Source organism: Hyaena hyaena, unplaced genomic scaffold, assembly GCF_003009895.1.
Source record: "Hyaena hyaena isolate Hyena2069 unplaced genomic scaffold, ASM300989v1 scaffold_427, whole genome shotgun sequence".
Lineage (NCBI taxonomy): Eukaryota > Metazoa > Chordata > Mammalia > Carnivora > Hyaenidae > Hyaena > Hyaena hyaena.
Window position 1 is genome coordinate 410,494 of NW_024081064.1, and position 68,196 is coordinate 478,689.

General features: G+C 62.7%; 2 protein-coding genes across 15 annotated transcripts in view; one reads left to right on the plus strand and one right to left on the minus strand.

Annotated features, from left to right (window-relative positions):
• Positions 1-15,812: 15,812 nt before the first annotated feature.
• BEGAIN (brain enriched guanylate kinase associated) lies at positions 15,813-59,453 on the plus strand. Of its 5 annotated transcripts, none has more exons than XM_039252935.1 (8): positions 15,813-15,845; positions 32,890-32,918; positions 48,595-48,684; positions 52,751-52,912; positions 53,717-53,783; positions 54,801-54,908; positions 56,895-56,978; positions 57,967-59,453. In XM_039252935.1, the coding sequence occupies exons 2-8, from the start codon at positions 32,905-32,907 to the stop codon at positions 59,332-59,334; spliced, it is 1,893 nt and encodes a 630-aa protein (XP_039108866.1). In that variant the 5' UTR covers positions 15,813-15,845; positions 32,890-32,904; the 3' UTR covers positions 59,335-59,453. The 5 variants fall into 5 exon arrangements, with proteins under 5 accessions (XP_039108866.1, XP_039108870.1, XP_039108868.1 ...); XM_039252937.1 differs by lacking the exons at positions 15,813-15,845; positions 48,595-48,684 and adding exons at positions 31,328-31,356; positions 31,552-31,629; XM_039252939.1 differs by lacking the exon at positions 48,595-48,684 and having other exon boundaries at positions 15,820-15,845.
• Positions 59,454-67,052: 7,599 nt separating this feature from the next.
• Positions 67,053-68,196, minus strand: part of WDR25 (WD repeat domain 25) — a 138,723-nt gene continuing 137,579 nt past the window's right edge. For 9 of the 10 annotated variants that reach the window (XM_039252953.1, XM_039252952.1, XM_039252949.1 and 6 more), the window contains 2 exons: positions 68,191-68,196; positions 67,333-67,554 (listed from right to left, as the gene is read on the minus strand). The exon at positions 68,191-68,196 is cut by the window's right edge and continues 135 nt beyond it. In XM_039252953.1, the coding sequence (XP_039108884.1) occupies positions 67,333-67,554; positions 68,191-68,196 (228 nt within the window). Of the gene's footprint in view, positions 67,555-68,190 lie in introns of all 10 variants that reach the window. The other variant, XM_039252954.1, reaches the window with a different exon arrangement.

A 68,196-nucleotide genomic window follows, 5' to 3' on the forward strand; every position in this document is an offset into this window, starting at 1 on the left:
CATGTCTTAATCCCAGGTAACAAGAAAAAGGAAAGGGGGAAGGCAAAGGGAGCCTATGCCCAGCTGTCAATTCCTTCTGAGAAGTCATGACAAGCATTTCTGTTTCCAGCCAAAATGGAGTCAGTGACAGCAGATTTACCCTCCAATCTTAACTACACGCACACGCAAACACACACACATGCATGCACACACGAACGCACGCACACTTATGAAATTGTGGTTTTCAGACACTAGATAAAAGGCAGCCCAGGACAGTAAGCCCTGAGAAAAGATAACCCTACAGCTGTCCCTGGAGAGTTTCCAGCCTATGCTCCAGAGAAGTGAAACCCAAACAAAACCCAGAATTGTCCTTAAGTTGGAGCCCAGAGTTCATAGACTCCAAGACATCTGAAATTCACAGTGTCTAACGGCTTCAGAGGTCTGCACAAGGTGCTTCTCCAGTCTTCACAGATCAATATTATTAGTAAGTACGGATCCATGCATGAGCCTACGAAAACCACGAGGCTGAAGAAAGAGCAATAGACAGGAAAGACAGAAAAATCCCTGGGGGTCACATAGGAATAAGAGTTGTTCGGGGCGCCTGGGTGGCTCAGTCAGTTAAGCGTCCGACTTTGGCCCAGGTCATGATTTCACGGTCTGTGGGTTCGAGTGCCACGTCGGGCTCTGTGCTGACATCTAGCTCAGAGCCTAAAACCTGTTTCAGATTCTGTGTCTCCCTCTCTCTCTGGCCCTCCCCTGCTCACGCTGTCTCTCTCTCAGAAATAAATAAAACATTTAAAAAAAAAAAAGGAATAAGAATTATTCATCTTTCCACCACCCAGAGTGGCGAGATCTCATAACAATAGGGCATTGAGCAGAGTCCTCAGAAGGATATTCCTCTGGAATAGGGTCAAATCTGCCCTCAACTAAAGGCTGACCTAGATCTGGTTACAAAGCCTAAAAGCGAGCCTTGAAAAGATCAAGCTGTCTCTGAGTAACTTAACTGCATCTCAGAACACAGCCAAAAATATTTAAGGGAATATGAAAAACTTTAGCACCCAACAAAGAAAAATTACAATGCTTGGCATCCAATCAAAAATTACCAGGAATGAAAAAAAAAAAAAAAAAAAACCAAGGAAAATGTGACCTATAGGAGGAAGAAAGATGAATCCATAGAAACAGATCCAGAAATAACCAGATGATAGAATGAGAAAAATAGATGGTAAAACAGGTATGTGTCCGAGGAAGCAGAGAAAATCATGAGCATAAAGAAGACAAAACTGGAATGTATTTTAAAGACCCAAATTGAACTTCTGGAGTTAAAAATACAAGGTGTGAGCAGACACACAGACACAGACACACACACAGACAGACACACGCACACTAAATTTAACAGCAGATTAAACACTTTAAAAGGAAAAATTAGTGAACTTGAAGGCATGGCAATAGAAGTGACCCAAAATGAAATACAGAGAGGAAAATTGGGGGGGCGGGGGGCGGGGAAGTGGACAGAACATCATTGAGCTTGGGGCATCGTCAAGTGGTCTAGTATATGTGTAATTAGGGGGAGGGAGAGGGGACGGAAAAACTATTTAAAGAAATAATGACCACAGCTTTTTCCAAATGTGATAATAACTATAAAATGACAGATCCAAGAATTTCAATGAACGCCTGGCAGGGAGTAAAAAAGGAGAAAAACTATGCCTGCCATATTGAAATAAATTGCTGAAAACCCACAAAAGCAAATAAAAAGGCTCATTATGTACAGAGATACAAAGGCTGGAATGACAACAGACTTCTTGTTGGAAACAATCCAAGCCAAAGATACATGAAATGACATCTTTTTTGAAAGAGAAAAGGCCGTCAACCTACAACTTGATACCCAGTGAAAATATCTTTCAATCATGGTGGTAATAAACAAATTAGAGATTCATCACCAGCAGACCAGCTCAAAATGCCAAAAGGAGCCCTTCCATCAGAAGGAAAATGGTAACAGATGGAATCTGGATCTACAAAAAGGAATGGAGAGCACCAGAAATGGCGATTATGTGGGTCAATACAAAACTTCCCCCCCCCCCTTGTTTTTAAGATCTGTTTACAGGATACTTTACCGTTTAAAGGAGAAATAATAACAATGTATTGTGAAACTTGTTCAACAAAATAACCCAAAGTCACAAATGGGAAGAATTGGAAGTATGTTGTGGTAACTCTTCTATAATTCATTAAATAATATAGTATTATTTGGAAGTAGAGTCTGACAAGTTAATGACGTACACTGTAACCTCTGAGCCACTAACCAGCAACCACACACACACGTACACAACCAAGGAAGTAGAGTTGATAAGCCAATAACAGGATCAGATGGAATAATAACAAATATTCCTCAATTGATCAAAATATAGTCAGGAAAATAGGGGAAAAGGAACAAAGAACAGATGGACCAAACAGAAAGTTAATATTAAGATAATAGATTTAGGGGCGCCTGGGGGGCTCTGCCAGTTAAGTGACCATCTTGACTTTGGCTCAGGTCATGATCTCATGGTTTGTGAGTTCGAGCCCCACATTGGGCTCTGTGCTGGCAATATGGAGTCTGCCTGGGATTCTCTCTCTCTCTCTCTCTCTCTCTCTCTGCTCCTCCACTGATCTCTCTTTCTCTCTCTCTCTCTCAAGATAAATAAATAAACATTAAAAAAGATAATACATTTAAACACGCTGTAATAATAATCATCTTAGATATAAATTATTTAAACTCACTAATTAAAAAAGCAGAGGTTGTCAGGTAGGATGAAAAAGCAAGACCCAATTGTACAGTGTCTATAAGAAAGCCACTATAAATATAAAGGCACAGATAGAGTAACAGTAAAAATGCAGAAAGAGATATACTCTATTAACAGTATTCAAAAGAAAGCAGGAGGGGCTATATTACTGTACAAAGCAGATTTAGGAGAAAAGAATATTACCAGGAATAAAGGGGAAAATCTCATAATGATAAAGAGTTCAATTCCTACTCAAGAGTTCATAACAACCTGGGCACCTGGGTAGCTCAGTCAGTTAAGTATCCAACTCTTGATTTCAGCTCAGGTCACAATCTCGAGATTCATGAGTTCAAGCCCAGCAGCAGGCTCTGTGCTGACAGTGTGGAGCCTGCTTGGGATTCTCTCTCTCCCCCTCTCTCTGCCCCTCTCTGCTCTCTCTCTCTTTCTCAAAACGAATAAAATAAACTTAAAAAAAAAAGAGTTCATAACAACCTTAAATGTTTATGCATCTAATAACAGAACTTCAAAATGCATGATGCAAAAAGTATAGCACTACAAAGGGAAATAAACAAATCCACAGTTATTAATGGGAGAGTTAACACTATTCTCTCCATAATTAATAGAAGCAGACAAAATCAGCAAGGATATAGAAAATCCGAACAACACTTGACAATTTGTAGAATATTCTACTCAACAATAGCAGAATAAACATTTACCAATAGAACATATTTTGGGCAATCAACAAGACTCAATAAATTTTAAAGGACTAAAATCCTATAAAGTATGTTTTTCTATCACAATGGAATTAAATCAATAGCAGACAGGTGCCTGGAAAATCACCAAGCATTAGAACTTGTAAACAACACACTCCTAAATAAGCCATGGGTCAAAGAAGAAATCACAGCAGAGATTAGAAAATATTAATGATTGAAGACGGTGAAAACACAGCCTATATAAGTGTGTGGGATGAAGCCAAAGCAGTGGTCTGAGGAAAAAGTATAGCCCTAAAGCTTATATTAAAAAAGGAGAAAAGTGTCAATTAATAGCCTCAGTTTTTATCTTATGGCACTAGAGAAAAGAAGACAAAAACTCAAGGTGAGCAGGAGAAAGGAGATTATAAAGAGCAGAAGTCAATGAAACAGAAAACACGAAAACAATAGAAAGACCAATGAAACCGAAAGATGATCTTTTTTTAATTAAGTAGACTTCCCACCCAATATGGGGCTTGAACTCACAACCCTGATAGCAAGAGTTGAATGTTCTACCAACTGAGCCAGCCAGGTACCCCCAAAAGATGATTGTTTAAGAAGTCAACAAAATTGATACACTTCTAACCAGACTGATGGGGGGGAAACAGAGAGAAAACATACATTACCAATATCAGGGACAACAGAAGGGGACATCACTATGGACCCTACAGACCCTTAAAAGATAACGAGTCAATATTTTGAACAGCTTGGGGGCTCCTGGGTGGCTTAGTCGGTTAAGCGTCCGACTTTCGCTTAGGTCGTGATCTCGCGGTTCATGGGTTCGAGCCCCACGTCGGGCTCTGTGCTGACTGCCAGCACAGAGACTGGAGCCTGTTTCAGAGTCTGTATCTCCCTCTCTCTCTGACCCTCCCCTGCTCACGCTGTCTCTCTCTCTCTTTCCTAGAAATAAATAAAAATATTTAAAAAAAATATTTTGAACAGCTTGATGCCACCAAATTCGACAACTTAGGTGAATTAGACAAATTTTCTGGAGGATACAATGCATTGACGCTCTTTCAAGAATAAATAGATCCCTGAATAGCCCCATGTCCATGAAATAAGTTACTTCTGCAGTAAAAACCTTCCATAAAGAAAATCCCAGACTCAGCTGGCTTCTACCAAATTCTGCCAAGCACTGAAGGAAGAAATAATATCCGTCCAAAAGAAACTCTTCCACAAAATGGAAGAGAAGGGCCTCATCTTTTGAAGCGAGCATTACCCTGATACCAAACAGCAACGTTACAGGAAAGACCTACAGACTGATACTCCTCGGGAACATCTACACAAAAATTCTTAACAAAATATTTGCGAATTATAGCCAATAAAACATAAAAGGAACATCATCGTCTCAAAGTGAGGTTTAGTCCAGCAATATGAGATTGATTCCACATTGGACGGCCAGTGTGATTCAGCATATTAACAGACGAAAAACATACATGAGCATCTCAATAGAGGCAAAAACTTTTTGGACAAAATCCAGCTTCCATTCCTAACGAAGGCACAGTCAGGTATGAACAGAAAGGAACTGGGGCGCCTGGGTGGCTCAGTCAGTTAAGCGTCTGACTTCGGCTCAGGTCACGATCTCGTGGTTTAGGAGTTTGAGCCCCACGTCAGGCTCTGTGCTGACAGCTTGGAGCTTAGGGCCTGGAGCCTGCTTCGGATTCTGTGACTTCCTCTCTCTCCACCTCTCCCCAGCACACACTCTGTCCTTCTCTGTCTCTCACAAAATAAATTAAAAACGTTATATATAAAAAAAAAAAGAACAGAAAGGAACTTTCTCAGCCTGATAAAGGGCATCTAAGAAAAGACTTTATAGGAAGTTACACTTAACAGTGGAAGATTCAGTGCTTGTCCCCTAAGACAGATAACAAGGTGAGTATGTCTCTCCCTTCCTACCCAGCTTTGCTGTGGAGGCCCCAGATGGTGCAACGAGGTGAGAAAGCAAAACAAAACAAAAGGAAAGATATATAAATTGTAAAGAAAAACTGCTCTTTCACAAAGATGACATCTGTGTAAAAATTTCCAAGGAACTTACAAAAAACGCTAGTATGGGGCATCTGGGGGCTCAGTCAGTTAAGTGTCCGACTTCGGCTCAGGTCATGATCTCACGGTTCATGGGTTCAAGCCCCGTGTCGGGCTCTGTGCTGACAGCTAGTTCAGAGCCTGGAGGCTGTTTCGGATTCTGTGTCTCCCTCTCTCTCTGACCCTCCCTTGCTCACATTGTCTCTCTCTCTGTCAGAAATAAATGAAAAACATTTAAAAAAAAAAAAAAGCTATTATGGGGCACCTGGGTGGCTCAGTCGGTTAAGCATCCAACTTCGGTTCAGGTCATGATCTGTGCTGACAGCTCAGAGCCTGGAGCTGCTTCGGATTCTGTGTCTCCCTCTGTCTCTGCCCCTCCCCCACTCGCACTCTGTCTCTGTATTTCTCTCAAAAATAAAATAAAAACATTTTTAAAAAGCTATTAGAACGAATATGTGAGATTAGCAAGATTGCTAAACACAAAGTCATTGTGTTTCTTTTTTTCCCAATGTTTATTTTTGAGAGACAGAATGATCAGGAAAGAAGCAGAGAGAGGGAGACAGAGAGAATCCCAAGCAGGCTCTGAGCTGCCAGCACAGAGACTGATGCCAGGCTTGAACCCACAAAACGTGAGATGGGGACCTAAGCCGAAGTTACAGTCATTGTATTTCTATACACTAGCAACAGATAACGGGCTAGGAAAGATTTCTCACCACAATTAAGACAAATGAGCAAAGAAAAAAATTGATAAAGTAGACTACAAAATTAAAAGGATAAACTTTCTCTTTGAAAGACACCTTTAAGAAAGTTAAAAAGCAAGAAAAAGACTGGGAGAGAATATGAAACAGGTATCTGACAAAGAACTCATGTCCAATCCCAAAAAAATCCAGTTAAGAATCAGGCAAAAGACTTGAACAGATACTTTACTAGATTCTTCACCTCATCAGTCACTAAGAAAATGAGAATGGAAACCACCAGAACATAATCACTCCACACCTACTATGAATGGCTAAAATTAAAAAGACGGGGGGCACCTGGGGGGCTCAGTCGGTTGGGCATCCGACTTCGGCTCAGGTCATTATCTCATGGTTCGTGGGTTCGAGCCCTGCGTCGGGCTCTGAGCTGACAGCTCAGAGCCTGTTTTGGATTCTGTGTCTCCCTCTCTCTCTGCACCTCCCCTGTTCATGTTCTGTCTCTCTCTGTCTCAAAAATAAATAAACATTAAAATAAATAACTTAATTAATTAAATTAAAAAGACTGACCACACCAAGTGCTGGCAAGAACAGGGAGCGACTAGATCGCTCACGTTACACCGATGGGAATGTAAAGTGGTACAATCACTTCAAGAACAGCTTAACAGCTTCTGAGCAAGTCAGAGATGCACCTTCCACAGGCTCCGGCCATCCCACTCTGAGAAGCTAGAGCAGTAAGTCTCCACAAAGACCCGGACCCAAAAGAGTGGGACACCCCAAACATCCACTGACAGGTGCTGCGTAAACAGGTCACAGCATGTTCATGCCATGGGATACAAAGGTGGGAACTGTCAGGCTGAGAGGAAGAAGCCACCACATGCCCGAGAGGGAGAGAGAGAGAGAGAGAGAGAAGAGAGAGACATACCCAGTGATTGCACAGATGTAAAACTCTAGAAAATGCAACTTAGCCCATCAGGGGAGAAAGCAGATCCAAGGCTTCCCAACGATGAGCTGAATCGACAGGCGGTTTTCAAAGAGGCGTAAGCGTGTTTGCAGCTGATGGAAACATTCGCGACCTTGATTGTGGTGACAGTTTCACAAGTGTACATATATGTCACAACTTCTCAGATTGTGCGCTTTGTGCAAATTGAGCAGTTGACTGTAAGTTCTTATGCCTCGGTAGAGCTGTAAAAAAACAACAGCAGCACAAGGGGCCCTTTCAACAGCTTCTTCTGCATGGTTCCCCGTTCCCGGGACTCGGTCCCCTGGCGTCCCTGGCTGTGGGGACGCTGGGGGAGGTCCCGCTGCCGCTGGGCCACCAGGGTGGTCTCAGGGCTGCCCTCCCCCCCCCACCCCGGGGACTGAAGCCAGGGTTCCTGGGGGGACGGACCAGAGTCTGGGTGGGAGTCTGGGCGGCCCCTGCCCTCCAGCCCAGCAAGGACGGATTTCGGATTTGCTCCCTTTGTTTCTGAGCTCCCCGCTCCCCAGACCAGAGTCTAGGAACTGCCGTAAACCCATAGAGCGTCGTGGCATTGCCAGGGGCTGAGCTGGGGCCTCCACAGTGCGGGGAGGGGGTCCTGACGCCCCCTTGCAGAGGCGGAAACTGAGACTCAGCCACACGTGGTCTCCCCTGGGGTGAGGATGTAGCCAAGCTGAGATCCAACCGAAGACGGGCTGACTCCGGAGCTGGCACTCTCTCTGCCCCCCAGGGGGCTTGTTTGCAGAGAGAAGCAGGCAGTGAGAGAGTAGGGGTGGGGCGGGGGAGATACCCAGATGGCCCTGAGTCCTGTCCTCAAGTCTGGAGGAGGCCACTGTGAGGAGGGGGCGGGGTCCAGGACTGGGTCCCCAGAGGGGCAGTTCCACCAGCAAAAGCCCCCAAACCCTCAGGGGTGCACTCAGGTTCCGGCCACCTCACAAAACACCGGCCTGACCTCCCTCCCAGCCAACTGCTTCCGCAGGGGAAGCCCTCCCCCACCCGGCCCGACTCGCGCTGGAGCCCCCACTATTTAACGTTTGCCTTGAACCACCACGGTTCTTTATGCTGCCTGGGGTGACCAGCTTCTCGTGGTTTGCTGGGGTCTGTCCCATTCTAAAGCTGAAAACCCCATGTCCTGGGACACCCCTCCACAATCTTGCACAAAGTGGGGCAGTCACCCCACCGGTGCCCCGGGCCTGGCCCCGCGGGCTCACCGGGCTCGGGGACCCCGGCTCTGGCGCCACGCCCCCACCACTCTCGGCCGCGGGGACTGGGCTGCGTTCACCCGGAGTCTGACCACCTCGAGGTGGACGGACACCCAGTTCTGGCCCCTCCGGCACAGGGGGCACCTCCTCTTGGCTGGCCCTGTTTGTGGTCAGGTGAGGCCGCTGCCTACGGGAAGAGCTCAGACACAGTGGGAGATGGGTCTGGGTTCAAATCCCAGCCTCTACATCCCGAGCACCATCACCTAAACCCTGTGCCTCAGTTTTCCCTTCTAAGGTGAGCTGAGACTCCCTTCCTTGCAGGGCTGCTATAAGGATCGGTGACAGAGAGGGGCGCCTGGGGGGCTCAGTCGGTTAAGCTCCCGATTTCAGCTCAGGTCATGATCTCGCGGTTCGTGAGTTCGAGCCCCGGGTCGGGCTCTGTGCTGACAGGTCGGAGCCTGGAGCTGCTTCAGATTCTGTGTCTCCCTCTCTCTCTGCCCCTCCCCCACTCATGCTCTGTCTCTGTCTCTCAAAAATGAATAAACGTTTAAAAAAAAAAAAGGAGCAGTGACAGAGGACACAGGTGGCAGGGGCTCCATGCACTTTCCTTTTCGGTCCCTTACTTTTGTTGTGTGACACCCTGGGCGGGTCCCCTGCTCCGCTTTGTGGGGGGGTCACCGGTGCAGAGCCCAGGGAAGACAGGCCAGAGATGCTCGAGGGCAGAGCAAGAGCCCCTGCCGCCCCAGCCCTGCCTCGGCCTGAGCGCAGTGCCTGCCGCTGCTGCGGGACTTGGAGGCGGGGCCCCCTGCTGGCATGGGAACCGGCTGGAACACAGGCATCAGCAGAAATCATCGTCCTGCCCAGCGGAGTGGGGAAAATCAGTGGCGCCTCTGCTGCCCGGTTTCCCGCCCCAGCGACCTCAGCCCTGCTACCGCGTCGCCTCCCTGTGCCAGGCGCTACGTGCCGGGAACGGACGGGTGCTCCCCAGCATTGGGGTCCCCCAGCTATTTGATCCCAGGATGGGGCCTGTCTTGTTCGCCCCTCTGTCCCTCGGCTCATGGTGAATAGTTTCTAAACAGTCATGTGAGAAGGCAGGTTCCCATTCTACAGATGAGGAAACAGAGCCCAGGGAGGGACACTGGGGGCAGCCAGGGCCAGAACAGGGTCTCCTGCCTCCCTAGGCCAGAGGCCTGACCCTTGGCCGTTTGCACATCTCAGGGAACCACAGGCCACCTATACGCTGGCCGGCAGTGTCCGCGGGGGGGGGGGGTCCCAGGTGGGGCCGCCGTCTGGTTGGGAGAAGAGGGTTCAGAGTCATTGAAAGAGGCGTTGAGGAAACCCGTGTGTCCTGAGGGCTGCATCTGGGCAGAGGCACGCAGACCCCCCCTCCCTGGGCGTGCCCTCCATTCCAGGGCCCAGAGCCCATTCACGTGGGCCTCTCCTTCACTGGAGTTTGGCCTCCTGTTCTGAGCAGAGGTAAGAGGAAAAGAGGCTGGGCGGGCATGCCTGGGGGCACACAGGGGTGGGGGGCAGTCTGGAAGGGACATGAAGGGGCAGGAGGCCTCCACAGCTGTCAAGAGTATAAGACACATCAGAGACTCAGGGAAGCCCGCGGAAGGCCCTGAGTGCCAGGTAGGTGGTATCAGGGAGTCGGGAGCCATTGCAGGCTCTTGAGGAATACAGGGGCACACTGAGAAACGCGCTGCGGGTCCTGTCCAGGGCCCAGAACAGACCGAAAGCAGGAACCAGAGTCGGGGGAGGGAGGGAGGCAGGAGCCTCTCCGGGTGGGGGACCACCCAGCTCCAGGCACCCTCCGTTCCCACTCTGGGCCCTGCTTCGGCCTCCACCGTCAGCCCGGACCACGCAGGGTGGTGCCGGGGGAGCACACCAGGGGCTGGTGCTCAGCCTCCAGGCAGCCTGGCTTGTGGTCGGCCCTGACCTCAGGCACTGCTTCTGGCCCCGTGCCCGGCGCTCAGCCTCTCTGCAGGAGCCCCTCCTAGACTTGCACCGCGTGTGCAGGTGGGAGGTGAGGGGCCAGGTGGGGTCTGGCCGGGGCTCTCCGTGCTGAGGGAGGAAAGCAGCACAGAGTCGCTCAGCATCACCAGTGGAGGAGTTGGCCCGAGGGCCCGTGTCAGCCAGAGGGCCAAGGCTCTCCGTCACACAGGTGCAGTCCTATGTCACTCCGTGCTGCTTGTTTGGGCCTTCATTCATCATTCGTTCGCTCAGCTAACATCTGTCCCCGACTTTGGCTGCCTCAGCTCTGGGTGACGGGCCACAGAAGGTTTGGGAGAGACACCTGAAACCAGGGCCAGCCCTCCCTGCAGCGCCCATGATGTGGCAGAGAAGGAAAGCCCTGGGCAGTGACCCCCACCATGGTCAGGGCAAAGTTTCAGGAAGCACAAGAAAATGGAGCAGGTAGGGATCAGGGAGGGCTTCCTGGAGGAGGGGGCACCTCCGTGAAGACTACGGGGCCTGTTGGAAGGCACGAGATGCTGGAGAACAGCATGTGCAAGGGTCCCCGGGGGGGGGGCCTTCAATGCAACTGTCCCCCGCGTGTGAGACAGGCAGGCTGCCCGAGGGGCGGGCACAGCGGACACCCTTCAAGGATGTGGTCCCCAGCTCTGCCTGCCAGCGAGGGCGGGGAGCACTGACCTGCGATCGGGAGAAACGGTCAGGAGGAGGCCACAGGGTGCTGCTGCCGTGTCTTCCTAACATCCCAACACGGCCCTGCCTCGGGGCGGGGGGGGGGGGGATTACCTTGGTTTTGTGGAGAAAACCAAGGACAAATTCACTGCAGCTCATAATGACCTGGGTGGCTATCCAACCACGGAGACTTCTCGAGAGGAAGGAAGGACACTTGTCCGGTACGACCCTTCAGTGTGACGCGTTGAGGGGGTGGGGCAGGAGACCAGCCCGGGGGGGGGGGGGGGGGGCGGCCGGCCTGGGGCAGTCTGGGAAGGCTTCCAAGAGGAGACAACTTTTGAGAGTTGTGATGAGGACTCTCGCAGGTGGACACCCCGTGGAATGGCATCTCAGGGTGAGGGGACGGCATGTGCAAAGGCCCAGATACAGTGGGGGGCGGGGGCAGGGACATTGACACTGTGCAGGGGCCGGGCTGCAGCTGGGGCAGCCGGAGGAAGGCCCTGAACTTGGCAGGAACACAGGAGCTCCCCCAGCCTGGCCGCCAAGGCCAGCTGCACCAGGCCCCAGCAGACGGGCCGCCGAAGAAGCCTGGGCCCCCAGATGTGGCCTGATTCAACACCTGTACACTCAGCAGGTGAGTCTGTCGGCACCAGAGTCATTCACTCGGTGGCAATTTCGCCTCGGTGAGGCCACCTTGGTGCCACCGCCTGCCCAGTGTCCCTTAGCACGCCCAGGCCCCAGGACAGACAGCACGTGGCCTCCCTTGCCCAGGCCCCGTGCGTCCCCCGCCCCAGCAGGAATCCGGATGCTGCCCTTCCCTACGGGCTACGAGCCGCCAAGAAGGGGGAGCAGGACACTGGCGATGTGTCCCAGGTGGGACGAGACGGTCCCGTGCCCCCTGGTGCCCAGGAGCACCTCCTCTTCGTGACCTGGCTTGCCTATGACGTGCTAGGGAAGTATCCTCCATGTTCCGTTTTGATACATATTTGACAAATACTTTTACGATGTTCGAGCCCAAGTCCACGGCCCAGCCTATGCCGCCCGCCTGGCCCCACATGGGGACGCCTACGGAGAGGCCACAGGGGCCACAGCAGGAAGTCGAGGCCCGGAGCCAACCCAAGCGGAGCACCGTGGGTGGCGTGCAGAGCCCTGAGGCAGGCCACGCCTCGGGGAAGGGGGCCGGGCTGTGTGCAGAGCCCCTGGCGTGTGGCCTTCACTCCTATTTCTCTGTTAGTGAAATGGAGACCGTGTCTGTCCCTTCATTTCTGCCTTAGGTTGTCTCTCAGAAGCAGACATTGAATCCCGGATTGTTTTCTTTTTTAATTTTTTTAACATTTAAACATTTTTGAGAGAGAGAGAGAGAGTGTGAGCGGGGGAGGGGCAGAGAGAGAGGGAGACACGGAATCCGAAGCAGCTCCAGGCTCTGAGCTGTCAGCGCAGAGCCCGGCGCGGGGCTCGAACCCATGAGCAGTGAGATCATGACCTGAGCCGAAGTCGGGCGCTTAAGCAGCTGAGCCCCCCGGGCGCCCCTGAATCCTGGACTCTTATGAAAGTGCTCCCAGGAGAACCGGGAGAGGGATGGGGAAGGCAGGGTGGGCGGGGCTCGCTTGGGAGAAGTCGGGCCCTGGTCCTGCAGGGCAGCGTGGGGGGAGTCAGGGCACCTGCCGGGGTGTGGGTTCCCGGAGCTCATGTGCCGAGAACCTGCCCCAACTCCAGCCTGCGGGAGGCCGAGCAGGGACAGGAAGGCCGGGACCCCGTCTGCACGACCAGCCAGGAACCCAAGGGGCAGGGAGGAGCCAGACACAGATGCCCGTGCGCAGTGTGTCCCCGGGAAGCTCACGCTCAGTGACCCCCGCCTGCCGCCTTCCCTGTCCACTTGGCCACCCGACCGGAAGCCTGGCATCTTGCCAGCCTCCTCCAGCCCTCCCTCCTTCCATCATTTGTTCACGCCCCTCCCCCCTCCGAGTAGGCGCGCACCCTCCAGCTGGGGAGATCAGCGTACACACACAAACAGATACAGAAGTCAGATGACGCTGGAGAGTACTGGAGCCGTGGACAAAATAAAACCAGGGAATGGGATTGAGAGGTGGGGGTGGGGAGGGTGGCCAACAGAGACCCACATGAGGGCAGGAAGCCCTGTGGCCAAGGGACCTACGAGCCCCGGGGCATTCACAGCAGAAATCTCACCTCTTCCAGGAAGGCTGCCTGGATGCTGCTGGTGCTCTGGGCTCTGGCTGTATAGCCACAGGGGCCTCCACAGACCAGCCCATCCTGCAAGGACCCTCAAGTTGCACCCCTGGGTCTTCTCAGGGACACCTGGAGGCGGGTCTGACGGGAGGCGAGACACAAATGGGGGTGACCGCCGGACCAGACTGACCAGGGTATTCAAACCCCAGCTCTGTCTCTATGTGCTAACGTGGCCTTAGGCAAGAGACTTTGCCTCTCTGGGCCTTAGTTTCCCCATCTGCCAAAGCAGGCTAGTGCCACCTCCCCTACAGGGTCATTACGGGGATTAACTGAGCCCCCACCCCCAGCCAGTGGCAGCTTTCTTCTCTCCTGGCCGTCGTGGTGAACGGGGGGGTGGGGGGGTGGGAGGGAGGAGAGGCCTGCAGGGTGCAGACGGAGGCAGAGGCAGCGCAGTGTGGGGGTGGGGCCCTCCTGGGGCCTTCCCAGGCAGGCCCAAGCTCAAGTGTGCAAGCTGCCTGAGCTGAGGCATGGGCCGCCCCCTCCCCTCCCTGCCCTCCTCCGCCTCCCCAGCCATCTGCAGCCTTGGCAGCGGCAGAGCCAGGGCGGACGGCGAACATTCTGGCACCATCTGAACAGGACCAGAGTCTGGGCAGAAGACGTGGGCGGAGCCAGCACGTACACTCCGTCCACATCCGCCATTCCTGTTGGTTGTCCCCCTGAGGCCCTGGGAGGGCAGGGACATCAGGGGCGGCAGGTGGGGGCATCAGCAGGCTGGGCTCCACCCCGGCGCGTGGCCTCAGTGGCGTCAGAACAGGAGAAGGGCAAGGAGGGGACACCCCAGAACCTGCCCCGACTCATGATGGGGAAACCAAGGCCCCAAACAAAGAGGCCAGTCCCACAGAGAGGCTGACACAGGGATCCGGAGAGCCCGCACCAAACTGCCTCCTCCTCATCCACCTGGACGCGGATGGCCTTTCTGGCTTCCCTTGCTCCCAGCCCCCATTCTCAGCCCTGTCCTGTGCCCGAATGTAGCAACCTGCTCCCCTCATTAACGGAGCGGCGGAGAATGCAAAGCCCACGCCATATAAAATATGAGATGGATGGTGGTGATGATTGCACGACAGATTGTGTAAATGCCACTGCACTGTACACGTAAAGACGGTTACAAAGGTAAATATTATGTTCTGTATCTTTTGCCACAATCAAATACTCATTGGCAGCATCTTTTCATCTGCCACGGGCTTGGGAACGGTATCAACGTGTGTAAGCGATGAGCCCCTAGGTCCTGAGTGAGGACAGGAGTAAAGTGCATGTGCTTTGTGACCTCTCTTTCCAGCACACAGCATCCTTTCTGCCCTCCCTCGTGCATTTTCCGGGGTGCATACGCTGGGCACGGCTGGGCTGCTGGGCTGCTGGGCTGCTGGGCTGGCCAGGTATCCCCAGGGAGCTCTGACGGCCTCAGAGCGAGGCCGCTTCTTGAGGAAGCGCCAGGCTGGCTTGGGCCATGAGAATCACCCTGCTCAGTGTCTCGGGGGACGTCCCGGGGGGGGCCTGGGCCAGTCTGGGGCGCTGCTGGGGGCGGGGAGGGCTGTGCTCCGCCTGGAGGTTCCCGGAGCCACGCTGACCTTTCAGAGGCTGCTTCTCTGCTCGGAGAGCTCAGAAGTAAGGAAGCCCCTCCTCCATCCCTCGGCTACCCGGCTACCCGGGCCTAGGTGCCGGGATCCCCTGAGTAGGAAGGCGAGACAGGTGCCTGCGGCGACCCGAGGGAGCCACCGAGGCGGGGAGGCTGGGGGGTGTGGCCGAGCTGGGCCGGTCACGGGTCACGTCTTTCGCGCCCTTTCCCGCCCCCAACCCACCCCCAACTCCCCCCGCAGCCTCCGCAGCCGCCGCGCCGCCCGCAGCCGGTTCTCCGTTTGTAAAGTGTGAACTCCAGGAGCTCAGGAATTTGGCTCCCTTCCTTCAGGTAATCCCAGGCCCTAGAGCAGGGCTGGTATACAGTAGGTGTCCAATAAGTGCTGGGGGGGATTGAGGGAATGAATGGATGAATGGGTCGGACAGGTCAGCACCGCGGGTTTCCCAGCCTTAAGGGCCCATTCACGCCTTCCCTCGGCGTCCCCCTCTTGCATTAGTTCCTCATTCATTCGTTCCTCCCGCGCGCACGCACGACACTCATTCATTCATGCGCTCCACCATTCATGCTCGCCCGCACGCGTTCATTCATTCCCTGCCCCGCCGCCATTCCTGCCCCGGCTCCCGCGCCCCCGCGCCCCCGCGGCACCCCCGCGGCACCCCCGCGGCCGGCGTCGGGCCCCGCGCCCCCCGAGTGCGCCCCGGCCGGTTGCGGCTGGGGTGGGGTGGGAGGGGGGAGCCGCTGAATCAGCCGCGGCTGCGCGCGCGGGGCCGGGACTGGCGGGGAGCCGGGCTGGGGGCGGGGGGCGGGCGCTCCCTGCGGGAAGCCGGGGGGTGGGGGAGCCCCGGCCGCGCCGCGGCTCCCGGCGCGCTCGGCCTCGGTGGGGAGGGCGGCGGGCCCCGAGCGCGGCGGCGGCGGCGGCGGCGGCGGCGGCGGCGGCGAGCAGCGCGGCTGCCCCGGGGCCATGTGGACGGGCGGCCGCCGGCCGGGCCGGCTCCGCCGGGCGGTGAGTACCTGCGAGCGGGGAGGGCGCGGCGCGAGCACCGGCGGGGGGCGGGGCGGGCGCCTCCCACGCCCGGGGCGGGCTCTGCACGGCACCCCCGCTCCGGCCGGGGCGGAGGGGTGGGGGGCGGGGAGCGGCTGCCCGCGGCGCCCCCTCCGGGAGCGGGGCGCCGGGGGCTTCGCTGGCCGGGATCCGGGTAGGTGGGGGGTGGGGGGGCGCGCCGGGCACTCCCGGGAGCCGGGCGGTCTCGGGGCGGGGCGGGGACTCGGCCTCCGCGCGCGGCTCTGCCCCTCCCCATCCCCCCCCCACGCCGGCCCGAGCGCCTGGGTCGCGTGTGCGGGCGATCGCCCCCCAGACCCGCGCGTCCCGGCTGGGGCGGGGACAGGGGACAGGTAGCCGGGTGCAGGCAGGCCTCGTCCCGCCCTGCGTCAGGGGGCAGGGCCAGACCCGGCTCGCGGAGGCCGCCCCGGAGGCCTGGGAGCCGGAAGGAGGCTGGACCCCAGGCTGGTTCCCCGAGCGGCTGCGGCGCGTGGGCGCGCGCCAGCCCCGGGCGCCCTTAGTCCCGCTCAGGACTGCGGGGCAGGTGCTACCATTGCCCTCAGTTACAGGCGAGGAAACTGAGGCCGGGGCCGCTCTGCCGGCGCTCCCACCCTCGCTGAGCCCCCGCGCGTTGGCTGAGAATTTCTGCCCTAGCGCTTCCGCTTCCTGCCGGGTGTAGAGGTGTTTCCTTCCTCGTCTGTGCCCCACCCCGTCCCCAGTGTGGGGCCTCGGGGGCAGAAACAGCGTGGGCGACCTCGTGGAGTCTCCCGAGCGGGCGGCTGGGACCGAGCAGGCCCCCAGGAGTGAGTGGGGGTGGCCCAGTGAGAGCATCTGAAACGTGCAGGGCCCGGGGCGCCCCCATGCCCCCCGCCCCGTGCACAGCAGGGGTCAAGGCCTCCGGGCTCTCTGTGGGGCAGGGGCTCCCTGGGCCTGGCTCCTTCGGAGGTGCCAGTGCCCTCCGAAAGGAAGCGCGCAGAGGGCAGGTCGCTTCCCTTCGCTGGGCCCCAGTTCCACCACCCGCCGGTCACTGCAGAGACCCTTGTCTGTGCCCTGGGTCGGTGAAGGCTGCGGGAGAAAGCCCCTAGGACGCGGGGCGCTGCCCAGGCAGGCCCGCTGGCTGGCTGGGGCCGGGCCGATGGAGGCGGCTCTGCCTGGCGTCCGTGACGCGCAAGGCGGGGAGGCAGCACCAGGGCCCTGGCAGCGTCCCCGAAAACCCTTAATTTCCCCGACTCTCACTATAATCAGGGCGGCACCGCAAGGCGAGCACAGTGGCAGATGCGGCTTCCACCCGGCTGCTCGGCGCATGGGTGCTGGGCGCCGGCTGCCGGGCTCAGGAGGACCCTCCCCAGCTTCCCTCTCCTATTTATAGCCCGGCCGGCTCCCTGCTCCGCTTCTGCTCAGAACCTGGGGCCGTTCACACCTGGGATGTTCACACCTGGGATGCCGAGCCAGGAGGGTGAGGGCTGCCAGCCCGCAATGGACGTTCCAGGGGCTGAGGCGGGATGTGAGACATTTCCAGGTCGGGGAGGGAAGTGAGTCAGAAGCAGTTGGTTAGATGATTTCCCATTCACTTGCAGGGACTCAGGCAGGGTGTCAGGCCCACAGCAGTCACTGTTCATGGCCCACCTACTGTGCGCCAGGCCCAGCATCAGCATTTTCGGGCATCGTACCCACTCTGGAGGAGGGCCCCCGCTGCTGTAGACAGCGCCACAAACAATTCCTCAAATCAGGGGAGGTGAGGGCCGAGGGCCGAGTCAGAGCCCAACAGGTGAGGGTAGTGGAGTGTCAAGGTGCATGAGGGGTCAGGGCCTGGGGGTAAACTGGGAGAGCAGCAGGATCAGAAGAGGCTCAGTCCAGTTGAAGTTTGGAGGTCAGGGGCATGGCCACCGGGCAGGGTGGGGTGGCTCCTCCCTCAAAGCAGGAAAAGGTTCCCAGGGACAAATCCACCGGTGGGTGACTCTGAAGCTCGCTCTGTTGGGTCTAGAATGGCCCCTCGCGTCCCTTCATGGTTCCCCTCCTGCCCCCGGGCCGGTCACCAGCCTTGTGGAGAGGTCTGGACACGAATCTCGAGGCTTGAGTTCCGGTTCCCCCTCGGCCCCTGATTTACCGCCGCAAGGCCCTGCCCCTGTCGGGGCCTCAGTGTCCGGGCACAACTCCTGTCACAGGCAAGGGAATGATTTCTGCCCCAAAGCAGCACCCCGCCCCCCATGGTAGCTGGTGCGAGGAGCTGACCAGAGCTGTCTCTGTTGATTCAGTATTATAGGGATGAATGAGTGAGTGAGTGAGTGAGTGAGTGAGTGAATAAGTGAAGGAGTTCTGTATTCATTCACCTAGCATACTCTCCCCGTGCACCCATCTCTGCACCGGTGGAGAAGCAGTCATGGGTGGGCCGCGCTGTGCAGACGGACAGCGGTGAGAGGCGTACAGATGTGTGGACGCACGGGTAGAAGGTAGAGGGGTAGATGAGTGGACCCGAGACGGACGGACGTGAGTGTCAGGATCGACGGGGACGGGCGGGTGAACGAGTGGAAGAACCCACAAGGGTACAGGGCTGGAGGAGCGGAACGAGACATCGATGAGCGGACACATAAAAGGACCGGCAGGTAGGAAGACGGCTTTCTGGTGCATGTGGCGAGACAGGTGAATGGATGGAAGGGTCTACAACGGACAGATGTCAACAGAGGGACAGATGGAGAGAGGACGGATGGATACAAGAGCACCTGTCAGGATAGACAGATACAGGCAGGGGGAAATGCATGGCCACTAAATGGATGGGTCAGTGCTTGCAGGCCAGGATAGATGGATGGGTACTTGAACGTCAGTAAGATGACAGATACCGGGATGAATGGAAGAACGCAGGAAGAGAGGGTGGATAGAGACAGGAGTGTATGCTAATGAATGCGTGGATACAGGCAGAGAAGGGTGGATCAGTGCACCAACGGGCACATGTGAACGGATGAATGGCTGTAGGGATGGATGGGTGGAAGCCTAGTTGGTTGGATGGGAGGAGCATCTGGATTCCCTAGACGCTGGTGTCTTGTTCACATGACCCCCCAGTGCCCCGGTTCCGTGATGGCAGAGCGGGGAGGTGGGGTGGCTGCAGAGCTCAGGAGAGGGCAGGGGGCCATTAGGCGTCTCCAATTACGTGATGTGCGATAGGATAGCGGTGTAGCCTCTTGTAAAGACGAGTGGCCGGCAGGGAGTCCCGCAGGGAAGTCCTTGCCCGGGGAGGCTTCCTGGGAGGTTTGCGTGGCTCAAGTGCACGGCCCTCCCGAGGAAGGAAGGCTGGGACAGAATCCGGGTGCGCACGCTGACGGCACAGACCGTGTGTGTGGATGCTGGGGACCCAAGCCAGCTAAGGCCTGTGGCTGGGCTGGTTGAAGACACAAGTGTGAGAACTCTCAGACCCCCAGGCTCTCATCCCTAGGGGAGCAATGGTAATAGAAACTTCTGCTCTGGCATGAGGGACGCCCCAGGAAGGCGACGGCAGTACCTGGCCTATGGCAAGCCATGGCTGTTGACCAGTGACCCCCCCCGAGCCCAGGTCCTCCTCCATGGAATGGGGTAGCGAGTCCTGGCTTGGGGGATTGCTGTGAGAGCACGTGAGGTAATGTTTGGAGCCGTTCATGGACATCCAGCATGCCCTGCCCGTCCTGCATCCCGTTGTTATGACAACGGGAACCTGCTTTAGGACCAGGTCTTCCAGCTCCAGCCCAGCAGGCAATGGGGAGAGCTGCGCCTCTGTTCTCTCCAAGCTCACGGGGGCCAGCTTCATACCTGTGGGGTCAGGGAGGGGCTGAGGGGGTGCTGGAGAGGAGACAGGGTGAGTACCTGACCTGTGGGGGTTCCCCTCCCGGGTCTGCTGTGTTTAAGCCGTGGGACTTCGGACAAGTCGCTTTGCCCGGCTGCGGCTCTGCTTCTGTTAGCAGGAGAGTTCACAGCCATCCCACTTCACAGGGCCGGGTGGGGAGGGAGCCAGGGTGCAGGTGCGTGCCCGGCACGGAGCTTGGCACATAGCAGAGGCTCCGGCCGTGGCTGGAACAGATGAGTCAAGAGGCAGGGGCTGCCGTACCAGGAGCTGTGAAGCCCTTTCAGGAGAAGCAACGCGGGCTGCTGGGAGGTGAGCAGGCCCGGGCTGCAAGTCTCAGCAGCCGGCAGCATCCTCTGGGGCCTCCAGCCCAGGCGGCAGAGAGCCAGTGGGTTGTTATGACAACGGGAACTTGTCTGATGCAGTCAGTCGACAACTCTGGGAAGAGCTCAGAGGACCAACTGGCCAGAGCCCCTGGAACACTCCTGTGACCACACACGCGTGGGGGATGGACACATTGGAGCCCTGTGCTCATGAGTCCTGAGATCCTACTGGACGCCAGGCTCCGTGCTGGAGGCACCCAGCACCTGTGTTCTCACACCGCTTCCCACCACTGGGCATCCCCTGCCCCCTGAACTGGGCATCCATCTGCATGTGACAGTTAGGGGACATGACCTGCTCAGAGTCCTGTTCAGGGTGTTGGAGAGGGATTTGACCTTGCATCTGCCACCTCCCACTGGTGATAGAGATGGTGATGGAGATGAAGATGGAGATGGAGATGGTGATGGTAATGGACATGGTGATGGACATGGTGATGGTGGTGGAGATAGAGACGGTGGTGGTGATGGTGATGGACATGGTGATGGAGATGATGATGGAGATGGTGGTGGTGATGGTGATGGACATGGTGATGGTGATGAACATGGTGATGGTGGTGGGGATGGAGACGGTGGTGGTGATGGTGATGGACATGGTGATGGAGATGATGATGGAGATGGTGGTGGTGATGGTGGTAGTGATGGTGATGGACATGGTGATGGTGATGGACATGGTGATGGTGGTGGGGATGGAGACGGTGGTGGTGATGTGATGGAGATGATGATGGAGATGGAGATGATGGAGATGGAGATGATGATGGACATGATGATGGAGATGGTGATGGGACAGGGGCTGGACGGCTGCTGCTGCGGGGTATCCACGTGTCAAGGGGGGGCTGTCAGGGGACTGCAGGGATTGGGGGGAATGCTGTGACTTTCCTAAGAGCCTGAGATCCCTGCTCCTCCAGTGCTCAGCCCAGAGGAGTGAGGATAGAGCAGAGCTTGCATTCTAAGGGGACACAGAGAATAAACAATTGCACACCTACCCCTTGTGGTCGGAGGCTGTGTTATGAGAAGAGCAGGGACTACAGGAAGCTGATGCAAGGGGACCTGATCTGATCTAGGGCTGCAAGGGGACAGGCTATTGGCTGGGGCCCTGAAATTTAGATGAGAATTAGGTGATGAGACAGAGGGGAAGAGAGGGGGAGGGGGAGTGATTCTGATGGTGGGAACAGCATGTGCAAAGGCCCTGAGGCCAGATAGAGCTTAGCACATTCAAGAACTTGATGAAAGTTCAGGTGGGTGGCGGGGGGCAGTGTTCGGGGTAGAGAAGACACCTTGGTGACTCAAGGAAAGACCCTGGGCTGTCAGAGCTGCAGGGTGTCTGTGCATGTAACACTGTCTGGTCACCTCTCTGGTCTGTGTTTTAAAGCTCATACTGGTGTGCTGTGGGATAGACCAGGCTGGACCAGCACTGGGTCGGGCGCCCCAGAGAGGGGTGATTGCAGGTGTCTGGGTGAGACGTGGTGGCACCTGGGACCGGCAAGGTGATGGTGGGGACGGAGGGATGTAGTGAGGTCCGAGAAGCTGAATTGCCAGGGCCTGTTGGTTGGTCGGGGAGGGAGGGCAGAGGGAGGAAGGGTCCAGGCAGCTTCTGTGGATCTGCAGTCGTGGAGCTTTCCACACAGTCCGTCACGGGCACTGTGGACATTCGGAGAGGTGTCCGGCTGAGTCCAGAAAAGAAGGGGTCCCTAGCACTTGACATGAGACATCACAGTGGGCAGGGGCCCCAGGTTCATAGCCACGAGGAGGCCGCCAAGGAGAGTCAAGGCCATGCTCTAAGCAGCACCAGAAGCCCAGATGGTGACAGTGGCCACCAGCCGGCCAGCCAAAGGCCTGGGTCTGCCCCCCCCCCCACCTCCGCGAGCCTTCCTCTGACTCGTGCAGGTGCATCCTGGGAAGCAGTCCTGCCTCCTGGCTTCCTGAGATGCCGAAAACGGGCATATCCCCCTCCACACAAAAGAGAAAGTGCCCAGGCCTGGCTCTGGCCTTTCTGGGTTAATCTCCCCTGTTCTGCTCCCCATTTAACCCCACCCTGGGTCCCCATGTGCCAAAGACTCTTCCCTCATTACATTATTGACCACTGTTCCTCACCTTCTCCTCTGTGTTGTTGAGAGATTGTACGCAGCTGCTAGTAATGGAGACTGGAAATAACCACAGCTTAAGTAAGACAGGGGTTATTTCTCTCAAGTTAGAGCACCAGGGCAGGTGGTCTGGGGCTGGTGCGATGACTCAGTGGTCATCAAGAACCCGGGTTCCTTCTGCTTTCTGCTTCTCCATCCTCTGAGTATGGGTTCCGCCACAAGTTTGCCTCGTGGTGCAATCTGGCTGCAACAGCTCCTACCATCACTTCCACGTTCTAGTTAAGAAGCAGGAGGGTGGGGAATGGGGGCAAAAGAAGCACCCGCAAGCTGTCTGGTCCTCACCCCATAACTTCAGTTTCTATCTCCTTGGCTACCCCTGGCTGCAAGGGAGCCTGAGAAATGCAGTCTTTTAGCTGAGTATCTTGACTCCCAGAATAAAATGAGTTCCTTACTAAGGACAAATAGGAGAACAGTGGCAAGCAGCATGTCCACCATACCCTCCCAGTTTGCTGGATCAATGACGTTCCAATTCCCCCTCCTCCGGGCCCTGTGCTCACTCTCGTGGCTGTTGTTACGGCCTCTCCGTACTGCCTGCCTCTTCACATTGATGCACCCGGCACTACCCCTGGCAGAGGAGACGAAGAGATGTTGTGAGTGGAGTGTGAGGCCTGGCCCAGCCCCCTCCCCACACACAGCAGGTGCTCAGCCAGTGCAGGCTGCCTCCCTCCCTAGGCCAAAACAGAGCTCAGGACATGACCTTCTCTGTAGCACTCACTAAGCCCTGAAGCCCAGCTCCCACTTAGTGAGAATCAATTTAGGGGGTGGGAGCCCCCTCCCCCCACCACGTGCTCCCTGGATCGATGGGCAGGCGGGCATTCAGCGGCCAATGAGAGGTGGGGACCGTGACCCCCTCCCAAAGAGGGCGTGGGGATCCCAGCCCCGTGGGAGGAGAGAGGTGGGGGTCGGTGAGGTACTTGGAGAGGCCTGACCTTGGACTAAGGACGGAGGATGCTCTCGGGGGCTGGCTCCCAGGCACAGGGCCCTGACCCCAGCACCCCCAGGCCAGATGGCCACAGGTCCGTCTCCGAGCCCGGGGCCAAAGCCCCCAGGAAGGAAGCCTGCAGAGAGGACTTTCGAAGCCGCAAACCGAGCCCCACTCTGGGCCGAAACCCCGAGGGCCAGACATGTTGCCCCAGCCGGGCGGCCCGGCGAGGCCGGGAAGACACGCAGGCATCGCCCAGCCGGCGGCCCACCCCAGAGCCCCCAGGCACCGGCGGCGGGGCTGCCGGGGGCCCCCTTGCCCGGCTGGGCCGCCGACGGGAGGCCAGGCTGCCCTTCTCCAGGTTCCTGGATGAGGTCACCATCCGAGTGCTGGACCCTGCGACCCTGGAGGCCTTCCGGGGGCCCAGAGGACACAGCCCAGAGCCCTCCCAGAGGGAGCGAGGCCCAGGCCCAGCCCAGGAGCCCCTCACGGGAGCTGTGGCTCTGGAGAAGACCCTGGCCCTGAGTCCTCCCCTAGCCTCAGAGGTGGCCCCTGAGGCTGCAAGCCGAGCGGGGCCGGGCCTGGCCGCAGAGACCAGTGGGGCTCGAGTGGGCAGCGGCAAGCGTGGAGGCCAAGCTGCCTCCCCCCGGAGGCCTCCAAGCCGGGTGAGTCTCAGCCTCAGCCCAGCCTCCAGCAGGCGGCCGGGCATAGGTGTGCTTGCTCCCCTTCCTCCTCCCCTCCCTCCCCCCTGCACGTGCCATCTCCCCGGGGGGTCCTGGCAGGGCCCCCTTCCAGTTCCCCCATCACCCCGCTCTCATAATGTCTATAACGGCCGAGAGCTTAAGAACCCAAAGAATGAATCTCTAAGGTGAAATTTCTGGCTTTGGGGCCGGCAGAATAGTTTGGAACAGTGCGCGTGAGTCAACAATAATGATGATGGTCGTAATGTCAGCCCCCATCGGCAGAGCCCTCTGTGTTTTACCGCAGGATTTCATGATTATCCCCTTGAGGATTTGAACCTCAGACACCTCCGTGCGAAGTAACATGTCACCATCCTGTCGGAAAGATAGACGGGTCTGTGTCTTTTACGCGTTCCCCATTAAAACAATTTTTTAATGTTTTTATTTATTTTTGAAAGAAAGAGAGAGAGACAGAACGAAGCAGGGGAGGGGCAGAGAGAAGGAGACACAGACTCGAAAGCAGGCTCCAGGCTCGGAGCTGTCAGCACAGAGCCCCACACGGGGCTCAAACTCCCAAACCGTGAGATCATGATCTGAGCCAGAGTCGGACGCTTAACCGACTGAGCCCCCCAGGTGCCCTACTAATTCCCCATTTTATAGGCCCCCTGGGGAGTCTGGGCTAGGACCGAGGTCTTCACGTCTAAACGTAGTATCTTTCTCACACCCCAGCAGCACCCCGCACTCACTCACAGGGAGATGGGAGGCCCGCTTACCTGCCCCGGGGACCAACTTGTGCACTTGCACGCCCACCTTGGTGCTGACCTATGTCCCCCAAACCATGTGTCCCCTGGGGCCAGGATGGGTTTTTATGGGCTCTTGCAGACACGGCCCATCCTGACTCCTCCAGGCACGGAACCCAAGTGGGGGCCGCGGGGCCAGGTCGGCCGAGCTCACAGCCAGGCCCGTCCTGCGATGGTTTCTCTACAGGGAGAGGTTCCTTGGAAAACAAAATTCTGGGTGTTCTAACTCTTGATCCCAAGCCTCAGTGCACCCCCAGGAGGTTGCTCCCCATGTCCAGAGGAGGAAAGCGAGTCTCAGAGAGGTCATGCGGAGAAGCCAGGGTTGGGCCCAGGCAGCCTTGGCCTCCCCCTCCGCCCCCGCTCCATGGTGTTTCTGGCCCCCAGCGACCTGCCTTTTCCTCCCGGGGAGAGCCCAGAGCAGTGTGACTGCTAGGGAGTCCCGGGCACTCGAGGCCCCCCAGCCCTTGCCTCGGGGCCTGCTGGCTGCCGGTGGTGCCCTGGACAGGTCAGCCACCGCTCTGGACCTTGGTCTCCCCAGCCATGAAAAGGCAGGAATGCTCATGACTTCTCCCTTGTCACAGGGGAGGCGTCAACAGGCACCTGATAAGCACAGTGACCCGGCCCCCCCAAAGGGCCTGGCAATCTGGGACCCTTGGCCCGTGCCACTCTGAGCCCTGCACGCGGTGTAGCCCTCACCCCGGGGACACTGGGCCCCGGGGGAGCCCCAGGACATCCCGACCTCTGGAGGTTCTGTCTCAAGGCTCCTCATACATGCCTCCCAGGAGCGCCCGGCGGCCCAGGGCTACGGGGACCTGTCGGGGCCCAGCAGTGGGTGCCAGGAGGCAGGGCTCCATCCCGAGGCCCTGCGGGGTTCCCTCCCAAGGGAGGGGGCGGGGGGCATCGGCCCCACACAACCTCCCAACCTCCCACGCCCAGGGCCATACCCCGCGGTGAGCACCAGAAGCCCGGACCCCTCAGCTCCAGCCTCACATCAAAGACTCAGAATAGGCGGGTCAGAGACGGGCCGGGTCAGGCCTGCTTCCTAGACCAGGATCGGGCCCGGGGAACACAGCAGTCCCCGGTGTCCTCACCGGCGCGGGCGGGCGGGAGGAGCAGAGGTCACGGCTGCGGGTGCCCGGCACACGGTGGGAGTTCAGTCACCGGCGTGACGAGGGTGCTGAAGGCCCTGGTGGTGGTTCGTCGGACTGTGCCGCCTGCTGCCCTCCCAGCCTGGCCAGGCCTGCGCTTTGAAATCTCTTTTGTGAGGCCAGTGCCTGGAGCTTCACCATTAACACCTTCAGGGAGGGCGCTATGGGCCAGGGGAGGGCCCTGCCTCTGCCCCGTCTGCCTCTGTGGCCGTGGGTGGCCCCGGTCCCCTCCTTCATCGTCTAGCAAACAAGAAGCCACTGCGGAAGGTCTCTGAGACCTCTTATCCTCTCTGTCCACGGCCCAAACGACAGTGCGAATGACTTAGACCAGCCATTTCCTGTGGTCAGAAGACGGAGAGTGGGAGGGCCAGGGTCAGGGTCAGGGTCGGGGAAGGAGAGGCAGCCTGGGGGCTCTGAGGTAGCCCAGGTGGGGTGGTGACCAGGCCCCTGCTACCAGGCCTGGGAGTCCCCAGAGCCTGGCCCAGGGACTCTCCCACTGAGTGATGCAGACAAGTCATTCCAGCCTCCAGACCTCAGTCTCCCCAAGTTAAGCCTGCGGGTGAGTTAGGTGTGGAGGGGCGCCTCTCCCCAGCGGCCCCCCGCCCCGAGGCGCCTCTTTGGTGGGGGGTAACTTCTTCCCAGCTCCCCAACTGTTGCCACGTGGGAATGTGGGCCGGAGTTGCCAGATCTTGCAAATTTTCAGCAGAAGCCAAAAATATGGAATTTAAAATGTAAACTCTCCCAATTTTTAAATGTTGGCTCAAATGTTTTTTAAAAAATTTTTAAAACCTCTTGCAGGCCAAATACAACATGCTGGTAAGCCAGATTTAGCTCTGGGGGCCAGCTTGCAGCCGCGCAGGGCTCAGAACCAGAGGCCCTGCCTGAGGCGACACGGAGCCCAGCCGAGCGCGGGCAAGGTGGGAGTGGGGTGGGTCGCCCCGCCCAGGGCCAGGTCCTCCGGGATCCCGGGGACAGGGACCCTCCCAGCCCCATCTGGGGACAGCAGCGCCAAGCCGGGGCCTGAGTTCAGCTCCCCAACTTGCTGGGTGACCTCTGGGACGCGCTCACTCCTCTCCGCGCCGTCAGGCGAGGACAGGAGAGCGCGGATGACCCGCTGTGTGCCCAGCACAGGCCAGCCCTGAGGGGGATGCCGAGGGACACGGTCTGTGAGCGCCGCCCCCCCCCCCCCCCCCCCCCCCCCCCCCCCCCCCCCCCCCCCCCCCCCCCCCCCCCCCCCCCCCCCCCCCCCCCCCCCCCCCCCCCCCCCCCCCCCCCCCCCCCGGCTCCCGGAAACCCCCGCGCTCACCCGGCCTCCCTCGCCCCCTCCTCAGCGTCCCAGGCTGGCTCTGCCCCTCCCTGCGCCCTGACCTTGGAGAGCACCGCTCCTGCCCCACTCGCCCCTCCGGGGCCGCCTCTACGCCGGCCACTCCCACCCCCCCGCGCCCCGCCCCCCGCGCGGCCACCGCGGGGCCTGAGCCCCGCCCCCCATCTTCTCCCCACCCCCTTCCACCTGCTCGGCCCCTCCGGGCACCCCTCTGCCTCCGCCCCCCCACGCCCCGCAGGCCCGGGTTTGCGCCGGCGCCTCCGGGCTGGACTCCGAGCCCCGCACCCGCTCTTCCGTGCCCCCTCCTCACAGCGGCGTCACCGACAGTCCGCCGTCGGCCCCGCGGGGCTCCCCACCCGCTCGGGCTGGAAGTCCAAGTGCTGACCACGGCCCGCGGGACCCCCGCCCCTGCCCCCACTGCTGGCCAGATGCTCCCAGACTCCCCAGGCGCCCCACGCCCAGGGCCTGCTGTCCCCGCCAGCTCCCCAAGCTTGGCTCACACTTCACCTTGACCTCCGTCAGCCTTCAGCCTTCCCTTCCCAGCGGACGCGTCCCGTCAGACCCTGGGCCAGCTGGGGCGCTGCGTCGACCTCGCGAGTGATCCGCCTCGGGCGCGAATACCGGAGTGTCAGCCCCCGGAGGGTACAGACCTGCCTCTGGTTTGTTCTCTGCCGAATCCTCTAGAACAGGGCACGTGGTGAATGTTGAATAAAGAAGGGATGTGGAGTATCTTAGAAGACCGTCCACCCCAAATGATTAAAAGACTCTCCAGAGAAGCCCTGTCCCCAAGACAGTCCCTTCTACCTGGTCACCTTGTCGCTCCCGATGTCCTTTGAAATTTGTCCATCCTCCCTTGATGAGGGATGGGGCTCAGAGAGGTTGAGGGACTCGGCAGAGGTCACACAGCGGCATGGGAGGCCCAAGTCCTCAACGGGCGAGCCCTGTCTTGGCCACGCCTGGGGGGCGTACCCCCCGCACGGAGCCTCATGCTCTGGCCTCCACAATCTTCAGCTTGTGTGCCCCCCTGGAGGTGAAGTCAGGGAGCAGGAGGAAGGGGAGACAGAGGAAGCCAGAGCCCCGAGTGCATTTAAGGAAGCCCCGGGGTTGGGTCACTAGGGTCAGGGTCTGAGGGGCCACCTCCCAGCCCCAGGCAACGGGGGGGGCGGGGGGGCTGGCCCAGGGTCACAGGCTGAGTCGGAGGCAAAGCTGGGGCCCCAGAACCCAGGCTCCCTGTGTCCCAGGCCTGGGCCTCGGCACCAAGCCTGTCCCCAGACAGGGACTCCCTTGGCTTCTCTCTGTAGTTTCGGAAACAGAAGGATTTGGAGGGGGGGACGGTCCAGTGCAGGAGCCCCCCATGGCTGGTGGGGGAGGGGTGGGCAGGAGGACCCACACCCTCGGAGGGGCGCCCGGGGCCGGCCGGGCTCTGTGCAGCAGTGCCCTGGGGCTCCGGTGCCGCCCGCTTGGAGGTGGTGATGAATGATGGGGGGTGGGAGGGGGGCAGGAGAGCAGGAAGGAGCTCAGGGGGTGGCTGGGGATTGGGAGCAAACACACTGGTTTGGGCATCACCGCTTGACATTAGAGGCCCCTCTGCGCCACCCCCCTGGGGTTAGAGACACAGTGGCTGAAACCCAGGGGCCCTGCGGTAGGCACGTCGGTGGTGGGGCCGGGCAGGCGGGAGGAGGCGTGCAGAGACCCGTGTGAGGAGAGGGTCTTTGGTGGGCGAAGGCCTACTTCAGATGGGTGGTCAGAGAAGGAAGGCACTGGCCATGCAAGATCTGGGGCGGAGCCTTCCAGGTGGAGGAAAGAAATGCAAAGGCCCTGAGGCAGGAGCTGGCTGGGCGAGCTTGCTGGTCAGTGTGGTCTGCGTGTGCCAAGCAAGAGACGGCTCCGGGGCTGAGGTCAGAAGGTCAGGCAGACTTGCCTCTCTCCCTCACCTCCAGAGAGTGCCTACTGTGTGCCAGTCACCGTGCGCCGTGCCACTGGGAGGGTGGTGGCCATGGAAGGAACCACAGGCAAGCCGAAGGCCTCGTCTCCTGGACCGTCCGCTCTTGCATTTAAAATGGGGTTTGTGGGGCGCCTGGGTCGCTCAGTTATAAGTGTCTGACTCTGGCTCAGGTCATGATCTCGCGGTTTGTGAGTTCGAGCCCCGCATCAGGCTCAGCACTGATGGCTGAGAGCCTCGAGCCTGCTTCGGATTCTGTCTCCCTCTCTGTCTGCCCCTCCCCCGTTTACACTGTCTCTATCTCTCAAGTATAAATAAATATATTTGAAAAAATAAAAAATAAATAAATAAAATGGGGTTTGTGAGCCCACCTCGCGCGGCCACTCTGAGGAGTAAATGGGACTAATTTCTGGAATAGGGTGGAGGGGCCCGTTTCTGACCTGGGTGCCCCTCCGGAAGCTCAGACTGGTGCAGGGGGCTCGGAGTACGCCCGGGATGGGGAGGAGGGGCGTTCCAGGCTGGGGGCGGGCAGAGCAGCCCCAGGCAAGGGCGCAGAGCAGGTGGGCTGAGGCAAGGACGGGCGGCCCACGAACAGGGCTCAGGCCATGTTCTGGGGAAACGAAGGCGGCTGCCGGACTGGACCACCATGGGGGACAAGGGGAGAGTTTAGGACAGGCAATGGCAAGGTCACAGCCTGCTGCAGGAAGAGGCGTGGGGCCACGCCTGTGGGAGCACCTGGAGAAGGGCCGGGGGACCCCACTGGCCTGCAGATCCCTGGGGGGGCCCGAGGGGCCCTGAGGATATTTCCTGCCCCATCGTTTCACACTGGGGACCCTGGACGTCCCACAGTCCCCCATGCTCCTGGTCCCCAAGCATCCCTGCCCGCCTCCTCCCCCCAGCCCCCCAGGCAGGCCTCCGCTTACTTTGGGCGACTCTGAACAAGCCATTTTGTGCTCCGGCCTTGCTTTTCTGATCCATAGAAGGGGCATCTCAGGAAAATCCCCAGGTCTTGTGGTTATGAACTACGGAGTCAAGACCTGGACATGGACTTCTGGCCTCAATACCAAGACCGTTGCCAAGGCAGAGCCCCTCCCCACAGGCCAGCCTTGCTGCTCACCCCAGTCCCCAACCCCACACAGCGGTGACCACTGATCACATGTGCATCCGAAGCTTAGTGCAGGCTCCCAACCCCGGGCTGGCCCTGGGACACAGCTGGGAAAGGCTGCGCCCCAGGGAGCACACATCTGGTATCGAGGCCTCAACCAAACAACTCCTCCGGGTCTCCGTGGAGGACTGCCTGGAGGAGGCAACCTTTAAGGGTGAGGGCGCAAGCTCTGGGTCTGGGGAGAATTTGAAACATCGTGGAAGGGTCAGAGGCAGGCTTCAGGGTCTGGAATAGCAGAGTGAAGGAAGGGGCTGCCCAGGCTAGGCCCCCTCCTCTCTTTCCCTGCCAGCCTGCCCCCCCCCCACCCCACCACCCCACCACCCCACCACCGGGGCCACTCAGCAGCCTCTCCTAAGTGTCCCTTCTTGGGAAATTCCCAGACAAGACCTTTTAGAAGAGCTGAAACATTCAATATAAATAATTAATGCTGGATTTTTAAAATTAAATTTTAATACATTCTTATTAATTTAAGACAGACTCCCTGACAGGTCATTGACTGTGAGTGATTGAGGCAACTAGAGGCATATGAGGAGTGTCCCTAGCCTTTGGGGGGTTGGGGGGGAGCCCTCTGTGAAGGCCAGGTTCAAGGCCTGGCTGGGTTCATTTCTGGGCTTTGCTTGTCCCTGTCTGTAAAATGGGAGTGACTGCCTCCCCGTCACCCTGAGGAGCAAATGGGCAGCGCCATGAAGGGGGGCGGCGCGGCGGGCCTGGGGGTGGTGGCGCCTTTATTATCCTTGCGGTTCTGCTGAGAGGAGGGCTCCCTGTTTCTCAGCCATCAGACCCCAGAGCGCAGGGCTCACCTCATTGGCTGCCCCCTCCCACCGCAAGAACTTGGCCCAGAGCTAATGAACGTGGGGAAGAGCGTTGTGGTTGTGGACGAAGGAACGTCTGGACTTTTGGGGTTGGGTATGAACGCGGTTGGGGCTGACCCTGAGAAAGCCCGGCTCCTCCCACCCCTGCGCGGGGCCCTGTGGAGGCCAGGCCTGCTGGGTGCTGGGGGGGTGCCTTGGTGAAGGGACAGGGCGCCTGCCTGGAACTCGCAGCCAGAGGGAGGAGGCAGGAAAAGACTGGTGTAGGATCTAGGCATGCAGGGTCCGTGTTTATTGAGCGCCTGCTGTATGCCGGGATCTAGTGTGCGGAGTGCGGTGATGGGGACCTGGGAAAGGTGGGCCTGGGGTCGATGGGGGGCTTCGGGGGAGCCGTTGGCCCATCGGCCAATTCTTCGTCTTAGGGGAGGAGGGTCATTGCGAGGGGGTCTGGGCTCGTGGTCTCCGACAACTTTTCGAGTGAGGATTGTGTCTGGCGGCCAATCCGGGGCCCCTTGCGGATCCTTTCTTCTAAAATTCCTCCCCCCGCCCAGCCCCTCCGCAGCCTGCCGGTGCCGAAGGGCAGCAGAGCGCCTCGTCCGCCTCCCCCTGCCCCCAACCCCGGCTCGCAGGTGAGGAAACAGGCCGGCGGAGTCCCGGGAGGGCCTGCCGGAGCGCCCGGGGAGCTGGCGGCCGAGCCTGGCCGAGGCCCCCGGGCCGGGCCTCCTCGCTCGGCGCAGTCGGCCGGGCTGCGCCCTCGCCCGGCGGGGCGGTGGGGGAGGCGGCGTGGGGCCCGGACCGGAGCGGAGCGCGCTCCCGGCGGACGCGGCGGCGGCGCCCGGAGCGAGGGGCCGGGATGGGCAGTCATCAGTCTTCCCAGGTGTGTCGCGCGGTCCCTGGGCTCAGCCCCCCGTCCCCCCTTCGTGCCAGTCGCGGCACAGAAAGACGGGGGAAAGCCCCCGGGAGCGGCCTCTCCGGGCGACGGAGAGCCCGCCCCGCGCCCCCCGCTCCGCGCAGGAAGTGCGATCCCGCCCGGGCCGCTCGCGGTCCCCGTCGCTCGCCGGCGCCCGCAGGGTTAACGGCAGCGGGTGGGTCTCCGCGCCCGGCGCGCAGAGGGGCTGCCCGGCGGCGCGGGGTAGGCAGGGAGGGTCTCCAAGCCGCGCGCGGGCGGGTCTGCGCAAGCCCGGCAGGGAGCCCCGCCGGCGAGCCGGGCGCGCGGGGGTTAATCCCCCGGGCCCGGGAGGGGCGAGCCAGGCCCGGAACCCCAGGATCTGAGGGCAGCGGGGTCTCTGACTGAGGAGTCTGAGGTCCCAAATGCCATCCCCCTCGGATCGTGTGAGTGTCGGGTTCTGCAACCCCGTAGGGCTCCCAGTTCCCGGATTCGAACATTCTCCGACTCGGAGATTTCTGCGATTAAGGGCTCGGCTTCCTCCGGGAGGGAGCGCGGGGCTGGAAGGGTTAACGGGTGGGGCGGGGGTGGGGTGGGGGGGACGGTAAGCCGCGGGGGCCGCGGCCGCGGGAGAGTTAACGGGGCCGGGCCGGGGCCCCCCTTCTTCGGGCGAGAGCGGCATCGCCGCGGGCCGTGCCACCCCGAGTCCCCGGGCCGGCCCCTTCTCCTTCCTCTCTCCCCGGGGGGCGTAACTCGGTGCCGGGGCGCGCGGCGGCCCGGGCGGGCTCACCTGTTACTCGGCCGCGGCCCGGCACGCACCCCCTGAGTCCCGGGGACCGGGGGCCGGAGCAGGGGGCGCGCGGGCCGGGCTTGCCGCCGACCGAGCCGCGCGGGGCGCCCCGCCGCCGCGCCCGCCCGGGTGCCCGCGGTGCCCGGCTCCGCCCGGCGCGGCCGCCCAGCGCACGCCTCCCGCCTGCTGACCCTCTCGTTTGGTTTCTCGCAGGCCTCTGCCGCAGACATGGAGAAACTCAGGTGAGTGAGTGCGGCGCCCTCCGAGCCGCGGGGCCCGGGCGGGGCGGGGGCGCCCGGGGTGGGGGGCGCAGGGGGAGGACGCCGCCCGGGCCGCCTCGGAGGGGCCGGGGCGCCGGGGTGCGGTGCGTGAGTGCGTGCGGCGAGACGATGGGGAGCCCCGCGCGGGGGGTCCTCCTCCGGGCCGGGCCCGCCGCAGCTGGGGGGGGAGGGGGCGCGCCGCGAGGGCCTGCGCGGCCGCCCCCAACCCCCCCACCCGTGCCCCGCCCTGGACTCCGGACCGTCCCCTCCCCTCCCCACCCCCACCCCACCCCACGGGACCCTCCGGGTTTCCGCTCCTGCGGGTCGCGCCGGGTCCCCGCGCCGGCTGGTCCCCCCACCCCCTCTGACAGTTGCCGGGTTCTGAGCTTTTAAGTTTCCGCCTCGTGGGGGCGGGGGCGGGGATGGAGTCCTCGCGGCCGGCCGGGCGAGGCGGGCGCGTCTTGGAGCCATTTTGGGGGAATCCCGCGAGTCTGGGGAGAGTACCCCGCGGCCTCCCTCGAGGTGCCAAACTTTGAGCCTCCGTGGACTCCCGCGGGCTCCCTCCGCGGCGGGCAGGCCGCGGGCATCGGCCGATTTGAATATTCACGACTTCCTCCGCGACTTCCCTTGGCCACCCTGACCCCCACTTTGGGAACACCCCTCCTGTGTTTTCCTTCCGGAGTCTGAGCCGAGGCGCCGTGCGGGCAGCAGGCCCAGCTCTGGCCGCCAGGTCTGGGCCCCATCTCCAGGGTGCAGAGGGCCTCTCGACGTCCCCCCCTCCCCTCCCCTCCATCAGCTCCCCCTCCTCCCAAGGCCGGGATCGGCTTCCACGGGGACGCTCCATGTGGCCGGGACACCCGTTCCCTGAGGGTCGGGGACCTAAGGCTTGTTCCAGAACAGGCCCCTGGGACCAGAGCAGAGAGCCCCGGGGGCCTTCCGCGCGGACCCCTGGTGCCGCGGGCGGGAATGCCCAGGTGGCCGGGGACCGGATGCTCCGAGCGGGGCTGGAGTGCAGCCGTCTCTTCCCAGACCCACAGGGCAAGGACCGGCTTGTCCCGGGCTGGGAGGCGGGGCCCAATCTCTCAGGTTATAGGCGCGCAGACCCAAAATCTGAAGGTCAGCCAGGCCCGCCTTGTCACAGTCAAGGTCCAGGTTGGGCTGGGGAGGCCCAAGGGCCCACACTGGCTGTCATCTCACCGGTATCCCCAGCCGGGATGGGTTCCTCCTTAACCCAGCTGGGGCTTGAGAGAAAGGCAGCCTTCCCGGGGCACCCCAAGACCAGCTCCGGGGAGGGGGGGGTCCCTTCTGTGGTTCTCTCCCTCTCGCTCTCCATGCCCAGCCAAGGCTCGTGAGCACCCACCCCTGTGCGCCCGGCGGAGGGGGCAGAGACGTGGCCCAGCCTGGTTGGGGACACAGGTGAGCCACCTGGTCAGTGCTGCCTGAGATGCTGAGGGCATCAGGCCTGGCTTGGGCAGAGGGGCCGAGGGCTTTCCTGGGCTGAGTCCCAAAGGCCCAGCGGCAGTCGCCAGGGCCTGGGCTCCTGGGCGGCTCTGGGCCACCCCGGGCTTTCAGCAGAGGCAGAATTTGGGAGCTTGCGGGAATGGCGGTTCCCGTGGGGCCAGGACCCAACAGCATCCCAGAACTGGGGACGGTTCTACCCTCCTCTTCTCACCCCATTAGTGCTCTCAGAGCTGCGTCAAGGGCCCTTCCAGACCCTTCCTTCCCAGCAGGTGCAGGGGCTGTCCCTGTCCGGTCCTGCCCTGCAGTCGGTGCCGGGCATCCAGGACCGAGGGGCCCAGAGGGATGTAGGGAAGCTGGTCAGCAGGGGTAGGTCATGGGGCTTGGGGGCCCACAGATCCAAGTCTCCGGCCTCAGTTTTCCCATCTGTGAAGCGGACGTCCTAATCACCTGCACCTTGTAGGACTCTTGGGAGAACGATGTGCCCCCCCTGAGGCCCGACCCACAGGCCAGGTGGAGGCTCCCCGTGGGGCGTCCGGTCCCCACTGTGGCGGGAACCTCAGGCAGGAGAAGATGCATCTGTGGTCCAACTGAAGGCGTCCAGGGGACACTGTGCCCCCCCCCCCCCGCCCCTAAGGTGCAGTTTCTGCGCATTGCAAGCTGGGCCTGGGGACCTGAACGGAGCTCCTAGACGGCAGGCGCTTTGCCCCGTCCAACCACCCCCCACCCCCACCCCGGATGCCTGGAACCGAGCCTGGCTTGCGGGAGGGCCCAAGATATATGTGGGGGTGAGCCAGAGGACAGTGTCCCTCTGACCCTCAGCGGCCCACTTTGGGGGCAGGTGCACAGCAGGGCCCCCCTTGCCCCGGCCCCTCCGCTCACCACCCACCACGTCGAAGTCTCCCCTCTGGGGCCCAAACAAGCAGTCGCACCCGCCTGCCTTTGCCCGTGCTGTTCCCTCTGCCTAGAATGCCCTTCCACCCGCCTTCTCGTCCAAGGTGGCAGACTCTTCTCCCCGTCACCTGTCCTCTGTGGCTTGTGTGCGGCCCTTGCCCCTCACTGCCCAGCGGAGTCGCTCCCTTTCTGGGTACCACGTCCCGCGATGGGTGCTGAGACCGAGTGAGCCCGGGGCAGCCCTCCGCGCGGGCAAGGACAGAGGCCCATCAACAGGTCCTCCCAGGGGTCCCAGGCCAGGGTCACTGACTTGGGATATCAGGGAGGGCTTCCTGGAAGCAGGGACATCTGAGCAAAATCTCAAAGGATGAATAGGGATTTGCCAGGAGGATAACCCGGCAGGTCTTCCGAGAGGCGCAGAGGCCGCAGGGGCCTCGGAAGCGGGCGGGGGTGGGGAACGCAGGCCGACGGAGCGCCCTCCAGACGGGAGCCCCCTTCAGCAGAGCCTGAGTCTGACCCCCGCCCCGATTTTTCCAGCCCCGGCACCGGCAGGGCCTGCCCCCCCCCCGTGCCCCCCCAGGCCTGACCACCCCCCATCTGGCTTCCTGCGTGTCCCTGGCCTCGCTCGCTTAGCCTCCCTGCCTCCGACCGCTTGAGCGACTCTTCCAGGGACACTCAAACATTTGTGGCTCTTCGCGAGGCCGGCCGGCCATGTGCACAGCGCAGCTGCTAATCCCCGAATTAATCCGCGCCTCTGCTTTCCTGGGCACACGGTCCCTCTGCCTTCACCCCTGCCTCGGCCCCCTTGGTTGCTGCAGGCCTCTGGGCAAGCCCTCTCCCCTGCGTGGGCTCGCGCCCCTCTGTCGCGGAGGGAAAGTGGGTCAGCCGCCCGGGGCACCTGGGACGGGAAGGCTCCCCGGAAACGGAGCGCCCCCCGCCGCGCGGCCCCTCCCCGCCCAGAGCAGACCGGTTCCAAGTTGTGGCCTGTGGCGCGCGCGCGCGCGCGGGGAGAGGGAGCGGAGCCGGGGTTCCGGGGTCCGGACGACCGCCGCCCGGGTCAAGGACGCGACCGCTGCCAGCCCTCCAGGGGCGCTGCAAGCCCCTCCCCCCGCCCCCCAAGTCTCCAGGACCCTGGCTCTGTTTCATCCCTGGTTTGGCCACCTGAAAGCATCCCCAACCGACACAGCTTTGTTCCGCCCGCCAGAGCCTGGGGACACGGGGGCTCAGCCTGTGCGTTTTCAGGCCTCGCTTCACCCCAGCGTCGGTCCGCGGGGGGGGGGGAGGGCTGTCCTGTGACGTCACTGCGGTCACGCGGGCCGAGACCGCCGTGGGGCGAGGCGCGCGGACACTGCGGTCCGGGGGGCGGGGGCGGGGCGGGGGCACGTCCCCGGCGGACCTGCGGGAGCGCACGTGCCCCGGGAGGGGGCGCCCTGGGGCGCCCTGGTCACTGCCCGCCCCCTGGGAGGCCCTGCGTCTTGGCACCGGGCACCCCCCGCCCCATCGCTGCGCGCTGGGGTTTCCCCCGAGGTCAGTGCCGCGCGTCTTCCGTCGGGGTGTGTCCCGGGGCGTGCGGGTGTCCGGGGCCTCGCCAGTCACGCGCGTGCACATCGTGACCTCGCGCAGCCTGGGCACTTACGGCCGTGTAACCCGCCCTCTGAACGCGAGTTCTTCTACTGTCGAATGCTTTCAGGTTTTACTTTCTGATGGAAGCTTTTTGCGCAGGGACGCGCGCGTGTGCAGGCCTCCACTCCCTGGTCACTCGTGTCACTTGGGCTTGTGGTTTTGCCCGTGCCAGACACCGGGCCCGGCCCTGGGGGTGCCCTGGGAAAGCACCAGCCTGGCCTCCTGGGCATAGAGACACACACAGGGCGTGTCAGAGACGTCAGACCACACTGACCTCCTCTCCGGACAACCCCCTCGCTGGCTCCCCTTGCTCCTCCTGGCCTCCTTGCTGTTCCTGGAACACATCGGACAGGCTCCTGCCCCAGGGCCTTTGCACAGGCTGTTCCTCTCTACCCAGAATGTTCTTCCCCAGATATACACATGACTCCTGTCTCCTCTCCTTTCACATCTTTTAGAAATGTCATTGGGGTGGGGGGGGAGGGCTTTCCTCACCTTTTGACTCATTCCATGTATAATTTTAACCCCCCCACCCTGCCCTCTCTCTGCTCTGATTTTCCCTGCCACCCTGACTGCCACCTGACTAGCAATTTGCTTTATTTCTTTATCTTGTTTATTTGTCTGCCCCCAACCCCTGCCCAGAACAGCAGTCCCCTGCTGACCCCCGGTGCTGAGAACTGGCATGTAGTAATTACTCAGTAAATGCTTCTGACAGGGACCGTACTGTGGCAGGCAGTGAGGAGGGAGCCATTCCCCACCCTTCACGGTGCCCTAGAAAGGGGCCACCCCCTCTGCACCCCAGGAAGATCGCTGGGGAGCACACTTGGGTCCTCGCCCTGCTTCAGCCCTCAGGGAGTCATGTTTTTAAGTTTCTTTTTAGTGTTTATTTATTTTTGAGAGACAGGGAGACAGATGCAAGCAGGGGAGGGTCAGAGAGAGGGGGACACAGAATCTGAAACAGGCTCCAGGCTCCGAGCCGTCAGCACAGAGCCCGACGCGGGGCTCGAACCCACGAACCGCGAGATCATGACCTGAGCCGAAGTCAGCTGCCCAACCGACTGAGCCCCCCAGGCGCCCCAGGGAGCCATGTTTTTATTCATTCATTTTTTTAATTTTAAAAACTTTAAAACTTTACTTTATGGTTTATTTATTTATTTTGAGAGAGAGGAGGGGGGAGCACACGCACACAAGCGGGGGAGGGGCAGAGAGAAGGAGCGACAGAATCCCACCCGGGCTCCGTGCCATCGCAGAGCCTGATGCAGGGGCTCGAGCTCATGAACCGTGAGATCATGACCTGAGCTGAGATCAGGAATCAGATGCTTAACTGACTGCGCCGCTCAGGCTCTGGTGGAAGAGACGGTCTGGGATTTGGCGGGGGGGGGGGGGGGGGGGGGGGGGAGGGGGACCCTTGCTCAGAGAGGCGGCCGCTTGTCTGAAATGAGCAGGTGCAGAGTCGGGGCTCCTGGCCGGGGGACCAGCACGGGCTAAAGCCTGGGGGCAGGTGCGAGGGTGGCACGTGGGGGCGCCGCAGAGCTGGGGTGCTCTTCCTCGCACGGGGGCTGACCTCTGACCTTCCCGCCATTCTCGGCCTCCCGCCCTCACAGCCGAGGGGGACCACAGAGCTGGAGGGGGCTCTGGGGAAACTGAGGCCGGAGGCAGAAAGGGACAGCCTCCCCAAGCATCCAGACTGTGCCTAGTGGGAGGAGTCCTGTCCGTGTTTGGACCAAATGGTGCAGCCCCCCCCCCCCGCCGCGGATGCCGCCACACCCGTGGCTTCCCCTCTCCCGTCCGCGTCGCCTTCTCTGGGCCACCCCTGCGCCCTTCTTGAAGCCCTGAGCTGCGGGCGCACCTCTGACGGCTCCAGGCTCCCACAGGTCCCAGAAGACCCAAACTCCTGTGTGGCACCCAGGCCCCCTTGGCACAGCTGGGCACTCGGCGATGGCCTGTCCCGCCTCCCTCCACTTCCTCGTCGGGGACCCTTTCTCTCACCTGGGAATCTCCGCCTTGGCCCTGAGTTGTCACTGTTGATTTAATTTGTTCATCGATCGCATGCTTGACACACACTTATTGAGCACCTACTGTTTGCTAGAGGCTTTTGTAGGCAGTGGGGAGACAGCAGTGACCAAAAAAGCCCGCTAGTTAGAAGAGACAGAAAACTTGTCTCAGTAAATCTCACAGCAGCCTGTGCAGGGGGTCCAAAAACACCCCCAAAGCAGAAGGCAGTGAGTGCGGTGGGGGCGGCGGCACAGCCGGGGAGGGGCTTCCGGGAAGGCGACACCGGGGCGAAGGCCTGCGTGGGTGGGGACCACCGCGCGCGTTTGGGAGGGAGAGCTCCGGGCAGAGGGACGGCCGGTGGAAGGCGCAGAGGAGGGCGGCGCCCTGCGGCCACAGGCCCGGCCAGTGACGAGGGGGCCGGGGAGGTGAGGGGCACAGACGGACACTCGGGGTGCGTGGGGGCTGCCGAGGGCTTGCGAGCGGAGCCACGGCGTGGTCGGGTTTGTGTGGGGTGAGGGGGCAGAGCTGGGACACCAGGCCGGGGTCCCCCGATGGGCCGGTGGGGGGGGTGAGGGGAGGAGGGCGTGGGGGACACCTGCTGCCTGTCGGGCCTGACAAAGGACGGAGCTGCTGTCCCTGGACATGGGGCCAGTTTAGGGGGACGAGCAGTTCTGGGGTTCCCAGGCGGCTGTTCCCCGCGGGCCTGGGGCGCCCCTGCGGCACACCTGCTTCTGGGGGCATCCCTGCTCTCTGGGCACGGTGGGCATGCAGTAGGTGCTACTGAGGGCTGGGGGAGTGACTGGCGTTGTGCTCGAGGCCACCAGCTCATGAAGAGGTTTTCTGGAGACTGGCCACCAGCTGGAACCCACTTGATGCCTTCAGGATTACTGTTGGGTTTTCTTGTCCCTTCCCTCCAGAACCCCTGCTCTCCAGCTTTGGTCTCCTGCACCCCACCCAGCAGGCCCAGTCCCTCCCTAAGTGGGGTCTGCCAAGGCTCTCTGCCCTGCTTCTAAACCTGACCCTAGTGGAGAAGACTTACAGGCTAATTCTTACTATGATGTGAATGACTACCTTGCTTTGATGTCTCTCTTTGGAATTCAGGGTACTACAAAGAGACCCTCCACACAGATTGCTCTCTCTCCTTCTGCCCTGCCCTTCAAAGTCTTCTTCCTCACAGCACATCTGAGTTCCTACTCTGGAAAGCCTCCCTGATGAAGTATGTGATTAAGAAGGTAGACTCGCCTGGGGTTTGAATCCCAGGTCTTTCACTTACTGGCTGTGTGGCCTTACACAGGTTTCTGAACCTCTCTGATTCTCAGTTTCTGCACCTGTAAAGTGGACATAATAATAATAGCACCTACGTTGGAAGGTTGTTTTGAGGATTAAATCGTTACCGTGGATCCTGGCACATGGTTAGTGCTCTGGGTTAACGGCCTGCCCCTCTTTCAGACAGGGACAGTCGGGCCCCTAACTGTCCTGTTTCGCCAGCCGTCATGCCGGTGACATTGTTCCCACGGTGGAGAAGAGGACCCGGCCGAGTGAGCAGGGGAGGTGGCCGGCCGCCCTAGGTTGAGTCGGGATCATGAGGGAATCCCAGAGTCGGGCGGGGGGGCCGGCTCTGCTGCGCCCCAGACTGTGTGTGCTGTTCGGGGGGGCACCTCACCAGCCTGGGGGCCGGCTCGCGTTTTAGCCTGGATGCTTGCCCTCTCCGGGCCCCTGCGCGCAGCGGGCATGGTGGCGCCCCCTCCGCGGCCTCTCCCCTCGCCCCCTCTCCCCGTCCCTCCGCGGCCTCTCCCTCACCTCCCCCTGCCCCGTCCCTCCGCGGCCCCCAAGGCCCAGGGGAGTCAGGGAGCTGCGGCGGGGCAGCAGTGGGGCGTCAGTCTTGACGGAGTCGCCGCTCCGGAGTCGGGGCGTGTGGCCGCGGCAGGACGTGGGGCCAGGCCCTCCGGGGACTCAGCCCCTCTTCCCACGACCCTCGTGGCCAACAGTGTGGCCGGTGTGGTGCGTCCGTGTCCAGCGTGTCCCGGAGGACAGGGTGAAGGCCGGGGCTGCGCTGAGGCTTGGAGGGGCCGCCCCGGCGCGGAGGCCCTCCTGGGACGGGTCTGACCCTGCCCTGTGCTTACCGCCCGTCACCAGCCGGGCGCCCTTGAAAGAGGCCCTTGTCCCCGGGCCCCGACTCCTTTCTCCACTGGGCACCCCCCCCCCACACACACACACCCAGGGCGGCGAGGGCTCAGTGAGGAAACGCCGGGGGCACGCAGCAGGTGCCCCTGGGGGACTGCGTGACTGCAGGGATGATCTCAGGAGAAGTTGCCGGGAGAAGGTCCCCGCGGCCACAGTGCCCCTGGGGCCCCGATTCCATGTGAGGAAACTGCAGGCCAGACGGCGGCCACCTGGTGCCGTGGCTCAGATGCCCCACCCGGCCCTGGTCCTTCGCTTCCAGGCTGCGTCTGGCCCTTGGCACGTCTCACGTGGGTGTGGAGAGGTGCGGGGGCAGACGGGGAGGGGAGGGTGGGGCGGGGGCGGCCTGGCAGACTTAGGGGGGTGTGGAAGGGCGCCGCGCTGGGGCCGGCCGCCCAGAGCCCCTGTCCAGGGCCCCCGAGAAGCCTCCTGCAGCCCTGACCACCTTCACGAAGCCCAGAAAACAGGCCGGTTACAGCGGCCCGTGTCTGCAGGGGAGAGGCGGCCGGTGGGGTGGGCGTGGGCTCCCTGGTGGGCAGTGACGGACCTGACCGTCGGTGCTGAATGGCGGCGCCTTCCCACCTAGGCTCCCGGCGGGGTGGCGGGTGCTGGGAGGCTAATCCGGGAGCCCTTCGTCGGCCACGGGCTGACCCCCTGGTCGTTCCAGGGAGCCCCCTGAATGCAGGCTTTGAGTGGAGGGTGGGTGTGGCCTTGGGGCAGGGGGGCGTCTAGGGCCACGGCGTGCATAGCCCTGTCTTCTGGGTCTCCCAGCCTAGATGGGGAGGCGACAGAAGAGTGGGAGACCAGCAGTGGCCAGCAGGGGGTGGGAAAGCGGGGGGCGGGCAGGGGTGCCCGAGGAGCGCCTACATAGCCAGGGGTTCCGGGGGCTTCCTGGGGCCCACTGTGTGGTTTGTACCCCCCCCCCCGCCCCTGCACAGCCTCCTCCGGGCTCCCCACCAGAGGGACGGCCCAGGCCCAGGCCTGCTGCCAGTCGTCCTGTCTGAAGCGTGTCCGGCTCCGGTGCCCCGCGGAAAAGGACCGGAGACTCGGCCTGCACTTACTGCACTTGGCCTTTGCCCACTTCTCACCGGCGCCACCTCGTCTGCCCTGGCCCCCCAGGCCTGGGTGCAGGCCCGCCCACCTCCAGGATGCACATGCACCCCCACCCCGCCCGGCTGTTCTCACCTCCGGACCTTCGAGAGGGCGGTGCTTGCGGGAGGCCGGGGGGTCCGCCGTGCCTCTGGCTGCCCAGCGCTCGGGTCCCGTGAGGACTGAAAGGGACGGGTGGGCGTTGGTCCCGCAGGCGGAGAGTGAGGGCAGACGGCGTTCCCCCGAGCAGAGAAGGGGCGAGTACCGGGAGGCTCAGTGGGGGCTGTTCTCCGAGTGGGAAACGTAACTCCCTGGCACGCAGGAGAGAACGATCCGGAAACGAGGGGGAAGTTGGTGGTTTGGGAGCCGCGCCCGGAGTGGGTGGAGGGCTGCCTGGCGGGTTGTCTGTAGTAACAGGCGGGCGGCGCCGTGTGCCCGGGCAGACGCCGGTAGGTGGGCACACCTGGTGGTGACATCTGGGGAAGTCCCCCTTGGGGCGGCTCTATTTCCTCCGCGGAGAAAGAGGCGAGGTCATGGGCTGTGAGTGGGGCTGGGGGAGGAGGTGTGGGGCGGCTGAGCAGAGAGAAGGGTGTGAAGCCACTTCCCAGGCGGGGGGCGAACAGGGATGGTGACAAGACCCCAGGTCATTCTGCGGGATGAGCAGAAAGTGAGGCCGGTCACTCCGCTGTGTGACTTCCTGCTGCCCGTGGGGAGGGGTCCTGACCAGGTTGGGGTTTGGCCCCCGTGCAGTGAAGGGAGAGACAGGGAGGGACGTGGAGGGTGGCGCGGGGACAAAGTGGGTGAGGGACACGAGAAGCGGGTAGTGGAGGGAGGGAGGGCGTCCCGGTGGTGAACTGGGTGTCGGAAGTGGGATGGCTGAAAGGGGCCGGCGTGGGTGAAGGCAAGTGGGGCGACCCAGTGGGTGTGGGAGCTGGGCCGGGGCCTCCCTCCCACGGTGTCCCCCCCTCACCCCCTGGCCATTGTCACAGCTAGGGTTTGTTCTGCACTTCGGCGTGCCAGGCGCGTCCCCCACCGCTGACTGTCCCCTGTCCCAGCTAGCCTCACCTCCAGAGGCCCACAGACCTCTGTCCACAGCCTCTCCAGAGGCCCTGGGCTGGAAGGGGTCCACAGAGCCCCACGCTGGGCATCGGGGCACCTGGGTTTGGCTCCCCGTGACATTCAGGTCAGGTGGCACTCAGGGCCAGGCTCTTTGTTTGCCACCCAGTGTGGGATGATGAGGACCAGTGTGGACAGCAGTGGCCATGATGTGCAGTGAGTGGGGACTGAGGGGGGACTGAGGGCTGGTAACCAGGCCTCCTCAGAGCCCTGCTGTTTATCTCTTCCTCTCTGGGGACCAGAGTCCTCGGGCTTTCTCCCGGTGGGAGCTCAGGGCCACTGTGCTGTCCCGAAACCCAGGCTGTGCCTGGAGGCCATGGACATCTGCAGCATGTGGCCATTGGGCCCTGCCTTGCACCAGGCCCCGCACCAGGCTCTGGAACCCTGAGGAGGAGGGGCAGACTCAGCCCCTGGACCCCAACAACACCCCCTGCATGGAAGGCTGAGAACAGGATAGCGAAGAGGGCTTCTGACCCAGTGTCCAGGAGGGCTTCCTGGAGGAGGTGAATAGACTGAACCAAAGAGCAGGGAAGGGATGTGCTGAGCAGGAAGGGCAGCAGACACAAAGGCTCAGGGGTGACCCTGCAGCTGCTCTGTGCCCTTGCCCGGCGGGTCACCCGGCGGGCCCCAGCCCTGGGCACCCCTGGGTCTGCCCAGCCGGCAGGGGTTCACTAGGCCACAGGGCTGCCCGCTCCCAGCACGTGGCTCTGCCCTGGCAGAGGGAGGGGGCAGGACAGGGCTGCAGCCACCTGATAACGTGAGGAGGCCGAGCGTTCTGCCTCGTCTCCGACTCCGGGCAGGAGAGAGCAGTGGCACGGCCACGTCCCCAGGGCCACGGGGAAGCAGGGAGGACGGTTCCACTAGATGACCTTGGTCGAGGACCCAGCAGACAGTAGGACCGGGCAGGTGTTGAGCTCCAGGAGTCCCTACCCCTCCTAGCTTGAGTCAGTGACCCCGCCTGGCCGGGGGCCCCCAGCTCAGTGCAGTGACAGTCCCTTCCCAGAACGCATGCTTCGGCGCCCCCAGGCACCTGAACACGTGACCTTCCCCAGGACTTTTGCACAACAGCTTGGTGGCCGTGGTGACAGCCTGGCCTAGGGTCCCCGTCTCCTTGCCCGTGGTGCTGCTGCTGACCTTGCTGCAGAGGTCAGCTTTGGGCCGCCTGGGGGCTGGGCGGTCAGAGTGCCCGAACTCTCTTCCTCCGGGGAGAGGTCAAGGACCCAAGAGGAGGCCAGATGGCCTGCCCCGTGGGGCTCCAGGCCCACCCACCTGCCCTTGACCTGCTCAGGTCGCCTCACCTCTTGGGCTCCAGCTCCCGCCTCCATCAGGCTGGCCACGGTCGGCCCTCCCAGGCCCTCACGGGGGGACGGCTGTGCCCAGTCGTGGTCACGCCGGAGGGGAGGTGATTCAATGAAAAATATAGAGTTCTGCAGTTTGCATTAAAGTCTGTCATCTCAAGCTTGGGGCAAGAGCAGTTGGCCTGGCGTTGAACCCCAGCATGGCTGTGTGACCGCAGAGGTACCCTGTGCCTCTCATGAATCTGTTTCCCCGTCTGTAAAAGGGGCGCGGTGCACACCTCCCTTACAGTCTGAGGGGGGGTCTGGGACGAGATGGACAGGTTTGTGCGTGCACCTGGGGCAGGGCGGGCCCTCGAGGCTCTGGGGGTGCCGGCCGCCCCAGCCAGAGTGGGGTCCCCCTGGGACAGGGAGGGTGGAATTGGCAAGGCGACCATCGAGGTCAAGGGGAACAGAGGAAAGGCTCTTCTGTGACAGGCAGAAAAGTGGTGGCTGTTGAGCGTGGGCACAGGCTGGGCACACAGGGTCCCAGATGTGGGAGAGGGGACTCTGGGGTCCCAGGGGCACCATCTCCAGCTTCTCCTGTGAAAGGCACATGGCACAAAGCCTCCTTCAGGGACCCGCCCCGGGGTCCATGCGGGACACCCCGAGTTTCACACACGGGCGCAAGGCCTCTGTGGGAAAGGGCTGGGCTGGGCGCTAAAGCCGGTAGGGGAGCAAGGGACGCTGGTCCCACAGGCCGGCCGGCTGGTAACCAGAACCAGACAGAGCAGGGAGGGCAGGCTGTCCCAGGGTGCAGGGGAGAGGAGGGGCGGGCTTGGAAAGAGAGAATGTCCCTGCCCGAGGGACCAGCAAGGACGAAGGCCCTGAGGCAGGAAGGAAGGGGCTCTGGCTGATGCTTGGCCAGAGGAGTGAGGGACCAGGCAGGGGTGCGTCCTGGGGGGCAGGGACTTGGGGTGCAGTCATGGGGAATTTTGACCAGAGGCGGTGCCGGGTGCAGCCAGGTTTCCTGCTGAGCCATCTGGCTGCAGCGGGGAGGTGGGCACACAGGGGGCAGGCGGGGAGCGAGAGCCCCAGGCACCCTTGCTCAGAGACACGCAGGGGGCCGACTCGTCCCCTGTAACACCCGGGCTGGGTGCTGGGTGGTGACTGATCCATGCCGGGGCCAGCTGGGGTGGCCAGGGTGTCGGGGTCCCCACCGCCGGGCCCCGGGTGTGGAGGAGTTAAACCAGAGCAGGAGGGAGTCAGTGCGATCCTGGCAGAGGGGATCCGGGGACAAAGTCACCAAGACGAGAAGCTCCTGCAGCATGTGAGCGGCCTGGCGCTGCCGGAGCGTGACTGTCGGGTGGGGCCTGAACACTCCGAGCCCAGAAGACAGGCTGTCCTGGGGGGGTGGGGAGGGGCGCTGCGGGGACACAGGGACCCAAAGGCTCGCGGCATCTGGGAGCCGGCAAGGCTGTGACTCATGCAGCCACAGCGCCCTCCGTCAGCCTCCGCCCAGCCCCACTTCAGCACCATGGACCTCAGCCCACGGAGGGGGGTGCCGCGGGCCCACCAGGGCGCACCTGACCTTGTCAGCACCGCTGAGCAGGGGAGGGTTTTCCCCCAGCACCCAGAGCTCCCGGAGCCCTTGTGCCCCTCCCCCGCCTCTCCCTTCCCCCCCCCCGCCTTTCCCTTCCCACCCCCCATGCCTGGCTCAGCACTCGGTGCCATGGACATCAAGGGGAACAGAGAGGGCAGACAGCCCGGGCCGGGGTCCCAGGTGGCCCTGAGTGACAGCGGAGGGCATCTGGAGGCAATCTCAGCCTGAGTGGCAGGTGAGGAGAGAGACGGAACCTTCTTCGAGAAGGAACGAAGAAAGGCTTCCCAGAAGAGGTCGCGTCTGCACAGAGAAAGCCCCACAAGAGAGAACAGACCTGGGGACTCAGGGAGGGAAGCGAGGGCGTTCAGCGGGCAGCTGCCGGGGTGTGGCTGCGAGCGTGGCCACCTCGGGGGGAGTCCGGCAAATGGGGAGGAGGAAGGGGGCCTGGTGTGCTGGGCTCCCGTGTGGCCGGGCGTGGCCCTGGCCCCCTTCGTCCCCTCCCTCCACTCTGGACCTGTGGCCGCAGCCACCGGCATCTGTATGATGGGGGTGACGGCCGTGCCCCGCCCAGAGCACCAGGTGCCCAGGCCAGTCAGCCACCTGCTAACATCCTGCCCCGGCCAGCACCCCCAGGGCCCAGGTTGCCCCCCAGGCCCATCTCATCTTGAGAGACACACGGGGACAGGGAGCGGCTCTTCCCCCCGTGGGGACACGGCATCCGTGAGGGCCGCCAGGCCAGCTCCGTCCATCTGTCCGCCCAGCGGGCCCCGGGCCCTTCTGCCAGCAAGGGCGGGAAGGCGGCCTCATGTGCCGGCTAGGCGCGACGCCGTGTCTGGCCCTTCCCCGGGCCGAGGCTCTGCCATGCCGGCTGTGCCATCTTGGGAGAGTTGCTCAGCCTCTCTGGACTCCCATTTTCTCAACTCTAGGAAGGGGGCACTCGTCGGCCACAGGCCTCAAATGGGCAGTTGTGTCGGAACAAGAGTGGCTTGTCAGCAAAAAATGCCTTGGGCGTGACCAGAGGCAGAGTCTGGGTCAGGTCACAGCCACGCCCCCTGCTCTCTGGGCCTTGGTTTCCCCCAGGCTCCAGCCTCCCTCTACTCCTCTGAAAACTCCCCTGCGAGGAGCCCCCCGTGGATTTGCTGGGCTCAGTCGAGGCACCCAGGGCAGACCAGAAGATTCTGGGTGCTCCCTAGGGTGCTGCCCCCACTGCCCCCGCTCTGTTCGCTCAGTAGCACAGGGTCATTGGCCAAGAGCAGAGGCCGGGGCTGCAATTTCAAAGTCGAGTCCACCCTGACACCAAGCCCATGCCCCGCCCACCGCCCCTCCTCTGCAGCGGGCTGGGGCCCCAGGGCCAAGGGCAGCCCATCCGACAGATGAGGAAACAGGGGCTTATGGAGGTGGTGACCCGTGCACAGCACACAGCCCGGGGCTGTGAGCTTCCCTTCCTTCCACCTCAGCCCATCGAGTCCGCGTTTAAAATCCTTGCAAAATTTTATCCTTCGTAAATCTTTCTCTGCTTTTCCATCCTCACTATAAATCTAGGAAACTGTTAGGAGAAAAATTCCGAATTACCCAGAATCCCACCACCCACCTATAACAACGTTAACATTTCATTTCCTACCTTACTTTCCGAGGCTGTTGGTATACAGATATTTTTAAATGGGATTATGCTGCTCTTTCGCTTAACACCCGCGTCTCTAAACATTTTGTTTGGAAGCCTGATTCTGGGGCTGCTTCCTTTTCTCAGATCTCTGCTTTGGCTCTGGGGCCGTCAAGGCCACCAGAGCATGACAGGTGGGGGGAGGGAGGGGCTCTGGTGAATATCGCGTGGCCCCCAGCCGGGTGGCCCCTAGCAGGCCAGGCGGACCAGGGCCCCTCTCCCAGCCGCCCGGCAGATTCTGATCCCCTCCGGCCCACCTGCTGCTGGGTCCAGACAGAGGCAGAGTGGGGTGAGAAGGGGTCCCAGGGAGGGTGAGGGGGGCCCTGCTCTGGACCCCCAACTTCTGCCAGGTCCCTCAGCCCCCGAGATGCCCCCCCTCCGTCTGTACACAGGAGCGCATCACACTGTCCCTCCTCTGTCCTTGTCTCCGGGGATCTCCAGCCAGTGGGTCCCGCCCGGCGGGAGCCCAGAACCGCAGGCACCCTGCCTGCCCCCCGTGACTCTCTGAAGCCGAGACCCTGAGGCAGGCTTGCGGGTGGGGACCCCACCACTGGTAGGACACAGGGCCACCGCCGAGCTCAGGCGGGGGGGGCCGGCAGCCCCCACGCCCGCCCGTCCCCACAGCCCCTCCCTGACACCTTGCTGATACTGAGGAGTTTTCCTGCCCGGTGGGGTGGGGGGCGGGCCCACAGCTCCGTGTCTGTGCCCACAGGGGGCCTGGCGTGGCCCCACCCCCACGCTGAGTGGCTCTGTCCTCTTCGCCCACAGGCTGCGCAGCCCCTGGGTGCCTTCGTGCCTCGGGCAGCCCCGCATCCTGCAGGGCCGGCTGGCCAGGCCCTCGGCCTCGCTCTGGGACAGGTAACACACCTGTTGTCTCCCCGGCTCCTCGGTGTCTCTGCGTCTGTCCCCAGACATCCCTCCCGTGTCTGCGTCCGCGCGCCCCAGGCAGAAGGGGAACCAGCACGTCCTCACCACACTGTCCCAGGCCACCCGTCTTAGAGGCGACACCCCGAGTCCCCGCATCCCACGCCCCCGGCCCCAGCTGAGCGCTCCATCCTTGGGCTCAGGCCTCCCCCGAGTGTCCAGGAAGGGCTCCCGGTGGAAGGCGGGTGGGGACTGCACCGAGCTCATCACTCCTCCCTGCGAGGCCAGAAGGCACTTCCGGACCTCCCGTGGGCCAGGGGGAGGGGGGCAGGAACCCCACTCACCCGCCACACCCTGTCCGGTCAGGTGCGTGCCCTGATTCAGTTCACCGACATGCCGGTCAGAGCGGGGCGACCTCACCAGGCTCCTGTCTGAATAGGGTTTTCTGAGCTCCCAGCCTAGGGAGAGTGGCCCTTACCCGGGGTCACAGCACTGGCCGGTCTGGTCACAAAGGGCTTCCACACCCTCCCTGTGCACCTGCTGAGGGGCTGCTTCTAGACGCCAGGGCCTCCTAAACCAGCTTTCTGCTCAGGGGGAAGCAGAGGCCACTGAACCTGGGCCCCCAGCAAGCCCCCAGATTCCTCAGGGGCCCTGAGCAACCCCTCAGATTCCCCCGGGGCCCCTGGCAACCCCCCCAGTTTCCCCCGGGTCCCCCAGCAACCACCCAGGTTTTCCTGGGGCCCCCAGCAACCCCCCAGGTTCCCCTCTGAGGCCCCCAGCAAACCCCCCCCAGGTTTTCCCAGGGCCCCCAGCAATCCCCCAGATTCCCCCGGGGCCCCCAGCAGCCCCCCAAGTTCCCCTGGGGCCCCCAGCTTTCCAGTAGCCTGGAAGCCCCCCCACACACGGTACTCGTCCCTGGCACCGTCTCCTGCTGCTTCCGATGGCCCGGGGTAGCGCGCGAGGACCACCGTGACAGCCCTGGTGCCCCTTGTGCGGGTGCACACATGCCTGCATCACAGACGTGGAGACTGAGGCGGGGGCCAGGCAGGGCTCGGGTCAGTGCCCCAAGGGGAGGGGGAGGCATTGGCAGCGATGGTGCCCAGACCCCAGCACGCCCCGCCCAGCACCTTCTTGGACCAGGCTGAGGAGGGGACATGCCCAAAGCTTCCGAGTAGCTCATCACCGGGACTTGGTGACCAGCTTTGAGGGGCGAGGGGCGAGGAGGGGGTCCCTGTGGCCTCTTGGAGTCTGACTGGGGGACTGAGGGTGGCTATGCCTTTCTCCCGGGTGGGGAGCGCAGAGGGCGGGGGGGGCGGGTCAGCATTGAACGCCCTGCGTGTGAGGGGGGCCACAGGGTGGAGAGGCCAGTGGACGGCTGGACGTGGGGCGATGGAGCAGAGAGAGGCCTGGGCTGGAGACGGAAGCAAGGGGCAAGGGAGCTCCCTGCGTGGCCTGGGGGGAAGGGGTTCGGCCTGCAGTGTGCAGGGAGGGGCGGGGTGCTGACCGGGGACCTGACCATCAGCCTGGGCAAAGCCAAGTTGTGTGCAGACTCGACAGGCGGAGCGGCAGGGGTGCGGGGACAGGTGAGGTGGGCTCCCGTGGCCCGCCCCCGTGTCTGCTGTGACTTCAGGTCACAAGTGTGTCCGGGGTGGGGCAAGGAGGGGCGAGAGTCAGGGGCTGGGGACACTGGGGGACCGGGACTTGGCCCGGGGAAGGCTCTGGGGTGGGTAGGGGTATGTGGGGGCCAGGGGGCCAGAGCCGCCCCAGCAGATCTGCAAGGCTGGCGGGTGCCGGGGTGAAGCGGGGCAGGCGGGCCAGCTCGGGGGGGTTGCCTGGTGGAGGGGGGCCCTCGGCAGGGGCCCACGTCACAGTCCTGTCGCCCACGTGCCTCGCTGAGGAGCCTGTTCCGTGTTCACCGTGTGCCTCTCTCCAGACTATGGGCTCCGTGGGGTTTGTCCTGCCCGCTGCTGCAGGGAAGGGGTCAGGCGTGGACGGACAGTGCTCTCAGCTCTTCCCGAGGGTGCGGACCCCACCCGAACCCTGTGACAGAGGGCTGTGGGTAGATCGGCAGCTCCCCCCACCCCAGCCCCACCCAGGGCAGCTGATTTCAGGGGCTACTGCCCCACCCCTCCCCGACACTGTGCCTGCAGGGGGCCTGGCTGCCATGGGAGGGTCCCCCGGAAGCCCGCCACCCCACTGGGGAGAGAGGCTGGGGCAGGGGCCGAGCACGGTCTGGGATCTGTAGCTGCAGGGTGCTCGGGGTGGTGCAGTCAGGCATGCTGCCTGGAGGAGGTGGCTAGACTTGCACGGGCAGCCGCGGGCACTGTGCTCAGGGCTCCTTCTGACTGACACTCCGCATCCTCCCTGGAGACTGACCCTTATGAGGGCCTGGCCCCACCCTCCTCTGAGGTTCTCAAAACATAAGCAGCTCTTTATTCTTATTTATTTAAAACACTGTAGACCTGGGCGGGAATCCAGGAATGTTTCATCGGGATTTGCTGGGCGTGCGCCCGTGGAAACATGAGCGGCTGCGACACAGGGCCCGAGGCTGCTGGAGGAACTGCCCGCCCCCAGGTCCCCTCACTTGGGTCTGGGTGTCGGAGGTCCGCCCGAGGCTGCAGGAACACCCGGGCAGGGTCAGAGCTCCCGCCCCTGGTTTGCAGGGTCACACCGGGGACCCCCTCCGGTCCCAGTGCAGCGGTCTGGAGCGGCAGTGCGGTCCCCTCTTCCCGGCCCCACAGTAGACCCACTGGAAGTTGTCATTCAAAAGGCTGTTGGCCCCAGATTGTCCCATGCGGGTGTGCCCCTGTCAGGGCAAGCCTCAGACCCGGGCACCTCTATGGCAGAATTTTCGGAGCAGGGCTTTGTGTCCACAGGGAAAGAGGGGGGCAGTCCCCTCTTTCCAGGGGGGCAGCTGAGGCCCGAATGGAAGGACAGCGGCAGCCTGGGGTCCCGTGGGGCCGGAGGACCAGCATCAAGTCCGTGGCAGGCAGAGGCCCCGCCCGCACTGGGACGCCGGCAGACTTCACCTATGGGCCGCTCCACTCCGGGCTTCCTTGGTATTGAAGTCCAAGGGGGTGACAGGGGAAAGGAAGTGCGCGGCCAGAGCACCGAGCAGCTCTGGGGTCTTAGCTCTGCTCAGGCGAAGTGCCAGCAGAACGCACCCGGTGCCCGCACCCACCTGCAGCAGCCCCTCGCCCGCAGGGAGGCTGCCCTGTTGACCCCACGATTAAAGACGAGGACTTTGAGCCAGCTGCCCCCTTCCGGGTGCCCAGCCTGTAAAGGGAAGCGTGCCCCAGGCCAGTGTGTGTTCAGGAGTACCTACAGGCGCTGGTGCTGGGTGGCTGCCCACAGCGGGGTGTGGCCCCTGCCCTGGTGGAGCTCACAGCCACTCCCCCGCCTTTTGCCCAAATGTAGAATTGACGCGTGCGGTCCATGGGCGATTATCCCGCGTCTCCCTTTCCTGGGGCTGGGGGCTTGGCGGCCTGGCGAACTAGGGGAGCCCACGAAGTCTGTGCAGAAAATAGAGCCTCAAGGACTGGGGCTGAGGCTCTGGAAGGCTTCCTGGAGGAAGGGGACTTGCGCAGGCCAGGGCTTTGCAGAGTGTCCACCGCTGGGCACAGCTGGCTGGCCACTGGTGGAGACCTGGGCTCACAGCCCATCCTCTCCCAGGCCAGTTTGGGGTAGGGAGGCCTGGTGTGCGGTGTGGCACTGGACCTCAGGGCTTCCCCACCCGGGGCAGTGGAGGGGCAGAATGGGCGACCCTGCGAGCTGTGCCGTCCAGAGGTGGGCTCTGAGCCGGAGAGCCCTGGGGGCCGGTGAGCGCTCCTCAAACCGGGGTCCGTTCGCCGCCCCAAACACTCGCCAGGTGCAGGGGTGGGCCTCCCTCCTCCAGGGCGACCTCCCGGGACTTCGCTTGTGGCAGAGGGGCCCCCGAGGGGCTGGCCGCCCGGGGAGGGCCTGGCGCGTGCGCACTCGCGTGTGGCCGAGGGGCTGGCCGCTCGGGGAGGGCCTGGCGCGTGCGCACTCGCGTGTGGCCCGCGGCCGCGTGTCGTTGCAGCGCGCTGCAGGAGCAGAAGGGCGAGCTGCGCAAGCGGCTGTCCTACACCACGCACAAGCTCGAAAAGCTCGAGACCGAGTTCGACTCCACGCGCCACTACCTGGAGATCGAGCTGCGGCGCGCGCAGGAGGAGCTGGAGAAGGTCACGGAGAAGCTGCGCAGGTACGGGGCTGGGCGGGGGGGGGTCCGGGGGCCGCAGTCAGAGGAGCCCCGCCCCCTCCTGAGCTGTTGACCCCATTCACGGAGGTGGAACCGGAGGCCCAGAGCCACCGAGTCAGGACTTGACCCGGGTCTAGCTACTGCCAGGACAGGCCCTTCCCAGGCGCCCCTCCGCCCTCTGCTCCTTCCTTCTCATATTCTTGGTGGGGTAGCAGCCTGTCACACGCAGCCCTCTCCAGACCCCTCCGGGCCCACCAGGGCCCCAGCCACCGTCCCCTGGGTCTCTGCTAGGGAAAGGACACGAGCCAGTGTTTTGGGACCGTTCCCTTGAGTGGCCCAGAGCACCGGATTCCCACCCAACAGCCGCGCCTGCCTCCTCCTGCGCCGCCTCCTCCGGGGGGGCGGGGGGGCTTGTTTTAGCCAAGGCGCGTCTCTGGCGCTCAGTCCAGGGCCCGTGGAGTGGCCAGGCGTGTCTCTTCCCCGCTAACCTGCTGTTGAATGTAAATCCCTTAGCCAGGCTTGCAAGAATCGTGTTTAAATGTGAGTAAACTGGCTCCCAGCAAGGACCGGACAAAGTCACTTGTGAGTACAGGCCTTCCCTTCTCGCCTGCAGGGGGTCCTCGACCCTGGCCCCGGAAAGGCCTCTACAAGCTAGCTCTAATCAGATGCTTTTTGCTGCGTGGAGAGGAGCCAGTAGACCAGGGTGGGGCAGGTGGGGGGCTGGGGGGCCGGCCTGCTCAGCGGGCGTGTGGTCACCTGCCGGCGGGGCATATGCCACAGCGGTGACCCCACTGCCTCCTGTTCCAGGATCCAGAGCAATTACCTGGCGCTGCAGCGAATCAACCAGGAGCTGGAAGACAAGCTGTACCGCATGGTGAGGCCACCGCCCCGCCCCTTGCCTGCACGGAGCTGGGGAGCTGGGTCGGGAGCTGGGTCCGGGGCTTGTTTCCTCCCCTTCCCCTTCCCTCCCCACCCCGCCAGGGCTGGGCCCACCCCACCCCTCTCTGCAGTGAATGGGGGGCCAGTGCTCTCAGGACTAGCAAGTCACAGGGTCCCCCGCTGCCCCGTGCCTACCTGGAGGTGTGAAGTGGGGCTGGGGGACAGAGGACACGCACCGGGGACGGTGACCCTGCTTTAGGGCTCGGCCCGGAGACCAGACCCGGGGGGAGAGGCCTGCGAGAGCCAGAAGGATGTTTGAGCCCGACTGTGCCCTCATGGGGACCCCCCATCGTACTGTGAGGAATAAAGGAGACGGTGCCCGGCCCCAGCACCCCAGTTAGGAGGAGTAGGGACGGTGGCGGAAGCCTCTGGGTCTGGTGGGGCTGGCGTCACGGAGGGCCAGGCGAGTTCGGGCGGCTCCCCTCCCTCGGATAAGAGCTGCCTCTGTTACTTGTCTGGTTCCAAGCTCGTTTTGTTTCTGCAAGTCACAAACGGGGGGGGTCAGGCGCGGGCAGGCCTGGGGGCAGGGCCGGCTCTCCTACGGGCCCTGGACGAGGGCCCTTGCCTTTCCGAGCCTCAGCCGGAGGCTGATACTGGACAGGTTCCAGGAGGGGAGGGCGGGACAGGGGCCAGGCTTTGTGCGGAGCGCGAGCCGTCCTCACCGCAGACTCCCAGGAAGCAGGGCCTTCCTGTCCCCTTGGTGAGATGGGCAGGAGGCTCGGGGAGGCAGGGACTCTCGCCCGAGGCCATCTAGCTTGCTGCTGGTGGAGCACAGGTGGATTTGAACCTGGTGGTCTGTGTTCTTACCCCCACCTTCTTTGGGCTTGCAAACACCTCACACTGTTGACTGCAAGAGGGCACCGGGAGGCCGGTGGGCTTGAGGCTCTGGCCTCCGGCCGACCGCTGAGCGGCTCCTTCCGGCACCCCACCCCCGACCCGCCGCTCGCCCCAGGGCCAGCACTATGAGGAAGAGAAGCGTGCGCTGAGCCACGAGATCGTTGCCCTCAACAGCCACCTGCTGGAGGCCAAGGTGACCATCGATAAGCTGTCGGAGGACAATGTGAGTGTCGGGCCACTGTGACCCCAGGGGCCCAGGCCCCCGCGCTGTGGCCTCCAGGCTTGAGGGGCTGGCACGGGGGAGGTGGAGGACCTGGGCGGTGGGGGAAGGGCGGGCCGCCTCACCAGACACACACTGTCCGGGGCATCCGGGAGGACCCTCTGCTGGAAGGAAACGGGGCCGGCGGTAGCGACCACGGGGCCGTGTTATCCTGTTCGGGGTGGTGCTGCCTGAGCCCGGTTTGGGGCACGCTCACTTAGGACTCCGGCCCCGGCCAACCCGGGGGGAATCAGAGCCGTGTGGCCGCCCTGATTTCACGGGCACCAGGCGATGGGCCCAGACACGCTCCCGGGACGCCTGACAGCGGCGCACACGTTCACTGATGAGTGGCTGCCTCTTGCCAGGCCCTCCCAGGCTCCAAGAATATGGTGTGAATGACACAGGCAAAAAAAAAAACCCTCCCTGCCCACATGGGGTTTACCCCTGAGTGGGGAAGACAGATCTGCCAACCGAGCGGGGTGTGCGAAGTGCCGAGTGCCGCAGGGGAGGTAACGCAGGCCACGGGGCTGGGGAGTCGTTAGGGTGCTTCTCGAAGAGTCTGGTCCATCAAGACCTGAGAAAGGCCACAGAGCCGGCCACGGGCACCTAGGGGAAGAGCATTCTTTCTGGCAGAAAGAACCAGAATGGCAGAGGTGGGTCCGGATAACTGCAGGAACGGCAGAGGGGGCTCCCGGGGGCAGGGAGGGGCCCAGGGTCTGAGGTCGGAAAGGGAACGGGAGGCCACATTGGAGGCTCCTTCCTCTAGGAGTCTGGGTTTTATTTGAAATGAAGTAGGGAGCCATTGAAGGTTCTTCATCTGGGGCCGGAGGAGGCCCTGGACGGCAGCCAGATGGCAGGGTCTGGGGTTGATGACAGAGATCAGCATGTACCTGCCGCTTAAAGCCACAGGTGGGGCGGGATGGCCTGGGAGTGCAGGCAGATGAGTGCAGGGCCGCCCTCGGAGTCTGTGGGTGATGCGGGAGAGATCTGGGCCGGCCCGGGCAGCGCCCACAGCCCTCTGAGCCCAGGGACCTCACGGAGGGGTCGGTTCTCAGCTCTCAGCTGACTGTGCCCTTCCCAGAGGGGCTCGAGGAGGCAGTGAGGAGCCTGGGGACCCAGGTTCTCTCCGCTTTGCGGTCTGCACTGGGGACATGAGCCTCTGCCCGGATGGTGGGGGTGGGGCAACCTCCAGGATCCGGGTGGGGGCTGGCAGCGGTGCCCATGCCTCCGGCAGCTTGTCTGAGCCACAGGGCACCTGGTGCTGGCTGAGCAGGGACTGTGGGAGCTGGCGGGTCCGAGAGGGCCTATTGGGGGGACCCCAGGTCCCTCCCTGTCAGAGCCCTCCCTGCGGAGGGTCCCCGGGTGGGGGCAGGAGTAAAAGACCCAACACAGGCACATGCAACAGAGATTTACCGAAGACGAAACCAGATCCCTCCGAGTCCTACTGTTTGCATCTGTTTTCAGCTCCGGAGGCTGAGCCGGACCCTGGGGCGCACAGGCCCTCTGCCCCTGCCCGCCCTGACCCTCACCCGCCCCTGCAGTCACCCCTGGAAGCAGGCCACACTTTCAGGATGGGGGGGCGGGGAGCAAATGTGACACACGGGAGGCAGGGGCCGTGGGCATACTCCTTACCATTCCGTGCCCGCACTCTACCCGGTTGGGGGAGCACGGAGGCCCCTGAACTCTCAGGGCCCTCCCTCCACCGCTGCCCCCCGCCTCGTGGGAGGTTCCATCCTGCCCCGCAGGGCCCCCTCCCTGCCCCCGCAGTTCCAGGTCAGGACCGAGGCCCCCGTGCTGCAGGCGAGGGCGGGCGGCCCAGAGAGGGCTCCTGTCCTGACAGCGGCGCAGCCGCCCCCCTCCCCACCCCCTCCCTGGTCTCCGGGCGGCCACCGTTGGCAGGGGCCTTGGCAAGGGGCGAGCCCGCACCAAACGCCTTCTCTTGTCTTGTAGGCGCTCTATAGGAAGGACTGCAATCTAGCGGCCCAGCTGCTACAGTGCAGCCAGACGTACGGCAGGGTCCACAAGGTGTCAGAGGTAACGTGAGCCCCGCCCCCGCCAGGCCACCCTCGCCCCCAGGGCCACTCGGGGCTCCTTTCCTACAGGCCCCGCCCCAAGGCCGCTTCTCGCCCTTGACGGAGGTGAGCCTGGCCTCCCCGTCCCTCCTCGCTCTTGCAAGTATCCAGGCCTTTCTGAAGATGGTGGAAGGGCTGCCCCCTCCCTGACGCCCCTGCACACACCTCCTCTCCCAGTCGGACAGCCTTCCCATTCCCCTTGCTTTCCTCTGGGGGCTGCTCACTGGCCCTGCTCCAAGACCCCGTCTGCTGAGTGTGGTGGGGGCGGAGGGGCCCTGTGTGAGCCTCACAGAAGCCCCGTGCACACTGCAGACAGGAGAAAGCTGGCTTCGCACGGCAGTGGCTCGGCCCAGGCCACGGGGCTCCCTGGGGCGCAAGCCAAGCTGGCCCCGGGCCCCTCGCCCCCGCCAGGCTGCCCCCACCTCCACACACTGCCCTCACCCAGGCCTCGGTCTGCACCCCTCCTCGCCGGGCCTGGGCCATGCCTGAGACACTCACAAAATAGATCAAACAGTAGCAGGACATCTTACACAGCACCAGGTGCTTGTGCAGAAGCAGCTGGGCATCTGGCCCCGGCCCTCAATCTGTGTTGCATCTGTTTCTGAGTCTGTCCGAGGCCTCAAGACCCGGCAGGGGTGCCCCCGACAGACCTTGGGGCTGGGAGAGCAAGTCCCCCAGTGGAAGGAGATGGGGGGGCACTGCAGCCCCGAGAAGGGCCCGCTTCAGACCCTGGGTGCCCCCTCCAGGCTTGCCGGCGCCCAGTTCGTGCAGGCCGGGGAGGGGAGGTGACGGGGGTCCTTGGGAGAAGCGGCTCTAGCCGGGGCCATCTGAGAAGCCCCGGGCGGGTCCCTCTTGGTCTGTGCGCCTGCTGCTCACGGTCGCGGCTGCAGGTGCCGGGCTGACTGCCCCCTCCGCCCCCGCTCTCCCTTCTCACACCTGACCCGCTCCAGCTGCCCTCCGACTTCCAGGAGCGCGTGAGCCTGCACCTGGAGGAGCACGGCTGCGGCCTGCCCGCCCCGCTCTGCCACCCGGCCTACGCTGACAGCGTGCCCACCTGCGTCATCGCCAAGGTGCTGGAGAAGCCCGACCCCGCCAGCCTGTCCTCCCGCCTGTCTGATGCCTCGGCCCGCGACCTGGCCTTCCGCGACGGCGGGGAGAAGCCGGGCCCGCGGCCCCCCTACAAGGGGGACATCTACTGCAGCGACACGGCCCTCTACTGCCCCGAGGAGCGGCGGCGCACCCGGCGGCCCAGCGTGGACGCGCCCGTGAGCGACGTGGGCTTCCTGCGGGCCCAGAACTCCACCGACAGCGCGGCCGAGGAGGAGGAGGAGGCCGAGGCGGCCGCCTTCCCCGCGGGCTTCCGGCACGAGGCCTTCCCGGGCTACGCGGGCTCGCTGCCCACATCCAGCTCCTACTCCAGCTTCAGCGCCACGTCGGAGGAGAAGGAGCACGCCCAGGCCAGCACGCTGACCGCCTCGCAGCAGGCCATCTACCTGAACAGCCGCGACGAGCTCTTCGACCGCAAGCCGCCGGCTGCCACCTACGAGGGCAGCCCGCGCTTCGCCAAGGCCGCAGCCGGCGTGGCGGCGCCCCTGGAGGCCGAGGTGGCCCCGGGGTTTGCGCGGACCATGTCGCCGTACCCCGCCGAGTCCTTCCGCTTCCCGGCCTCCCCGGGCCCCCAGCAGGCCCTGATGCCCCCAAACCTGTGGAGCCTGCGGGCCAAGCCGGGAACGGCCCGGCTCCCTGGGGAGGACGTGCGGGGCCAGTGGCGGCCGCTGAGCGTGGAGGACATTGGCGCCTACTCCTACCCGGCCCCCGCCGCCGGCCGCGCCTCGCCCTGCAGCTTCTCCGAACGCTACTACGGAAGCGGCGGGGGCAGCCCGGGCAAGAAGGCCGAGGGCCGCGCCAGCCCCCTCTACGCCACCTACAAGGCCGACAGCTTCTCGGAGGGTGACGACCTCTCCCAGGGCCACCTGGCCGAGCCCCGCTTCCTCCGGGCAGGCGGCGGTGGTGGCGGCGGCGACCTGAGCCTGAGCCCCGGCCGCGGGGCCGACCCGCTGCCCGGCTACGCGCCCAGCCCGGGGGATGCGGAGAGGCTCGGGGTGCAGCTGTGCGGAGCGGGCGGCAGCCCCGAGCCCGAGCGCAGCCCCCACAGCTCCAGGGACTCCTTGGAGCCCAGCTCCATGGAGGCCTCCCCGGAGATGCACCCCGCCGCCCGGCTCAGCCCCCAGCCGGCCTTCCCGCGGACTGGTGGCTCGGGGCTCAGCCGCAAAGACAGCCTCACGAAGGCCCAGCTCTACGGAACCTTGCTCAACTGAGCGCCTGCCCGCAGGCCGCGGCCGCGGGGGCCATGCCCCCCACCCCGTCCCCGGGCCCCGAGGGCACAGCTCGCCTCTCCCCTAGACACCTGCCCTCCCCAGCCCCCGCCAACCCAACCCCGTTGAGCCTGAGCGGAGCCCCCCACCCCTTCCCACACCATCCCTCCACACCAGCCCCACCGCGGTGGAACGATTTTCACACACCAACATCCTTCCCCACCTGAGATGAGCATCCCCCCCTTTTATAAAGTGAAACTATTTTTATAGAGAAAAAGGGTCTTTCTTAACGCACTTGGCCTCCAGCTCCCTGGACGGCAGCCTTGGCGTTTTCAACACAACGCTCCTTTATTTTTCGGGGGAGGACAGCGGGCCCGCCCCTGGGAGGGAGGGTCGGTGTCCGGCCGAGGCACCCCAGCAAGCCAGGGGCCAGGGGGCCCGGAGCTCTGTCCACGAAGAGGGGAGGCGGAATGGGTGGGGGGATGCGCGATGTTTCTAAGCTGTTCTCGCCGTGTGACCGCCACACCGCCCCCCGCTCTCCCGCGGTCCGTAGTCCCGAGTGGGGCCGGTGCTTGTCCCCCCGCGTCCCGCTCCCCGGCACCACCTCGCTCTACCTCAGGCGTAATGAGGCCCTCGGACTCCCAGTTTCTGTGGCTTGCTCTCCCGTCGTCTGCGATGCATGCCTGTCTCGGTTAGTACTGTACTCTCCTTCATTAATAAAAGACGTCAGTGGAAAGAACGTGGCCTCAGGTGGTTTATTCTCCCCGCTGCCTTCTGACCCCAGGGATGCGCGGCCCTGGGTGACCCTCCCCCGGTGTCCCCGTCCACCCCAGCATCCTGTGCGGTGGCTGGGCGCTCCCGGTCTCGAGCCCACTGGGCGCCCTTATGGCCCTTTCTAGGGCATCCACTCGCCCACCTGGTTCTGCCCCTTTGTCCTTTCTTGCCTCCCAGACTTGGCTTCTGCCTGGAGATCCCTAGGACTTCCTTTGGTGCGGCTCGGCAAGGACGGGTCTCTCCCTCTTCTCTCTCTGAAATGTCTGTTTTGCCCCATTAAAAAAAAATTTTTTTTTCACATTTATATTTGAGAGACCGAGAGAGACAGCACAAGTGAGGGAGGGCCAGAGAGAGAGGGAGACACAGAATCCGAAGCAGGCCCCACCCTAGGCTCTGAGCTGTCAGCACAGAGCCCGATGCGGGGCTCGAACCCACGAACTGCGAGATGGTGACCTGAGCCAAAGTCGGTCGCTTAACTGACTGAGCCACCCAGGCGCCTCTGTTTTGACCCATTTTGAAGGGTGTTCCCACTGGGGAGGGAGGGAGTGGGGTTCTCTTCTCCCAGCACATAGAGATGGAGATGCCTTGCCCCGTCCTCTGCCCCCCGTGGCTGTGGGGATGCCCGTCAGCCCCCGGGAGCTGTTCTTTGACGGTCCTCTGCCCTCCTGCTGTGGTTCTCTGCAGTCCCCGGGGTGTGTCTGCTTGTGGGTTTATCCTTCTTGGGGATTCCCAGGGAGTCTTGTATCCGTGGGTTGGTGTATTTCATCAGTTCTGGAAAATTCTCAACTTTTTTTTGTTGTTTCCTCACTCCTCCTGGGGCCGCCTGGGGCCCCTGGCAGCCCCTCTCACCGCACACGGATGCGTGCCGCCCTCCCTCCTGTGGGTCCTGCATCTGGGGCCCACGGAGCTCGGCCCGCGGGGTTTGTCTTCCGTTTCACTGACTCGTCTCTGCTTTGTCTGTCTGCCCGCCAAACACAGCCACTGAGTTCGGAGTCTTCGCTCTTTTTTCTATTCCTGGATGTTCTATATGGTTGTTTTACAAATCTACACTGCTCCGTCAACAGTTTCCTATTCCCTGGAGATTATTTTCCAGCTTGCCTTTTATTTCCTTGAACATGTGGGCATAGCTGGTTCAGACTGGGGCTGGCACTTCCATCGTGTGTTCTCTCCTGATTTCCTGCCCTTGCTGCCTCATTTCCTCACAAGCCTGGTGACCTCAGACGCACGCTCATCGATGTCCTTGAGAATCTCCCTGTGGGTTTCTGCGAGGCCAAGGGTGGAGGCCGCTCCTCACGGGGCTTTATGTCTGCCATTTCCAAGGGCGGGGGCCCTTCCCCTGGACACTCCCGGGTCTGGGTACAGGCTCTGAAGTTCTGGGGCCCACCCAGCTCCGTGTAAACGGGGGTGGGTCTGCCTCTCACCAAGTGACCCCAAGGAGGGGGGTCGTCGGCAGTGGCTCCCAGCATCCCTGCACTTGACCTGCCTCTGCAGGAGAGCCCAGGGCCCGCCCACTGCCCTCCCCAGGACACGTGCCCCCGGAAGCAGTCTCCTCGAGCTGGGGAGACCATGAGAGACTCAGGAGTCAGCTCCCCCCTGGGGCACGGGTTCCTTGTGCACAGATAGGAAGCGACCCTGAAGGAGCTGGGGAGCAGCAGGAAGGGTGCACGGAGAAACACGTGGCCCCCGGCCACCCCCCAGCCATGCAGAGGTGTTCCTAGGGGACCCCGAGCCTGGTCAGCCCCAAGTGCCATGCCTCTTTCTGGCCTCGGCGGCGTTCCCACCTCTGAGTGGTAAGGGCCCTGCCTGGCTCCGGCTCCTCAGGGTCTATGGACTCAGAAGCGCTCGGCCCTGGGCAGCGGGCTGGGGATCCCTGGGCCCAGGGCCCACTTGGATTCGGCGCTTTAGCCCCCACACCACTGCTGCAGAGCCTGCGCCCCCCATGGGGATCTCTAGGTCTTACCCAGCTGTTGTGCCATGGCCCCGACGCCAGCCCCACCCAGGGCTCCGAGGGGTCTAGTTCCCAGAGGGCCCTGCTCAGGGCTGGGTGAGGACTTCCTTGGCCTCAGAGCCAGGGAGCTGGCCTGGCCACACAGAGCGGGGGTGGGGGTCTAGAACTCCATCACAGGACTGAGTGGCAGGGTAGGCTGCCGCCACCCTGAGCTGGGGCCAGCAGGGATGCCATGCAAAGCAGCCCCAAATCACTTCTGGGGGCTCAGCTGGGAAAACTTGGTTTCCCTCCAGATCCCCTGGCTCAAAACCAGCTCATCACGACGCCGGGCCTTGGCACTGGCTCTGGCCAGTGCCTCTCTCAGAACCCCGGGTGGGAACTTGATGCTTCCCCCCTTTTCCTAGTAATGGGGCCAGTAGTGTAGTCACAGGGACCTCGCTCTGCCCACGAAGGGTCAGCGGCTGGGGGGAGGCAGATGGCCTGACACTGGGCTCAAGGGCCATCCAGAGAGGCAAAGGGCCATACTGCTGCAGGAGGGAGAGAGCAGGCAGCCAGGGGGAGGCTCGTGCTGGGTGCCGCAGGACGAACAGGAGCCCATCAGGCATTTCGGGCAAAGGGAGCCGCCTGCGGAAAGACAGACTTGTGATGGCTGTGGAGTTCCAGCAATGGCTCAGTGCGTCTCCTTGAGGGTCCGGTCCGGGGGCCACCAGTTTCCCTCTGGATGTCCTGTCCCGGGATGGATGTGCTGCTAGATGCGAACTTCCGGGCCCTGGTGGGGCCTCGCCCTCTACTTCCTTAGCCCCATGTTCCCGGGCAGCCAGCCAGGCCACAGTGTGGGGCTCCCTCCTCCAGTGGTCCCCCTCCCCCTGCACCCCTGCACGGAGAGTCCCACCCCATCCTCAGGGAGGCCCCCACTGCACACCCACACCCCCCTGCCAATCCCGGCACATGCCCCACGCAGTGCAGGGCGGCGCAGGACTGGGCTCTGCCGCTCGCTGGCCACGTGCCGCTTTCCTCTTCTGGAGCCAGGGACGTTGACGGGGTTCCCAGGGGTCCTCGCGGCAGCCGGCTGTCCCAGGGCACAGGGAGACGCAGGCTGGGCTGGGGGTGGGCTCCATGACAGGGAAAGGGCACAGCCTTCGGCCTCAGTCCTCTGAGCAGCAGTGTCCTCGGCTGGATAGCAGAGTCAGGCCACCTGGGGGGGGACGGTCTCCGAGTGTCCGCTCCACCTGGAACGTTGCGGCCACGCACTGGCACTGCAAGAAGACAGCGTTCTTCTCCCACGAAGGCTTCAGATCTGCAGCTCAGATCTGTAGGTGAGGGTGAAGGTAGGCACTCAGCCCAGAAAGGCGGGGGGAGGGGACAGCCCACACTTGGTTTTCATCCCTGCTCCACGGCTGCTAAATTTAGCTCCCTTATTCTAAAGTTGCAGAAGATGAACTCCCCGGCACCTTGCACAGGGTCAGAGTGAGCCTTTAAGGACGCTCTTTGGAAGAAAGCATTAGGAAAAGGAAACAGATAAAGGCACGGAGCACGCCTGCCGTTCTTCCCGGTGAAAGCCGACACAAGAGCGGCTGGCGGCCAGCTGGCACCTCCAGGGTGTGCAGGTGAGGGGTCAAGTCCCCAGAGGGGAGCACCAAGAAATACCCTCGTGGGGGGCCTGGACGTGCCCCTGCTCCAGGAGGGTCAGAGAAACCGAATCCCCGGACAGAGACGCGGGTGGTGGTTGCCCCAAGGGAAGTTGAGAGGGTAGCAGTCTACAGGCCTTCACCCGGCATCTTCTCCCCTGCTTGTTCCTACAGGCCCACTTTATAGATGACGACACTGAGGCTCAGAGAGGCAGAGCGCCTGAGGCAAGCGAGTGAGTGATGGGCTTGGGGCCCGAGTCTGTCTCCTGGTCCTAAACCCCACAGGGCTGCAGACGGTGAGGCTGTGCACTCAGCACGCGAGGGGGGCCACGCAGCTGCTGACAGAGGGGTCACCCTGTGGCCACAGCCGGCACGCACACCGAAGCCTGATTTAATATGGTCTGTAAACAACACTCATATTAAAAAAGTGGTAGAGGCGCCCGGGTGGCTCAGTCGGTTAAGTGTCCCCCTCTTGGTTTGGGCTCAGATCATGATCTCACGATTCATGAGTTCGAGCCCCACGTCAGGCTCTGAGCTGGCATTGTGGAGCCTGCTTGGGATTCTCTGTCTCCTCTCTCTGCCCCTCCCCTGCTCTCTCTCTTTCTCAAAACAAACACACAAACATTGAAAGTGGCATTACTACCATACCACAGTGGGGAAAGCAAGCAGAAAACCCTGTGCTGAGTCCCTCCCCCAGAAGCTACTCCACACAAGGAAGGAGCAGAGCGCCTGCTTCAGGCTGTGCTGGAAAGAGGACATCTGGGCTCCGGGATCAGGGGCTGGACAGTGGGCACTGCGGGGGGGGGGGCACCGGAGGAGGAGAGGGGCTCTGGGAAAGCCAGCCCCCCAGGAGCCCCCCAGACCCCCTGCACCGCAGACGAGTACAGCCCCGCCTCTCGGCCTGTGTCCAGGTTCATTCACCCATCACTGGTTCCTCTGACAGGCGCGTGCAGAGGGCCTGTTCAGGCTGGATCTGGGGAAATGCACCCTCGGGAACACACTTGTGGGCCCGCCACCCTCCCCTCCAGCCCCGTGGGGAGGGCTAGGCCTGGCCAAGAGGCCCTGGTCCCGCGTGGGCGCGTGACAGAAACCAGCCAATCAGAGCCCTTTCCTTCCTTGACCCTTGTCAAGCGGGAAGAGAGGCAGGAGGTGGCCTCCTGCCGGGGCTCCTGCAAGGAGAGGGAGCCTGGCCCGGCCGAGGCCCAGCGGGCTGGGAGGGTCCTGGCGGCCCCTGGGCTGCCGTGATGAGCCCTGGGAATGGGGCCAAACTGCAGCCTCTGGTCAAAACTGGCTCCAGTCCTGCACCCAGTGGTGGGCGGACACTGATATTAACATGATTTCCGATACTAACACTCCCGGCTGCCGTTGCCTGAGCACCTACTGCATACAGGCCCTGCCTACAGCCATCCAGACCCCGCCTCATTAATCCTCACAAGCTGGGTACTACCAATTCTCCTTTCGTAGAAGGAGAAACTGAGGCACTGGGCGGCTCAGCTCTCGTCCGCAGCCACACGATGAAAGGCGATGGCAGGGTTTAAGTCTATACTCGTCTGACCCCAAAGCCCGTGTCCTGCCAACAGGCCACACTTGCTGTGGGCCGGGCCCAGGTGTGCCGTGGGGAGCAGGCAGGGAGCCCCGTGTTGTGGGGAAGGGGGGACGTCACCAGACAGAGCCAAGCACTCGGGGGAAAGGACCGAGAACGACTAGAACACGTTAGACACAGAGGTCAGGAAGGCGCCCTGAAGGCCCACAGCAGGAGAAAGGCAAGGAGCTGGGGGACACCGGGGAAGGAGTGACGCAGCAGAGGGGGCAGCGGGAGCAAAGGCCCTGAGGCACCATGCCATGGGAGCACAGCGGAGCCGTTAGCCCATCAGGGATGAGGGTGATATGGGGAGGCTTCATTTCACAGAGAAAGTGACGGAGGGCAGGCTTCCCACACGGAGCAGGGAACTCATGTAGGGGTGGGGGGTGAGGAGGGTGGGTGAGAGGCTCGCCGGGCAGCCACACGAGGGGTGAGGGAGGCGCGTCCGTCACCTGCGCAAGGATCTCAACGGACGTGCCCCTGCTCCCCACTGCTCTGCTCAGGCCAGTGGGGGGTTTCCACTTCTGCAGGGGACGGGCCTGCTGAGCGTGGGCTGTGATTGTCTTTCTTTTCACCAGACCAGACATTCCTGAGCCTAAAAAGAGAAGGCGCTCCCAACCTGAGCTCCGCCCACACCCTGCGTGGCAGCAGTCACTGGGCCCCCGTGTCCTGCATGAGTCTGGGCGCTCACGTCTTTCACCAGAAGATCGTGATCTCCGCAGCTCCTGCCCCCACTCTCAGCCTCAGCGTCCCCCCAGCCCCAGTCCAGTTACAGCAGGTGCTGCATCCGCTCAGCACCCACTACCTGCCCAAGGGTGAGGGTGGGGAGGGTCTACACTGAATGCAGGGTGGGCCAGTGGGGACAGGGAGGAAGGCTTGAAAAGGAGTCAGACCTCAGGATCAGCCCTACCTCAGGGCCTTTGCACTGCCCTTTCCTCTGCCCGGAACACCCAATTCGTGGACCCCCTGAGCATGAGACACCTGAAATAGACATGTACGCACGAGTCCTCCGCAAGCTCCAGACACCCTTCCAGGGAAGGGAACCCCCGGGGTACTGGCACCCAGCACAGATGTGGGCTCCTTGGAGCCATACAGCAAGCCTGCAGGCTGGGGGTTCCGACTCAGAGAGGAGAGATGACTCCCAAGGTCTCAGCTGTGCCGACGGCAGAGCAGGCCTGGAAGCCGGGTTCTGGAGAGGCAAAGCTGGGCACCGGTGGTTCCTACTCCGCTGGCCCCCCGCCCCAGGCCCCGTCCTCAGGGCCTCTGTACCTCCTCACCGAGTCCTCTGCTGGGGATGCCTGCCTCACCAGCTCACTGTCTGCTTCTGCCAGGAAGCCCTCCAAGGCCACAGGGACGCCCCTCCCCTGACGTGATACCTGCCGTTCAGGGGATCCTTGGGTTCTTGGCTCTTGGAGAGGCCCCTCCGCCTCCCTGGTAGGGTCTGGTGGACCCACCCTCCCCCCCCCCCCCCCCCACCGCCCGGCTTGGCAGGGGTCCTCAGGAACAGCCCTCCTTCCCTCTAGGCGGGGACTCTGTGGGCCATCCTGGTGGGGACAGGAGGGAGCCTGGGCCCCATGGCACCGGCGGGGACTGTCGTGCTGCAGTGCGGAGTTCCTGAGGGCAGGCCTGAGACCCGGGGGCCCCCGTGGGACCCCAGGCACCCATCGTCAGGGTCAGCAGAGAGGGCTGCCCCATCTCAAGCTCCCCCTGGTCCTGTGTCAACTCCAGAAGGCCCGGGACTGCGAGGGTGCGACGAAGCTGCCAGCACATACTTGTCACTGAAACACCCTGAGAAGCAGCAGGACACTCATGTTTATTGAACATCGGCAGCAAGCGGCCAGGCGCTTTCACCTAACGGAGTCCTCACAGCCCCGAGGCAGACACATCTCTGTCCCCACTTTACAGATAAGGAAACTGAGGCTCAGAGGGTGGTAGAGGCCCCTTCTACCCAGCTCGGGTCACAGAGGCAACCTCAGCAGTTACTCACACACACACCCCCACCCCCCGCCCCTGGAGCAAACGGGCGCCTGAGGCCTGGCCGGTATCCGGAAGGCTCTGCACCAGGAAGCTCAGTGCCAGATCTTAATGTCGCCCTCCCAGGAGCAGGTGGCGAGGACAGAGGGCAGCACAGGGTGGAAGGTGGCACCGACGCAGGCCTGTGCGTGCCCCGGCAGCGTGCGTGCCCGGCTGGCAGTGCGGAAGCTGTAGAGCAGGACGCGGCCGTCGGCGCTGCCCGTCACCAGCAGGTCGCCGTCCGGGGAGCACTCGCAGCCCACCGCGTAGCCTTCCACCTGCAGAGGCCGACACACAGGGTGAGCGGGCCACGCCACAGCTGCTCCTCCAGGCCGCCCGTGAGGCGGGGCCCTTGTGCCCATTCCACAGAGGGGAGGCCTGAGGCTCAGGGCAGGGGCCCCGACACCCCCAGAGCCAAGGCCGGGCTCCGTGCAGAAGGCTGGTCCTAGGGTGGGTCTTGTCTCCCGAAGCCGTGGCACAGTTGATGGTGCCTGGCCTCGCCGACAGCCACCGAGTCCTCGGCCCCTTCTGCCCCCGTGGGGCGGGCCTCAGTGGGGAAAGGGGACAGATGCAGACCGGCCCCCACCCCTGTTCTGTCCTGTCTGCCCTCCCTCACCCCCATGACACACCCCTGCGAGCCAACAAGTGAGGGAAAACCTTTCCTTCCCGGCCCCGGGGGCTAGAGGCAGGGTCCGATGTGGCCCAGGGCCTTTGGTGACCACCGGCCACGTGGCATGTGGCCACCCGGGAAACAGAAAACAGAATCCTCCCAGAAAGAGGGTCTGTGCAGTCTGCGCCGCACCCCCCGCCCCGTCCATGGCTGCTGCTGTCTGTGGGGAGGCTCTGGGGCCGGAGCTCCACGGGGACCGGGGGGGGGGCCCCGGGGGGGAGGGCAAGTGGGGTGGGCAGGGTACCTCGTG

What these genes read in the sequence shown, in the direction of transcription:
- BEGAIN (XM_039252935.1), top strand. An exon ending in TCGGCCTCGCTCTGGGACAG is followed by an intron (nt 48,685 to 52,750) that starts GTAACACACCTG and finishes GTGTCGTTGCAG; the next exon opens with CGCGCTGCAGGAGCAGAAGG. An exon ending in AAGACAAGCTGTACCGCATG is followed by an intron (nt 53,784 to 54,800) that starts GTGAGGCCACCG and finishes CGCTCGCCCCAG; the next exon opens with GGCCAGCACTATGAGGAAGA.